Source organism: Empidonax traillii, unplaced genomic scaffold (assembly GCF_003031625.1).
Source record: "Empidonax traillii isolate 1590-97213 ecotype Southwest subspecies unplaced genomic scaffold, ASM303162v1 scaffold474:size1423191, whole genome shotgun sequence".
NCBI lineage: Eukaryota > Metazoa > Chordata > Aves > Passeriformes > Tyrannidae > Empidonax > Empidonax traillii.
This window is the reverse complement of record NW_020955667.1, coordinates 1,309,419-1,377,981: the sequence shown is the minus strand read 5'-3', so window position 1 is coordinate 1,377,981 and position 68,563 is coordinate 1,309,419. Positions and strand designations below refer to the sequence as shown.

Genomic DNA, 68,563 nt, shown 5'->3' with positions numbered 1-68,563 from the left:
CCCTGTTTTTTCATGGTTGCAAGCAAAATAGACCGTGACTATGAGGAGCCCTGGGCTCTGCAGCACCTGTGCTGCAAATGCAGCTGCCAGGACCTGTCAGGGATCGCTGCCAGATGTGACTGCCCCCTTGAGAAGAACACTGTCAGGGGGGAGAACTCTGTACATCAAAAGCAGTGAGAGGCCCGATGTGGAAAACAGCTGGGAGATGATGCTCCTCTTCTCATTCAGCTGAGTGAGCAGCAAGGATAGGGAGTCAGTAAGTGTCTCTCCTCTTTGCCTGGTGACAAGTTCCCACTTCAGAACACGCTCCCTGCATCCCACGTCAGGCCCACGGATACTTCACGCCTGCTCCAAGGCTGCTGGCTCCAGTTCCCAGCCGGCTTGGCAGCACTTCATGACCATAGGCATGTTAGAGCTGTGAGAGGGAGAGGGGAAGTGTTGGAGAAACTTACCACAGCAAGGCGGCAGGATCTGCTGTCCCCAGGGAGCAGCATTGGCCCGAGTGGGACACCTTGTTGGCCAGCACAGTCCCTGGAGGGAGGTACAGAGAGGTCACTGAAACCTTCAGGTGGTGACATTGTACGGGGGCATGTAGGGAAACAAGGAGAGGGCAGAATTTAGCCCTGCACCAGCAGAGCTGGCTGCAAACCTGTAGCCAGCTCAGCTGTAGGTACAGAGCCCGAGAGGAGATGTTCGAAGGAGATGTCATGGAAAATATTTACTCCATGAGGTCAGTGCACCCTTGGCTTCTCTTTGGAGGGGACTTTGAACACAGGAGGGCAGACGTTTCCTGCACGCTTCTGCAGGCAAGAGGCTGGGGAGAGCACTTCCCTCCACTGGGAAGATGAAAAGCACAAGTGGAAAGTTTTGTGCATAAGGCAAAGTAACTAAGCTGTTAGCTGCCAGCTGTTGGGTTCTTGCTATTAAGGGAAACAGCCTGTTTTGGGGAAAAAAAAAAAAAATAAAAGGTGGATCTCTGAGAAAAAGGCCGGGGAAGGGAAAAAACCAACAGAGGGGATGCCCCTGGAGCAGAGCCATGGGCTGGCAGTATGACACCAGGAAGTACAGGCTCTGGGTTGTGTATTAGAGGGGAAGAATCACCCCAAAACTCTTGTGTGTTGGAGGAGAGGTGTGGGCACAGGGGAGCCCTTGCTCTCAGCATGCACAGGCAGAAAGGATTTCGCATGCCCACAGGAATATCCTCTCCCCATCACATCAACCTGTGCACCACACCGGGAAAGGATGGTTCAGAAAATAGATCCCAGTTTCCAAGCCTGTCTGCATCCTCTTCTTCAGCTCCCTCCCACAGGGATTGTGTCACAACTTTTGAGGTTCAAAGCCTTGGTCTGAGTGTTGTTCCTGCTAAAGCTCATTAGTGTGTGCATCACTGGATGAAGGCAACAGGCTCCTCGCATGTGTGATCATCGCTGGGTGCTCAGGCCACTTGAATCAGGTGATGCCATGGTGAATCATCTCCTGGAAGATCATCAGAAAAGGCTGATGAAGATATTTCACACCCTGTGAGATGCAGCTCTCAAACGACAACTCTCAGCTCACCTTGCCCGTCTTAATTTCCAGGCGAATCACTTGCCTGATAGCTGAGATCTGATACCTGCTGCTCTTCCTGGGAGCACCTCTTGCTACACTTTCTGGTTGGATCAGCATCCCAGGGGACAGTTTCTCTCTTTAGTTCAGATTTAAATTATAAAGTGATGGTTTTCCCCTGAAGGCCCCTCCCCCCCACCCCAAGGGGACTGTGACTCCATCACCCCTCACAAGGGAAAACTGGTGGGAGGAGCTGCCAGTGCTGTCAGCAGTGAGAGAGAGATTCTGAGTGAGATTCCCACCCACCTGACTCGCTCCCTGTTGAGCCCAAGCCCTGGCAAGATGCTTCCCTTGCATCACTCACTGCTGTCGATGATGAAGAGACCCAAGCTGTGTTTTCTCCTCAAGGAGATGTGCTGTGCCATATTAAGCCCCACACATTCCCCTTTGCTAGGTTTTTCCCCACCTCCTCAGCTTTTGACTCACCATGTTGCCAACTCATCACTGAGCAAGCACAGTACTGGTGACCTTCTCCTAGACATATCGGAGATCCCCACCACTCTCCAGTTTGTCCCAGCCTCATCTCAGCACCCCACCCACCCCCAGCTCCCTCGGTGCAGGGTGCCTATCGTCTTACCAAACAAATCCCACACTGTGATCACTTGCACTGAGAACCCAGTGCCACCCAGGAAGGGGGTCTCCAGCTCAGCACGGCCAGATCTGCACTCCCACGGGGCTTTTCTAGGAGTGATAACAGCAGGAGGGCTGTCCTCTACCCACCACCTTGCTGGTCTCCAGCTCTGCCACTCAGAGCCCTGGCACCCACTCACCCAGCTGCCCCTTGCCCCTTGCCTCAGCCGAGCACTGCAGTGACCAGGACACTTGAGCCCCAGCTCAGCTGTTGACTCCAGTCCATCCCTAAGGAGAGGGATGGGGATGAGGAGTTGATCCAGGCTCCAGGGTGGAATTTCACACACTTCAGTGACCTAGTGCCTGTGGCGTGCTCTAAAAATACAAATAAACCAGTCGGTGGTACAAAACACACCCTGTTTCCTGCAGAGGGCTGCTTGGCCAGGCCCTCCCTCCCTGGATGAAAAAAAATTAAGCTGAGGGCTACAAAAAAAGAACCAGATTCTGTTCTTCCCTGGTCTCAGCTGAAGAATAGATAAAGAAATTAATTAGGGCCAATTTGCTGGAGACCTGGGCATGGGGTCAGGAGCAGGAAGGTTCTGTGGGCCATTCATGCTCCCTGCTTTGCTAAGTCGGACTAGCCAAGCTTATCCTATACCCCTGGGTTCTCCCATCCCTCTGACCACCCTGTTGCCTCTCACCCAAAGCTGCCTCCCGCAGGCAGGCCAGGCTGGGTGCAGGGGCACAGCAGTCCCCTGTGCCATGGGGACCATGCCCACACCCACTGAGAGTATCCCACCCTCACGGCGTCCTTGTCCCCAGCCATCCCCTCCTCTGCCACTCCAGACAAGTGCCAAAGCACCAGCAGGAGCTTTTCTTTCCCACCTTCACCTGCACGACTTTATGGTCCACATTAACCCATTTCAGCCCCACTTCTACCTCACCAGGTCTCCTCAGCTCTCCCACTTGCAATCGCCCATACTCAGTCACCATATGGATGTTGTTAACAGAAACCATCCAAAGCCAAACACTTGTCTAACTAATATGACATGCTGTTATTGCAAAACCCCCTTCCCACCCCTTTCCTCTCATATCCGGAGATCCAGGCGCCCTGCCTTGCCTTCGGGTATCCCCTTGCATGTCCCCAGCCAGCCCCCTGCCACTCCCGGGGACAGGGAGCCAAAGAGAAAGGCAGGCAGCAGAGGTCACGGTGTCCCTGCACCCGGCAATATACGAGTTCTCCTGAGAGGCAGCGCAGGGGGGCAAAAAAGCCCAAGTGAGATGCATTTTTGCGAGTAGGCAGATTAGGAGCTGCTCGAGGCGTGCTGACACCCAGAGCAGGAGAGAGGGGTGTCATCTCTGAATGGGTGCAGGATGTTATCCACAGCTCCTGCCGCCGCTGGGACGGAGAGGCGGGGAAGGGGATCGTGGGGGAGAGGGTTGTTCCTCAGCCAAGTGGCTATTTCTGACTTTGAGAGGGCTTGCAAGCAGCAGCTGGGCCCAGGCTGCACCCGAGGAATACACACTCACCCTGGGCTGAAGACGATTCCCTGTCTTCAGACCCTAAAATGCAAGCTACCCCCAGTCATTCCCATCACTCCTGACCCCTCGCTGGTGATGCCACATGCCCTGGGACACGCTGTCCCACGCACTTGCTACCCCGAGAAGCCACCAGGCTGGCGAGGTCCCCGGGTGGGGAGCAGCTAACGCAGGGAGCCGATTTTGTTACCGGCCAGCGGTTGTATCATGTTTACCAGCTCCCCGCCGCCTATCCCGTGCCGGGAGGATTCCTGGAAGTCGGAGCTGCTTTCGTACCCCCTCCCCGTGCCGCACAAACACGCGGGCTATGCCGAAAGCAGATCTCCGCACGTCACCGCCACCGGTATTGCCCAAGCGGCTGGCAGGGACCAGCCACCCCCTCCCATCCCTCCCCCTCCCGTCGCCGGCACAGGACTGACCCTTTCCTTTTTTTTTCTTTTTTTTTTTTTTTTTTTTAATTCTCCTTCCCCTCCCTGTTTAACTTTTTCCATCTGTTAATTTAAAGCAGAGGTGGTGGCCCTGCCAGAGATGCTCCAAAGGCCTCCAAACCTCCAATAGGATGGTTAAATCCTAGGTTTCCTCTGACCCCGGGCCATCAGGCTGCTCAGGTGACACCAGAGCCCCAGCCAGCTACTCTGAGGTGAATACAGCCTGGGAGTCCAGACTCTCTACATGGTAAATGAGCCCTTTACCTGTGCAGGCAAACAGGGTGTGAGCCTGAGAATCCCTTGCAAACCCAGGCATTAGGACAGCAGTCTCCAGTCTCCAATCTCATGGCATTGGAGTCTGAGGGCGCTGTAACACCTTCAGAACAGAAAGATTTTCCTGCCTCCCCCAGGCCATGCGTGGGCACACTGCACACCTCTGACACCTGAATTCTGCAACCCAGAAGCTCAGCATGGAAATCTTCCCTGCACGGCACCTGAAGGAATCCATTTTTGGAGTTCAGTCTGTTTCTGCAGCCCTACCAACCTCTATTCTCCCTGCCAGCAGATTTGGGGGTGGCAGTTGCTGGGTTAGTAGGCATCACCACTGCTTTTCTTTCATATCTGGACCAGCTGACTCAGAAAGATAGCCCCCAGGCTACCACCCTCCCCTTGAAGGCAACACTTCGCTGGGGACCTTCTTGCTGGAGTGCCACTGCAGTGGGATGGGACACTGGGCAGAGGGGCTGGAACTGGGCTGATACACCACTGTTGGGGAATCTGGGAAAAGCAATCCAAGCAGAAACTTGGATTTCTCCCAGCCAGCCTCTCCTGCATCTCTGTTAACATCCCAGCAACACCCCCGAGAAATGGGAAAGGTTGGCCCAGCTAGGAATTGGGCCCCTTTTTTGAGATCCAGCTCCTTCACCTCAGCTCACAGACACACAGAGGACTTGGGCTGCCAACCTGCTTGCTCACACTCACCTCCCCCGAGCCCTTCTGTGCCTCTGATCCTGGTGGGGCAGGCCAGAGGGAGGTAAGTGCTCGCAGGTGCTGGTCCAAAGCTCTCCTCAGCCCTTGGACCCTGTTCACAGATGTTCTTGATGCCATAACTGGCATATATCATTCTGGCATATATCATTCTGGTATAAATCATTCACTCTCCCTTTTGGGAACAGCAACACCCACATCTAGTCTTTACCTGGTGCCCCACCTGAATTACCCTCATGACTTTCAGTATGATGTCCAACATCTCCATGGGGTTCCTGATATACTTGCTTTCCGATTCATTTTAAATACATCCCTTATTAAAGACAGATTGTTTACATCTCTCAGAGGGTCTTGTGTGTCCACACCTTTCTATTTTTATTCAAGATTTCTTCTTGAGATAGACTGGAAACTGCACTGAGTTGCCACCAGGGCAAACGTTTCCCTTGGATATTTTTACACATTCAGAAAGACAAACTGCAAGATTTAATCTTGCAAAGACCCCTCAAGCATTTGACTTGAGACTCCTGCACTATTCCTTCATGGCAAGCAAAACAGCTTCAAGCTGAAAGTTAACCTAAACCTCCTGGTTGTTTCTTTTTTCTTTCCTGGTATGCATTTTTCCCTTGTAAACAAAGACCCAAGCAAAGTACCTTTGCTGTGGAGTGGAAAATTCAATTTAGGCTAAGAAAAAAAGCTTTTTAAATAAAAAGCTGGATTTAAATAAAAGTTGGATTTGCAAAGGGTCAGGTCAGCATCCACCCCCATTGGGTGGGCTCTTGGAACATGTGTGACTGCTAAAAAGAAGGGAAAAGGAGAAAGGGAAAGGAAAGATGTGAAAAGGAGGAGCAGAGAGCCTCTGTAAGACTGCAGGAAAATGCCATGAGCACCCCCAGAATTAAGGTGACTGCTCCCAATACTCATCATTTTTTCCACAGCTCTGATACTGTTCAGGGTCTGGATCCCCATCCCACAGACGGGAACACCCTGTCTCCAGCCTTCCCAGCGCAGCAACGACTTGGGAGGGAACCCACGCTGCCATGGATATGAGTAATCTCGATGCTGACTTTCAGCATCAGCATCCCTCCTGTGACCTCCTCGGAGATCCCCAGCCCCTCTGCAAGCTGTCTCTCCCATCACAACTGCATGACGTTGTCCTTGTCCTCTGCCAACCCCCTCTCACCTTCCTCTAATTACAGATACCGTGGAAGCCCTGGCAAAAGCCCAATTAGCAGCCAGGCCCCTGTCAGCACCTATTATCTCCCTGTGTCCTCAGCAAACTGCTTAAAAATAAAGACAGGAAGATGTTGCCCACAGGCAGGAATTTTCCACCGGGATGGTACGGCCAACCTGGGTCACGCCATGCGGTGTCCTACCTTGTGTCACCCACTGGCACCACGAGAGGCAGCTGTGCCCATGGGCAGCCCCTTCCTGTGCAGCCCAAAGCCCTCTGCCCAGGGCATTTCCCCTAAAAGTCACTTTTCATGGGCCATTTAGACCTGAAACACCCCCACCTCATTCCAGGCCGATTCCAGTCTCCAAATTCATCCCACAGGGACAGCAGCTCACTCAAGAGTCATGACCTTGGCACACAGCTTCGTGCCCTGTTGAGCCCTGCCCTTGAAACTCGAGGACTGAGCAGAGGGATGGGTCTCTCAGTGATAGGTCTCTGTCCCATCAAGTTGCCCACAAGAATTTTAACAGAGTCCAGCCCCCACTGGTGTGGCTCAGGAGGAAATGATGAGGATCAAGAGCTGTTTGAGGATGAAAAGATGTGGACTGAGGGCTCACTGAGGATTCAGACACATCTGGGAGGGAAGGCACCCTCACCTTTGCAGTAGGGGCATTTCCTCCCCTCATGGAGCACACCTGAGCTGTTGCAAACCAGCTGAATAGCTGGCAGGGCATCCCAAACCACTTCCCTTAGTCACAGGCAGTGAGATCCAGAGGGTTTCCAAGGGAAAACTCCACTATCCTCTCTTCAGCCCACTTCCTGGCTGGCAATGACTGTCTCCGGCTCCCTGCCACTCCACTTTTGGAAGGGAAGCATCAGGAGGGGACACACTGGACACTTCCCTCCTGCACATCTGGGAATTGAGAGCGCTGCTTCATTGTGCTGGGGCAGGGAGGGTTTTGCTGGGATTATTATTCCAAGCTGGCCTGGAGTCCAAGGGAAACAAAAGCTTCTTCCTTGCCAAAGGGAGGGCTGGCTGGAGGAAGCCACCAGAGATGAGGGCTGGGCTTCTAAACGCTACATTTTGGTGTTTAAATTTAGCCCCAGATTGAAGTCTTGCAGACATGGGCCCTTCTGCTGAGCCAGCAGCCTGGCCAGTATCAACATTAACTTGCCCTTCCTTCCCTGCAAACTCAGTCTCCGAGCCTCCAGCCCCAGCAATGATGTGCTTCACAGGGCAGATTCCTGGCAAAGAAACCATCCAGACATGCTCCGGAGAGCAGCCATGGCTGGGCAAGGCAGTCTGGTCAGAACAACACACTGTTTTGGCCATCCAGACTGCATCAAGAGAAAGGGAGATGCTTGCAAATTTTTCTCTCCTCGTCAGGCAGATGACCAGGTTGACCATAGAGAACTTTCCAGAAGGGATGGAGAGGTCAGGTGTTGAGAGCTCTGGCAGTGCCCTGTCTCACTTGGTTTTTTCCTGTGGCACAGCAAGTCCTTACAGCTTCTGGCCTCTTGTATTCCAGCCCTTGAGCTTTAGGATGCCAGTCCTTGCCCAGGAAAGGAGCCAAGCTCTCCACCTCTATTTCATCACCATCATCATGGCTAGGCTTCGTGAACGAAGATTTGAGAAGGGCTCTACCCACACTTGCTACAAGCGTGCTGATGATTCACAGCAGGTTTCCCCTCTACACTTAGACCCCAGATGCCATAGGCACGGGGTTTTTCCTCCCAAATCCATAATTTAAAGGCTTCAGCCAGAAGTTGTTTCCATAGTGCTTGATCATACTACCTGGGAAGCCAGGCACTTGCCAAAGGCTGTCACCACCCCCCCCACACAGCTCTCTGCTTGAGCTGACCATTAGAGTTAAAGCAAGCAAATAAGGAATCAGGAGGAATGCTATTTATTTGCTGGAGTTCTGCAAACAATTATTATGGCCTTGTCCTTTGGATGAACCTGGTTTGATAAGGATCCTATTCATATTCCAATGATTCCTTAAGAACTGAAAGTTGAATGCAAGTAAGCAATCCAGCTGGTCTGCTCTATGTCTGCAAGGGAAATGCTTCTGCCTGGGGGCTTGTACCCATGGGAAAAGAGTGATGCTCCAAGCTTTCAAGGCTTTTCTGCACAAATCCCCTGTTGTGAGAGAAATACCCTACATATAAAGTGGAAGGGAGAGGGGATGGTGGGGAATCACTGGCTGACAAGCACTGGCTGACAAGCACTGGAGTAGGATACGGCTGAAGAGACAACCTGACATTCAAAGAGCACCAAAGGATAGAAATATCACAACAGACCTTTAAGGTGAATGGACTGAAAATTGTGCTTTTTTAATACATAGCTGAATACCCAATTTCATGGCTTATTAAAATCCTGGGGAAGGTGATCCTCTCCACACACAGCTCCCTAGGGATGAACCATGTCTCGCTGTTCTTGGTAGGGTTCAAATGTTACAGGGATGCACAGAAAGCTTTGAGCACAGCAAGCCTCCAGAAAACACAAAGATAGCTTTGACTGGAGTATGTCGCCCTTCTTTTTTCCTAAATACCAATTCTGATTGGAAGATAAATATATAACACACATGGAAGTATGTGCTTCTATATAGGAAAGGAACTGTAAACACACACAGCCATGTGCAAGCTGGGAAGAGCAGAAACACAGTCAGCTCCATGCTGAAAAGCTTTTCCCCATGACAAAGACAACCTGGTGCCAGTGTAAGGAGAATTAAGTGGATTCAGTGAGTGCCTTAATCATACGTTTTGCTAAACTTGTGGTTCATCAAAGAAGGAGGACAGAGGGAAGATGCTCCCTGCAGCACAAGAGAACCATAACACAGACATAATCAAGCTTACCTGCCGTGCTGAAGCTTTGAGTGATTCTGAAAATCTTGCAGAATACAGGTCAGCTTAATTTACATCAACTCAGTTGCTCCTACAATCCCCATCTTTTTCTTAGCAAGGGCTTTTCCTTTCAACCACTTTTATTTCTTCCTTATCCTGATCCCTCACTGCCATGACAGGTTCAGTGCTGCCAGAAAAGCTCACATCTGCAGATTAAGAAGTGATTCCGCCCTAAGAGCAGCTCTGGAAGAGTTGAGGTTATTTGGTTTCAATGACCTGCAGAAACCAAGCCCAAAGCTGCATCAGGTCTGCAGTGCTACTGGGGGATAGTAGCGGATGGCGTCACGAAAAGAAGAGTCTGATGCTCAGAAAACTCATGGGAAGCTCATCCAAGCCCCATTGGGGATTTTTCCCTGTAGAGACTGCACCAAGCCTGCCAGAGGTCAAGAAGCATTTGGACAATGCACTCAGGCACATGGTGGGATTCTTGGGGCTGTCTTGTACAGGGCCAGGAGTTGGACTCAGGGATCTTTCTGGGTCCCTTTCAGCTCAGGATATGTTTCTGTGTTTCTCTGTGGTTCTATGTTTCTCCAGGATGGACTGTGCTTGGAGATGACGGTTGAACCCCACTAATAAAGCCAAAAGGAGAATTAGTAAGCTATAGGGCATAACAAGAACAGTTTGCAGTTTTATTGCCCAGAATCACATATTTGCTTTTGGTTTTCGGGAAGCCCTGATGTTTTTGCAAAGGCTTATTTGACCTTGCTAAAAGGAAAGCGTTTTTGGGCTCGAGCTCCTCTGGGCCAAATTCTATTCTGTAGCTGCAAAGTGCCAACCCCTCTCACTTCTGTGTGGTTATACAAATATACACAACACCTCGCTGGGTTTGTACCACCCTATGGATTTCTGGGCAGGTCTTCATGAGAACCCTCCTGGATGCCATCTGATTTCACAAGTGCCAAGAACTTTTTAAACAACACATAAAAACTGGGGAAAACATATTTAAAACGAGCAAAGACAATCAGCTGGGGAAAAAAAACAAGCAAACAAACCAAGACACCTCCACTCACATGCCTTGAGCTCTTCCCTTGGTGAAGTGGAGGCAGAAACCCAGCACTGGCCTGGATGCTGAGTGTGTCCCATCAGTGGGATGCTGCTTGGGAAGCTGGAAAGGGCAGCCTGGCATAGCCCGCAGCCTCACACCGCCGGCAGCTCCTGTTGCTATGGCCCTCAGGTCTGAAACTTTGGAAATTAGGTAAAAGGTCTAAACGAAGCTTTTTTTTTTTTTTTTTTTTCCCCTCCTCCTCCTCCTATGCAGTGGTGCCCCTTGCCTAGCACAATCCCTCTTCCTGCTGAGCTCTAGGAGGGAAAGCAGCTGAGATGAAGAATTAACTCTCGCAGTCCCAGGAGTTTTCCAAACTTGGAGCAGCAGTGTGAGGCTGGAATGATATCATGGGGAAAGGGGAATGTACCAGCAGATCTTGTTTCCCACCTGTCCTGTGGCAATGAACCAGAGAAAAAACATGGGCTTAAAGGAGGGATGCATCCTCTCCTGCCCTCAAAGAGGGGCAGGAGATTTTAAGTGGGTTTCATACTGGTGTAACAAGCTGCTGGGAGATCCCAAGGGATGGGATTTTTCCATCCCCTGGGTAGAATTTGGGATTTTTAAGGATGCCTCATAGACCTGGAGGGACCCAACTCCTCCCCTTCCAGAGCAAAGGATACAGTCCCGAAGCCCACACCTGTGGATCCCCGAGCTTTCCTTTCATCACGGTGAGGGGACGGCTCTGCACGGCGGAGGTTGGTTTGGCACCAGGTTGGGCCAAGGGTATCTCTGGCCAAGGTCAGAGTGCTGGTGATTAAAGGCAGCTCTGAGTTGGCACCTTGCCCACACAGTGATGCTCTCCCTGTTCCCAGAGGAATCTTGCCTGTGCCCACTCGCTCCGTGCTACACAGCCATGCCTGCCCCGTCCTGCCCACCCAGGGTCACCCCTGATGTACCTCAAAGGGTCACCCATCCTGCCATGAGCATCTCCACCTCATCGAGGTGGGCTGGGAGGGAAGGTGCCAGCCCTGACAGCAGTTTCAAGGGTTATCCCCTCCAAGCCCCACTATGCTGCTGCCAGGAGGGAGGCTGCTTTTCCAGGTGAGAGACCAACTACCACCAACTTCTGGCTCTGGGAAGCTCTTGGCTGCTCAGCCAGCCTCCCCTAAACCTTGGTAGTGAGCCAGGCACCTTAATGGCATGGGGCCAGGCAGCTCTGCAGGGCTGGCAAACTGTGACAAAAGTGTCTTTGTTCCTGTGCCTGCTCCCTGTTCCACCCCAGCCCTGCTGTGACACCTACGAGGCGGAGTCATTTTTCTACAGGAAGCCTCCAGCAGCATTTCCCAGATGCTGCATCACCACAGCCAGCTCAGGTTCATTACCCCCACCTTTCCCTAAGGAAGACAACAAGCCAGGAGCAGAGCAAGAGAGCTAGGAGCGATCCAGGCAGGATTCGGCTGCTATCTGTTTGATCAAGTATTTTAATCAGTCCTTCTTGGAGCAGACTCCTGTCCCCTTCTCCACCTGTCTTCCCTAGAGCCAGGCTCACCTCCCACCTGGTACACCCCTTACCAACACCATGGAGGGGGGAGCTGTGAGAAGCACCTTACACATCTCTCTTTCAGCCTTGCTTACATAGCAAAGTAAAGATGGTTAAATAATAATAATAAACTACAAGTGTCAAGTCCTTAAAGTCTGTAGGGAAAGGGGGAGTGACACAGCTGGGAAAACCCCAACGAGATGCTGGCACAAATCCATCTTGGTTCTGAGATGGAGCAAGAAGTCTCCAAACCACGGGCAGACCAGGAGCGGAGCTGACTCACACACTTCGAAGCTGGCCACGTCTCTGTTTACACATTTCTTGTTTTCCTTCCCATGTGCCAGCAGGTCACCTGTTTTTCTCCCAGCGATCCGATGTGTCTACCAAAAGCATTGCCTCTCCTGACAAACACTGCCTTGCCCAGCACCCAAAACCAGCCCAGCAGCCACAACAACCCATCTTCCTGCAGACGATCTCACTGAGAAATAAATCTCCATTTGGCATAACAGCTACATTTAGGGACAGCAAAATATGTCCAGTTTTAGAATATTATCATGTACTTTGTTTACACTCTCGATTCCCTGCTTTAGAAAAAGCCCACCTGAAAAAAAAAAAAAAAAATTGCCCCTGGATATTAAACATCTGCAGCTCATAAAAACTCCATAAAACTCATAAAACTTTATCTGGGAACACGGAAAAGGAACTGAGAGCCCATCCATGGAGGACTTTGCTGCCTGAGTCTTGCCTGGCTGCTCTCAGCACCATTGGGTGGTTTGGGAACTGGGAGCTGGGGTAGGAGGGAAGCTCATGTCTCTCCCACTCCAGCCCTGCTGTGACACCTTTTCCAGGGCAGCCCAGTTCCTGGCCATCCCTATCCCTGTCCCAGGAGAGCAGTAGGAGCCAGGACCTACTAGGATCGTGCACCATGTCATTGTTCAGATCCCAGGCTGCTCTGGCACTCTGGGAAGTAGCAACAACCATCATTTTCCTTGCAAACTGCCTTTGATCGCAATGCATTTGGGATGCTAAAAACGTGCATCCTATGCCTTGCTTTTGCTTCTAAATACAGAGCTGCTTTGCAGAGCAGTGTTCTGCTTCATCACCTGCAAAACAGCATCAAACTCCCTCCCAAAGTAAAAAAAAGAAACAACCAGTGGTGGTGAGAGATTTCTCCCAGGTGTTGCACTTCCCCAACCTTCCCACCAAGTTAATAATTTCATCCCTCCCGCTGAAGACAGACTGCAGAAGTGAGCTCACTCTTTGCCTGATCTGGTTACTCAGCAGTTCCTGGTCCTCCTGCTCCAGGAAATTCCCTGCGCCCAGACACCCCTCCAGGGATCTGCAGCCTGTGTGAGCATCTTATACCCAGGCAGCAAGGAGGAACGCACCTTGCCCAAATCCCACTCCAATCAGAGCCGCAGCCTTGACATGGGCTTGGCTGCAATGCAGGAAGCACCGTCCTGCCTCAAGTGCCATGTGGTGACAGCCAAATCCAACATCCTTTAGCCCCTACTCCAACACGGTGATAGACAATTAAATGGCACCTCATTTACCCCTAGGGCAAGCAAAATTATATTCCTCCCAATCTCTGCAAGGGGGAAAAATCTGGGAAGGATGGAGGGTGGAGTAAAAATTTATGAGGTATCTTCCCCTCCTTCCACTCTTGCCACATAGGGTTTAATGGTTGGAAAGCAGTCTGAGATTCAGCAGACGTCAACAGCACTGGAAAAGCAGACCCCTGCAAGTGAGCCACGAGCCCAGTATACCCACCCAGTCTAGAGACGGTGTAGAAACCTGCAAGACAATAAACCCTGGGCAGGTCTTGGAAGAAAGAGAAACCAAGTCATGCAGCAGAGGCCACCCATGGGCATGACTTTATTCTGTGCCTTCCTCTTGCTCCCACTGCTCCCATCACTGCTGCTTCCACTTGTGCTGAGCACATTCACGTGTTGAGGGCACATCCACGTTGCTCTGGAGGAGCCACCTCAATCCCTGCAGATTTGGCAAGCTGGAACCAGATAGCACAGGTACTGGGAACAGCACAGCCAGGACAGAGGCATTTGTTTATTCAGTGAGGGGTGGAGGGAGGTGCAAAGCAGGGGGAAACCTCTGATGGCAAAGGTTCCCTCAGGTCTAAGAACCAGATCTCGGGGGGTAAGGGGAGTTGTGGGGATGGGACAAGGAAACCACAAAAAACAACAAAATAAGGTTTTTTTTAAAAAAAAAAAAGAAAGAAAGAAAGAAAGAAAGAAAGAAAAGAAAATCAGGGTTGTCTTACGGAGAGAAATCACATGTTTCCGCGTGATCAGAATATAACAAATGACCCAAAGCAAAATTCCAAATAAACAAACCTTCCCCTCAAGTTCCCCTCAGACTTCTCCAGTCCCCCACATCCTTCTCATCCCACTCTCATGCTGAGCTACTCATTAGTGGGTAAACAGAGCAGAGGGACAGGAGGGTTGAGCTGGGGATCCAGAAGAGACACTATTTTAATTAATGCAGCCTTGCTGCCCAAAGGACAGGGGTCTGGCTGAGACCATGGGGCACTCTGGTGCATGGGAGTCCCACTCATCCACGAGTTCCAGCAGCACAAGGACAGGTGCCTGCAGGCAGCAGTGCCACAGGAATGACTCCTGCCCATGCCAGGGTGATTGGCCAGCAATGCCCATGGGCACATCTGCCCCTGCCTTCTTTACTTTCCATGCCATCGATGTTCCAAACAAGCTGTTCCCAAGCCCAGAGGAAGGGCTGGCGCCTGCCCCGTGGTACCTGGCAGAGGGAAGGCATAGCATGACAAGCACACGATGCTGTGGATGCCTCCCAGAAGTGCTGGATGCCTTGGCAGGGCTGGTGCTGTGCTCTTGCAGCACACACAGGCAGAGTGTGGCAATACACACACACAGCTCCAGGTTCCCCAGACACAGGAAAGGATCCTATTTTTTTTCGTGCTTCAGAACAGGGTTATCCAACAGGAAATGCTTGGAGACTTCTTCACACAACCAAAATCCTGTCCAGCAGCAGCCAAGCTCCTCACCACCCCGGGTCCAACAGGCACCAGTAGGAGCACATGACTATTTCACCTCTCCAAAGAGCACTTCTTCTCCGCCCAAAACTGCCCAAGGCCTCAGTCTGGGAGCTCAGTACAAAGTTGGTGTAAAGCAGCTCAGTACTGAGATCAGCCAGAATTACACCAATTTCCCCCAGCCATAGATCTGGCCCAGCTTTGCTGAGAACACTTGATCTCCTCCCCGAGCTCTGCCAGCTGGGTGAAATACAGCTGCTGCTTCAATAGCGCTTGCAGAAAAAAGGCCTGACATTATGCACAAGAAAAAGACAAGTATTGCAGTGCTTGCTTTTTAGATTTCATGGGAGCAGTTTCCACTGGCTCGATGGGAGGGGGAGACGAGCAGGGGGACATGAGCAGCGGGAACTGCTGGTTGTCAGAGAGCTCTTTGGGCAAAGCTGTCACTAGCTCCCACCCAAGATGTCCCACTGACCTGCAGAACCCATGTGGCATCACCACCCTCTCCATACCCCAACTTCTGCATGGAGATTTCTGGTTTGCCAAGACCAGATCTTCCAGCAGAAGTTCCCATGTTATGGGCTCCATGACCTTCTCCAGCCCAAGCTCAGCAGTAGCAAGATACAACATGCAGAAGGGCTGGTTTTTGTTTCAAGAGGAACCATGCCTACCCATTTGCAGGCTCAAATTGAGTGGCCAATTCCTTCCTGGGTGCTTTGCAGCCACCACTGTGGCTCACAGCTGACTCAGAGCTCTTCTGCTCCTGCCATTCCAAAGCCTGACCCCCTGTAAACACAGGGGTCTTGCAGTAGCACCATTCAAGCTGTATTTAACCCCTGCTACTCTCTGTTACCTGTATGAGCCAGGCAGACACCTTCTCTGGGGTCCTGGATGCTGTCCAGGATATTTCTAAGCCATACCCTACCCCGCACAGAGAGGTGTGAGCAGGGTTTGCCATGCATGCGCTCTACAACTCACACTTGGGTTACCGGCTCTTCTCCCTCCCCATGAAAACAGAGACCGAATGACCCAGAGGAAACACCTCGCTTTACCTGGGCGTTTCCACGGCACAGACTGCTAACACACCACAGATCTTTAGGATGTGGTCCCACACCACTATCCTTGGAGGGTCCCTGTCTCCTGGTACACGGGGCATAGCCCCAGCTCTGCGCACAGCCACAAAATATTGCAGGGGACAGCCCAGCCAAGACTCTGGAGACCACCTCGTTTCCCAGTTAGCCTTCATGAGCAGTTTTCTTCATCTTGGAGAGATGGCAGATAAAAAACTTTCACTCCAGAGCGATCTCTTTTCTTAATGAAATGCTTCCACAGCCCACAGTGGCAACATCACCCACTGATCACTGGCATGGTTGTTTGCCAGGAGGGAAGGCATTCATTTTACAGTGAAAGCATTTAAAAAAGCGGATGGAGAACTTGCCAGGAGAGCCAGCCACGAGGAGAGGTGGAAAAAAGAGAGCCAGTTAATCACTCAGCATGTGTTATATGTCTGGGTGGAAAATAGTCTGAAAATATCTTGTGTTTCAGAGCAAGGGCATAGTTTTTGGTGGTTCAGCCAGCTGAAGGCCCAGCCTCCAAGTTTCAGGGACAGACTAAGCCCATCTCTAAGCCCAGCTGTTCCCAGGCAACTTCCTAAATGGGCATGGCAGTTGGACAACATAGCCCTGAGCACAGCTATTCCCACCTCAGACTCGGGGATTTGCTCAGGGTCCCCTAAACACAGAGAGGCACTAGGAAGATTGGGCTTTGTGGCTGAAGCAAATGTTGGTCCCAGCATTTTACCAAATGGCCATCATGAGTTCAGCTCAGTAGGGGAGGATGCTGCTATTCCCTTGCTTTCCCGGTATTTTTGGCATTTTGGCCAAAGTCTGGCTCGGGACAGTAGCAGCTAGGCAATCCATTCAGCTGCTCAGCATCTTCAAGAGCCATACAGATGGCCTTGAGCCACACAGCTCTGTGATTAGAAATAACAGCCTAACCCTGGATCTGATTAATAATTCTCAAATAACAACATGTTTGGCACTGGGGGAAGCTGCCAGCAAAAACTGTGGAGTCTAATGCCTCGTCCACCCACAGGAAATGAAAACAAGGCACTGCTGCTGTCAGCTTCATCTAAAACCCATGTGGAAGATGAGGACTTTCCCTTCTCATCCCACATGGCCCATGCCCAGCCAAATGGGGTCCTGAAGATCATCAATCCTGAGCTCAGGGGATGGGATCAGGCTGCTGGGGAGCCAAGAAACATCCTGCCAAGTACCCTTTGCTGTTCTGCACCCTCCACCCAGCCAGGCTGGTGCCACAGGACTCCTGGGTGCAGGATCTCCAGAGCTCTCCCAGATCCTTGGTGGGACAAGAATCACATCCTACAGATGGGACACCCTGGGAGGGCAGTCAGTGGTGGGACAGGTGGAGAAGATTTTGGCACCAGTGTGGTCTTCCCCAGGCTCTGCAGCCTGTGGTTTCCATGCCAGCTTGGCAAAACACCTTTGCCATTGTTTTCTGGGGCTAGAGCTGAAAAAGTTTCCACCTCCATTTTCCTCTCTCACCAGCCTTTCTGAGAAAGTGCAAACTAAGCCATGGAGCACAGAGAGTTCAACAAACAAGGTGTGGTGTGCATGCCAGGGCCAACACTCCTCACAGCCACGGCGAGAGGAGTCATGGGCACAACCTGTTGGCAAAGGAGAGCAGGGCTCCCACAAAAACAAGCTGGCTCCACCTGGGGCAAGGGATTAGAAACCTCGGCACAGCCCTCAGATTCCTCTTAGCAAACCAACTGTGGCTGGAGGCAGGGATTAAACCCAGTGCCGAGGAATGTGGCTCCTTCCCGCTGTGGAGTCCAAGTTGGCACCGCATCCTCACTCAAGACGCGGCTTACATAATGCAGCTTATGAAAGCAAAATAGCCTGGCCATGCTAGCCTGCGGGCAGGCCAGGATGGAGAGGAAATAAAGGAAAGGAAAGACATTTTTTGGCTGAGGTGAAGCCTAGCGGCCCCTTGCACCGCTACCCCAACCTCGCACCATCTCACCAGGGAAGGGAGGAAGGGAGCAGTGAGGGAGAGGGCTTAGGAGAGGCAAAGGGTACAGATCTCCTACAAGACTGTGAAGAACAGCAGCCCTAGTGTTTATTCTGGAGTCAGAGAACAAGGATTCTTCCCCCAGTTTGCCCCTCTGACCCTGGGTTTCTCCCCAGCCAAGCAGGTTCCCATTGAGATCAACCCAGGCATGCTCTGTGTGCAAGGCCACCGCAGGTTTGGGGGGACTAAGCCCCAAGAAGCACCCAGCCCCAAATCTCATTCCTTCCAAAGGCCAGACACCTCCAGAGGTGCTCCAATCCACATCATCTCCCATTGGAGATGCTTCAGTGCAGAGAGCAGCAGTGTTAGGCCTGCCCAGAGCCCTTCTCTGAATGTTCCCATCAGAGGTCATTGCACAAGAGAGGGGAACAGTCCCTGAGCACCCAGCACTGGCTCAGAGCAGAGTCACAAGGAGCTAAGTAAGGTCACCATTCATGAACCAGGCACTTCACAAGTGACAACATTAGGCATCCAGATGAGTCATCACTCAGTGGCTGATATCCCACACAATTGACCTGGCCTCAGGGGAAGCAGATCCTACAGATGGGGCTGGCCCCTTTATCAGCAAGCAAAGAGTCAGAGTTCAATTTAAAAGACACAGGAGACAGCATGGTGAAATGGGGCATTGCAAATAGGTTGTCATTCACACATAAAGAGCCTGGGGAACCACTTGTGGTTGGAGGACTCACTCATAAGCCAGCCTAGGTCCAACGATGCATTCAGCTGGCAGGGAAAGCCAGGCAGAGCTAAGGAAATCTTCCCTTTCAAGAGCTCCCACTTGTTTCCTAAGCAGCTGTCCTCAGTTTAATCAGTAACTGAATAAGCGTGATGCAAACCCGGCTTAGCTGAAGCTGAATTACTGATGTCTGTGATGGCAAGACTGCCCTTCCAGCTCCACCACCTTTCTCATCTGGGTCACATAAGAAACTACCAAGTGGCCACACCTGAGCTGTTCCCAGTGAGCTGGGCTCCAGCACCCTTCCAGAGCATGCCCTGGCCTCCTTCAGGGGGAGGGACCTTCAGCCACTTCTCCTACGGCTTTTATTGACAAGCACAGGTCTCAGCTGGGACTTGCAACTGCTGGACCTCCAGGAGGCATTTCAAGAGAGCAAAGTAGGGCTACCCTGATAACGTGAGCTTCTGGCCCAAACAGAGGTTCTTGCAGTTCTGCAAATCATTCTCTCAGCAGTTTGTGACTGGCTTCCTTCCTGGAACCATCCCGTCCCATACTCCACAGGTAGAAGGAGATGCAGGACAGTCACACGGGCCAATATCAACATTGGAGAAACACAGACTTGGAGAAATAAAAACAGTTTCACCTAGCAACAAGAAGTGCCTCTCTTCTGCCCCAGGTTAAGGGCATCCAAAAAAACAGCTCAGCAAATCCTTACCCGCTTCAGGCTGGCTGATTTCTCCTCCAAAAGCCACGTTCAGGGAGAGGTGGGAGAGATGTGTTCAGGCAGAGGCTGTGTAAGCATATAAAGGCTGATCTACCATAAAAGGGTAATCTAGGAAGATCAAATAGCACTAAAAAACCAGCCACACCTGATGCAGCAGGCTTTGCAGGAAAAAAAAAACCCCTGATGTCCTTGCAGTAACTGGGCTGGCACAGCCCAGCACTAAAAGATGCTTCAAGTGTGATCTTGATTAGCTCATCTGCTCCAGGCTCTATTTGAAGGGAGCTGTGGCTAATCTTATTTTGGTTGCCTTAAAACTCAGTTATGAGGGAAAGCCTGCCATGTGAGCAGATATATTAATCGTTTTGGAGCAGCCTTGTCTCCCAGGCTGGTGTTTGATTAAAAGGGAACGCAACCAACAGGCACTTCAAAAAGCTGGTGCTATTTTTGTCTGCTTCATTTGGAGAAGTTCCTGATGCTTCAATGTGCCCAGCAAACCCTTTGGGACTGATCCTTACTATATCATTATTCACATTTTAAGGATGTGTGAGTACAGAGAAAAGGGATTCGCTTCCTCCTGAGAGGCTAAGATCAAAAGTCAAAATGTTTTCTATGAATACATTTGGCTTCTGAGGGTTTCAGCCTCGATTTGTACGAGTCTCATGGCCTTAAGAGGAGGCCTCCCTACCCTGTAGAGTTGGGAAATGGTGTTTAGGTAACTACAAAGCAGATTCAGAAAGAAGGCTACAGGCAAAAAGTCAGAAAACAATGTCTAGAGGGAATGAGGGATTTCTTTTCCTTCTAATTCATTATAATGGGGTTTTTTCATGTATTTTTTAATAATCATCTGAAAAGCCACTTTGCAGCACAACACTGTTTCGACCTTGTTTTCAGTCGGGTAATTGTGCAGTGAGTGGATAAATGCTTTCTCAGCTGAGAACAAGAGGAACCATTAAGCATCAAGCTCCTGACCTAAATTTATGTTCAGGGCAGCTGGAGAAGCAAAGGACTGATGCCTGCTCCCCCTATCACCCTGATGGACAATCTGGAGATGGCATCTTCTGCAGGGACACACAAATGGTGCTCTGCATCTATGAGGCTCTGTAAGGCTGTGCTGCTTATCCCAAGGACTTTAACCCAAGCAACCTGATCTAGTGGAAGGTGTCCCTGCCCATGGCAGGGGTGGTTGGAGTGAGATGATCTTTAAGGTTTCTCCCAACCCAAACCATTCCATGATTCTATAACAAAGCCTGGCTGCCCATCAGGTACTGCCTTAGTGATGCTTAGTGGCCAAAACTGAGTCATGCCCCCTTTTCCCAATTTTTTCATTCCCCAGGAGAATAGGGTCTCTAGAGCAAAAAGGATCCAGCCTCAAGGATTCACAGTATCTGGAAGTATAGGAATTTAAAAAAAAAATTTAAAAAAAAGAAAGCATTTCCCTCCTTCTGCACAAATGCCGTTACAAGTTTCCTTAATTCAGAGCTTTTTCCTCTGTAACATTTTCCTGGAAGACAGAAAGAACAGTAGCTGCCTGACCCCTTTACCCAAACCAGCACAATACCTCAGTATTTCTGTGCTCGTGATTTATCCCATGGGTTTCTTTTGGCTGCAGCACCCCAGATCCAAAATCTTCGCAGCCATGTCACGATGGAAGGACATGGTCTTCACTTCGCTTCTGTTCTGGTCACACAAGGACAGGGATAGGGTCATTTTGGGACTGTGGTGAGGAAGGTGCTGCTTTGAATGCTCCCCCTGTAAAAGAACAGTTGCTCCACAAAAACACAATAGCAGGAACGGCCTCATCAGCCCAGCAGGATGCTCTACTGTGGTTAATCCACATTTAAAGATGGGAATGGTTAAAGAAAGCATCCACCCTTGCAGGAAGTACCTCCCAGGGAGCTGGGGAATAGCATCACAGCCTAAACAAAAAAACACAGAAGCAAAGTGACGCATTTATACTACCTTGGTTACTTTTCTAAATGACTCGGTTTATGCCAAAGGTGGAAGAACAGCATTTTCTCAATAGGGAGAGTGGGAAAGGGTCTTCTTCCACAAAGCCCTCTTTGAAAATGAAGTTAGCTGGAAATTTTTCTGTAGGATTTCTATATCCTGTAGAACTTGTCTGGGAGGAGACTGGGGAGATGCACAAACACCTGTAGTGACCCCAGAACTGTCCCCACGGAAACTCAGAAGCCCAGGCCTTTTCCCCTCCCAAGTCACATCTGGACCATTACTCACTGGAGAACCAGTCACCACTGACAAAACCCCAATTTCTTGAGAGCCCACATGAAGACCCCTGCCTCCCCAAAAAACACCCCAAAAATGGAAAGCCCCATCTATACCCTATCAAACTCCCTTCAAATGGCAAAGGCAAACACACGTACAAAAAGAAGCTGCAAAAGTCAGAGTTGAGGTTTTGTTCTTTTTTTCTTTTTTTATTATAAAAAAACCCAGAGCTATTCGGAAGAAGTCCAAATGCAACGGAATATAACTGGCACCATCTAATATATCCAAGTGTAAAATCCCGGAACGTTTAAACCCACCCACCTCCCCCCCCACCCCGAATGACCTGGGGGTGCCAGGGCTGACTGGGAGGGACAAGTGGCCTCTCCCTTTCTCCCAGCCCCCATCATGGCTGGATGGCAGGCAGCCAGAGAGCCAGGACACAACAGTGGCATCAACGGTCTCTGTAAAACCAGTCAGTCTGAGAAACTAAGAAAATTATGAAAAAAAAAAAAATATCTAAAACTTCTTTTTTTTTTTTTTCCTTTATCAAAAGCCCTGCTTTAAGTGACATGCTAGGCCTGCTGGAAAGGTAACACACCCACAGCTCTGTCCAGAAGGCGGGGAAGTTGACCTAGGTCAACTCCTAGTTCAGGACACCTTCCTCCTGTTGAGCTACACACTTGTTAGTGCATCATAGCCACTCGAGTTAACAGTGATGCTTCTGCAGGGCAACTGGCTCCAGGAGCCGCCTCCTGCAAACTCCACTCCACGCTGAAACAAATCTCATCCAAGTCTCTTCCACTAAGCCCTCCAAAATCACCCTCAGTCCCACCTGGAAGCTCTCCGACAGCATCCGCGAGAGCTCTGCCTGCTCCAACTGGATGAGGCATTGGAACATCATCTCTTTTAAGAAAAAAACACTTTCATATATAATTTTTTTTTGCTGTTTTTATATTTAAATAGAAAAATACTACTTCACTCTGTGTTATGAGCCAGAGATCGGTTGACTTCCAGTGACAGAACCAGGAGTTCTCCTCAACGCTCCTATGCTGAGCTCAATGCCAGAAGATTCCCAGAAACCTGAAAGTGGCCAGAGAGTGATGATCTCTTCATCATCTCCTCATACAAGCAGGAGCACGTGGGGCCCCATCACAGCTCCCATCTTCCCTTCTCTGCAGAAGGGCACCAGCCTTAGAGAACCATTAGTCTGCAGAGAGCCAGCAGCAAGGCTGACACCCTACATCTGGACTCTCGGGGAAAGTCAGTTGTAGTTTTAAGCTCTCCACTCTCCTACTGGCTTTCTGTGTGTGCAGTCTGTCCCTGGAAGCCACTGGATCCCACCAGATGTACACATGAATTAGACAAAAAAAATAAAACAGTGGTTAAAAGTTCTCTAACATCCTCTCCTCCTCCCGTCTTCCGAGGAGTCAACGACAAACAGACATCGATAAAACTAAATCTGCCTTCCTCCCCCAGCTCAGTACAACAAGAGTTACTGAAACACAAAACATGTTATCTTGTACCCTTGGGATTACATCTAGAAGGGAAGTTTAGGGGTGTGGGAAGAGCAGGGGGAAGGTGGTGTCTGTGGGTGCAGTCTGCTTAGTTCTTGTACTCAAAAGGCTCATCCCCAGTTTCATTGAGGAGACACGTGCGGACGAGGGCCTCTGTCACAGCGTAAGGATCACAGTTGGCCGAGGGCCGGCGGTCCTCAAAGTAGCCCTTTTTCTCGTGGCCCACGTTCCTGGGGATGCGGATGCTGGCACCGCGGTTGGCCACGCCGGCGGAGAACTCGTTGATGTTGGATGTCTCGTGGAAACCTGTCAGGCGCCTGGCATTGTCCAGCCCCCCCTTGGGGTCATAGGCACGGATGTGGTACTGGTGGCGCTTGCTCAGCTTCTCGATGGCCTCTTCAATGTGCCTGTGGAGGGAGGGATGGAGAAGGGAAGGCACAGTGAGTGTCTGAGGGACAGGATGAGCCAAGCCACTCTGGGCTGTTGTGGCAAAGCCACACGAGATTCACTGCTGTCCCCAAGCCACTTTATGATGATGCCTCATGCCCCACAACCCCCTTTTTGCTGATCAGTCCAACACGGGGCTTCTCTCCACTCCTATTGCTGATGCAGGATGCTTCTTGGGAAAGGATCCTCATGGCCAAATCCCACAGAATCCCTTGGGAGTGCTGCCTGTGAGACACCACCGGTTCAACCCACAGCCAAACCTCCCAGGCACACTGCCACTGGGAAACCTGCTCTCAGAGGGGAGACTTCTCAATACTGAAGTTTCTGTTTGTGAAGCTCACACAGGCACGAGTTGGCTCATTATCTCTGGGCATCACCAAAACTAAGGCAAGAAAACAGGGCTGCCAGGAGGAATCCCTCCACCAAACTCCACTGCAACCCAGTGCCACTGGGCCCCTGACTGCACTCAGCACACCAGTCCCGTACAAGAACTCAGGGTTTACATTTCCAAGATCTTTAGGAAGACATGGCATCTGTTTCCACAGCCTTGCCTAGGCAGAAGCAAATGGTCTTTCTCTTTCATCATAGTTATTAAAAAAAAAAATTAGAAGCTAATAATTAGAAAAAGGCTTATGCTGAGTTTCTTTGTTTCCAGCATTGGCAGATGAAGCACCAGACAGGCTTTTAGGAACAGTTCCATCCTGGCCACTTGTGCTTGTCAGCATCGATGGGGCTGTACTGCTGGCTGAGCTGCCCACCCAGCATCAAGATGAGAGCGTATATATTTATATATATTTATAAATATATATATTAAAAAACACCCAAAACACAAAAACCAACCAAGCAAAAAAAAAAAAAACACATCTGGAAGAAAGGCTCAAGCGTAACACCAAACACCAGAGCAACATCTCCTGTGTCAGCAAAAGTTGAAAATCTTGCTGCCCAGCACACAGATGCCGCTAGCCCATCTCAGAACACTTACTTGAGACCTCCGTCTTCCCTCATGCTCTTGGTGCTGAAGTTGGTGTGACAGCCAGCACCGTTCCAGTTCCCAGGGATGGGTTTGGGATCGAAGGACACGACAACACCGAAGTCTTCACACACCCGGTGCAGGATGAAGCGTGCGATCCAGAGGTGATCCCCCATCTCAATCCCTTCGCATGGTCCCACCTGGAACTCCCACTGCGAGGAGGAGGAGGAGTCACAGGCTCAGTGGTGTGGAGATTACATCACGACAACGCACCTCCCACTCCCTGATCCGTGACACAACTACACAGCTCAGTGCAGGCGGCCAGAGTTCCCGCTGCCTGGAATTTTTCCGTACTACTGTCTCGCTCCGTGAGTCATCCGAAACAATTTACCTGGGCCGGCATCACTTCTGCGTTGGTCCCTCCAATTTTCACGCCGGCATAAAGGCACGCTCGGTAGTGGGCCTCCACAATGTCTCTGCCATAGGCTTTGTCCGCCCCTACACCGCAGTAGTATGGACCTGCAACAGCACGGGTGAACATCAGCTTCCACAAGGAAGTCGCTTAAACTCGGTGAAGACCGAGAACGCAGAGCGAAGAACTCTCCAAAGGCTTGGGGTGTGTGGAAAAGCCCCATAATCTGTTTTTCATGGAAGAACTAGCAGAGTAGAACACTGACGGAGAGCAAGTCCCCCACGGGTTTAAGTGCCCTGCAGACTAACGAACCAAGCAGCAAATTTGGATGTGGCCAATCCCCACCTCAGCCTTTCTGTAAAGATTCTGTAACGAATGGTTAATTTTTGCCAATATGCCACTCGCTATTGTCCACCACCGGTTCTAGAAACACCTCCAATCTTTCAGCTGAAGCTGTGTCACACAGATTACAGTTCAAACGCTCCTGATCTGGTCCAGCGCAGACTCCCAAAAGGTTACCTTGGGGTCCAGGGAAGCCGTTGGAAGGCCAGCCAAATGGATGTCCATCTGTCCCAAGGAGGGTGTACTCTTGCTCCATGCCAAACCAGGGGTGCTGGTTGGACACCATGTCCATAATCTTCCTGCAGGTGTGTCGGAGATTTGAATCTAGAATGGAAAAGTGACACAAGGCTTAGTAGCACCTCCACCTCCATTCCCCATTTTCACTTCATTTACAGTTTGAGTCCCAACAGAAGTAGTGAAGAATCCCAGGCCAAGCCCTTTCTCCACTGCCAGCACTTTGTTTGCCCTTTACTATCAGGGTACGGATTATTTTTGTCCCATGGGTGATGATAAGGGCACGGACAGCATTTGGACAGGTCTTCCTTTCCCCTCCCCAGAAATACCACCTCCACCAGGAGAAGGGAGAACATCCATTCACCTGCAGATTGGCGATTGTATTTGAAGACCTCACAGAGAACTAGTTTGTTGGGATCCTTGCGGAACGGGTCCCGAAACATGGCAGCAGGTCGCAGGTACATGTCGCTGTTGGAGCCTTCAGACTGGTAGGTACTGGAGCCATCGAAATTCCACTCAGGCAGATCTGGAGTGGAGAGAGGAACAAGCCACACTGACCCAGGGTCCCTGGACACCAGAGGATGAGCTCCCTGCCGCCTTCCAGAAAGACAAAGGTGAAGATGGTTATAGAGAACAGGCCTACAATGGGTTTAATCCCAGCTCAGCTGATTCTGTTCCAAATGGAGGAAGCAAAAAAACCCCAAAATAAGCAAAAACAGAGGAGTACAACTCCTCAGCCACTCTGGGAAATAACAAGTTGCTGGGCTGCTGGCCAAGCCTGAGTGAACTGAGCAGCACTGAGGACATTTCCCATGTCACAACAACCACAGGGATGAGCAGAGCACCCAGTCTCCCCAGCTGGACAAGCTGGGGGAGGGCAGAGGACAAGACATCTTCAAGCCATGGGAATGAGGAAGCCATGGAATACTCTTCCCCATGGTACATGACCTGAAGATGGGAAAGCAAATCACATATAGCTGGAATCTCATAGGGGGCCAGCGTGGCCCCTCGCCCACCCCTCTGGGCTGTGCACTGCCCTCCAGGTCAAAGCACGGGAGGAGCAGCAGTGAACTCCACCTAGGCAATGTTATCTCCTCCATATCCCAGGGAAAAGCAGGAGGATGGGAAGCACAATGATTTCAAAGGAGCTGTGCCAACCACTCCCTTAGAGGGAAAAGGGGAAAGGAGAGGGGAAAAAAAAAAATAGAAAAAGAAAAAAGATAATTCTTCTCAGTCACACACAGTATTTTCATTTCATAACTGTCTCCAGCCAGCACCATGGCAACCTGGGGAAAATCCTAATGCTATTATTGTGTAAGCTGGGACTGTTTGTTCTGAGGGACACAAGCTCTTAATTACACCGGATAGCTCCATTCTTTCCCCTCCACTTTCTTCTGCCAAACTACTTCCGGCCAAAACGAGTACTCGGGAGTCAATGGGCCACCGAGCCCCTGCCAACAGCCCCCAGTCCTTGCCAACAGCCCCATCCACAGCACCAAGGACGGGCTCCCAGCCCCCAGGCATCCAACTGGAACTCCACATCTGGAGAGATGGGAACATTCCCCTAGGGTATCTGGGCAAAGAGGTAATCAGAAGGGGGTGGAGGAGGAATGTCTTCCCTAAAAACTATCCTTCTGCCACAGAAAGAGAGAAATGGCATCCTTTCTCCAGCTGGTGAGGGGCTGCGAGTCCTGCACCTGCCCTCTCACCTTCAAGGCTCTTGGGCTCGTGGTCCAGTGTGCGGGTTTTGCAGCGGAGGTGCTCCCCTGTCCCATCGATCCAGATGTACATGGCTTGGACCTTCTCCCCCTGCGGCAGCTTCATGTACATGTGTTTGATGGCTTTGCTCAGGTGGGAGCTCGCCGAGGTGGCCATGGCTGCAGTCCTGACGAGGGGGTTCCTGCAGGGAGGAATCAAAAACAACCCCAAATGTGAGCCCTTCCTGCGCTCCCGCATTTTTCACACACTCCCCTCTGCCAACCCTGCCAGGGAGGAGCACGAGACAGCTCGGCCGCAGGGCCGGCTGCCATCTCCAGCGGTTGCATATCATTCCTCAGGGAGAACACACAGCAGCTCAGGCAGATGCCGGCAGCCATGGAAGCCCTGCTCCAGGAGCAGCAATCCCTTCAAAGGGTCCCATTAATACCCAAGCTCCTGCCAATAAACTAGATCTCATCCACTGTGCAACAGACTTCCAAAGCGCTCCTCAGCCCTCAGTGAACTTTTCACCACCACACTCATCACTGCTCCTGAGCAAGGCTAATACGAGGAAAGCTTAGCTGGGCCTTTCTTACTAAACCTACTTCATTGAGGAGCATCCCCACAGCTCAGCACATCCTGGAGCTTGCCTGCCAGCCAGCCCACTCGTGTCAGACCCACAGCAATCGGGCTCCACGCGTGTTTTCAGGAACTTAGAAATGCCGAGTTTGGAAATGTGGAGTGACTTAGGAAGTCGCTCCAACATCCTGCTCCCCTGCAGGGGGGCTCGGGCTGAGCCCTCCCCAGCCGCCCCATTCCCCTGCCAGAAGCATCACCCACGCGCGCATCCCCTGGCAAGGAGCGATGTCCCTACGTTTCTTCAGCGAGCAGCTGAAGAGCCCCGTGGAGGGGGGGGGGGTTGAAAAAAAACCAAAACAACCCAAAAAACTGCAAAGCGAATTGTTTCAACAGAAAACTCGAGCTGCCACTTCCTCCATCACCACCACCACCACCCCCCCCCCCTCCTTCCCCCAGAGGAGGCATTTTCCCCTGGAGCGTCTGGCTGCTGGAGAGTCCCGAGGCTGCCCCCACCCGTGCCCTCGATTCCCCGGGGGCCTGCGGCGGGGGGCGGCCAGGGGTACCCCCTCCCTCCGTTCCTCCCGCGGGCCGGTACCTGGGCTCGGCGGCGGCTGCGGGCGGGCGGGCGGGCGCAAAGCTCCCACGCTCGACTCCCGGGGCCGCGCCCGCCGCCCCTTTATGGCGGAGCAGCGCCGGCCCCGCCGCACGGATTGGGCAGCAGGGCGGGACGGGGGGGACACGGGAGGGGGGACCGGGACACCACCCCGCCTCCCTCCTCCTCCTCCGGCCGCACCGCGGCCCGGCCTCCCCGGGGGAAGACGGGGGGAGCACCCCCGCTTCGCCCCGCACCCCGTGGAGGCGGTGGGTGGGTGCGCAAAGCACAGGGAAGAGGGGGCAGTAAGCAGAGGGGGACGGGGGGGGGCGGGGGGGTGGTTTTAAATCTTTTTAGCAGCCCAGGAAAACAACCCCAGGTCCCTGGGCAGGCGGGAGCGGAGCCAGGGCTTTCCGCAGGGTTTACATTAGCGGCTGCCTTGGCATAACTCGCAGGGGTGGAAACCGGCTGCCCTGGGTAAACGGGGGAAGAGAGGGAGGGACCGGAGCCCCACCAAGCCCGGGGCACAGGCTCTGGCTCGGTGACCACGTCTGGGAGAGGGAGAACGGCCTCAATGCCCCGCTTTTCCGCCTTGGAGCAGATAACAGCCCCCAGCACCTCGATTTGCAGACCCTCACTCCAAAGCACAGGGATCGGTTACTGTCACTCGAGGGAGGAGAAATCCCTCAGCCCTATCACGGGAGCACCCACTTAGAACCCAGCAAACTGAGGGCACTGCCCAGTATTTTTCCACCCCGACAGCTCCCCTGTTGTCCCATCTCCTGTCCAGCCCTCTCCACCTCCCTGCCCGGATCCAAGGGGCAGGAGAGCAACGCCAACACGAGCAGACGGGAGCTGCCACCCGTGTGCACACCCTGCACGCACACGCAGGTCCCACGCCAAGCACACGCCATCCACACGCCTGCCTCGGGGCGACAGGCTCCTGGGCTGCCCCTCAGGGCAGCCTCAGGGACACGGCACCAAAATTGCTATTCCTCGAGAAGCTGGAGCTTCCTGACCATCAAAAGCCGCCCTACCGCAGCCGCAACCACAGTACATCCAGAATCCAGAGGGAAAATGGCCAGGGAGAGCCGGATCCCCAGGGGGGGAGGAGAAGGTAGAAGTGCTGGCTAAACTGAAGCCTTGATTTGTTACCCATCTCGAGAGCCAGATCCCCTCCCTGCCTCCAGGGACAACCCGGCTCATTCCTCACCACCACCTCGCAGCAGCCATCCGCGTGTGGTAATCCCCCGAGGCTGTCCAGAGCCGAGGTGAGATTAGGGTGCTTTTCTCCTCCTGGAATTGCTTGGGCAAGACAGAGCTATCAACCATTGCAATAGCACCCCTCAGCACCCAGAAACTGCCTCCTCCCAGCACCTCAGTTCCTGCACCCTGTGCACAGAGAAACTGTTGTAATACATAAACAAATGCAGTGTTTTACCCACAGAAATGAGCTCAGGATCTGACGTTCTGCCCGAGTTTAGCTGTAGTCACCCAAATGTAACAGCTCAGCTGAAGCAAAAGGAAGTAGATAGGAGCTGCTGCCGAGGCCCAAAATAGCTCCCATAATGGGGAGCTGTCAGGCCACGGGAAACCTAAAGCAGCGTCCAGCCCTCTTCCCTAGGCTTGCAGCGTGTTTCTTTAATCGGGACACTGAGAGCTCTGACAGTTCTCACAGTCCGCAAATTCTTGGAAATAATGTTTGCTCGCTAATTTCCCTGTGACTTTGTTCGCCAGGTGTTGGCCTTGCAACCAGAGCCAGGTGTTTACAGGTGGAAATTCCCTCAGAGTGGGGTGACCCCCTGCCGTCCAAACCTCGGGGGTGGGCAGCTCCAAACAACTCCGAAGACAAGCGGGGAGCAAAGGCAGCTCGCAAAGTAAACATCTCCTCTCCATCCCATAAATCCATGCCGAGCGGCAAACCCCGGCGCGGGAGAGACCCCCAGGGTGGGCACGGGTGCGGTGGCTGGGGTGGGAGAATCCAGCTCCCGTCCCCGGCGGGTTTGGGTGGCTGGCTCATGCCCAAGCCCCTGCCCAAGCCCTGCACAACATGTTTACAAGCCGACGGAGAAGGGGCAGCCGCGGGCTCAGCGCCCTCTCCTGGGAAGCCGACGGGGCGGGGAGGGAGGGGGGAGCGTTCCCGGGCCGCCTCGCAGGGCTCACCCAGCTTGTTTACCGCCAGCCTTCCTTCCCCTCCTCCCCTTCCAGCCTGTGGGTTTGTTTTTTTTTTTGGGAAAGGCGGCTTAGGCTGTGCTTTCGCCCAGCTGCGTGCTCCAGTGACCCTCATTGCCGCTGAAAAAACCTCCTCGGGGAGCTGGGGAAGGCACGATGCCAACAGGTGACACGTCCCACGAGTGGATTTAAATCCGCCTTCAAAGGGCCCCGCTCCACAGGCATAGCCAGAGACAATGCCCTGCTCCAGGGGCGAGTTCCGACTGGCACATGTTTTTCTTTCTTCCTCCTATTAATTCACGGGAACACCTTTATTCTCCTGCCCCGGCACTTCCCGCTGGCGTGGTTTTATATCCTGAGAGAAGTGCCAAGGTTGGAAAGCGGCTGCTGAGCTGCTGGGAGGGCCAGGCAGGCTGGACTTTGCAGCTTCCTGCCTCCAAGGCAGCTGTGCAAACCCTCAGGGACAGGACATAGCCAGGACCTTGTGCTCTATGGGAGAGGTTTGGGGACCAGGATGAGTTTCTTACAGGTAGCATGAGAGACACCTGCTGTTTTCCTACTCCAGCTAGCAGGGAAGGATCATTTCTTCCCTCTCCACTGTGCATTGCTGGGGCTGCTGTGATCCATCCCTTATCCATGTATCCCACTCTATCCCTAGCCTCATGTCCTCTCCAGCTGCCCTGAACAATTTGCTCTCAGCAAGGAGGCCTGGTTGCAGGGACCTCCTGAAAATGCAGCCTCATAAATTTGGGAATGCCTTAAAACGCAGAAATGTCATACCATAGGAAGGAAAAAACAGGGGGGGGGATGATAATTCGAGGGTTAAAAAGGTAGGACATGAAATGTCCTGTGGCTCAGGCCCTGGGGCAGGTGGCTGATGGGTTTGTTCCTGGAGAGCTGGCACTCTTTCCCAGCAGCTTGGGGCCATCTCCATGGGTGGCCCCTCACCACAGGTCCTGGGATCTCAACCCCAACAGGTTGTAGACCCAGATTTCTAAGCCCAGGTACCCCCTTGTCTTTCTCCAGCACTAAAAATTTTTTTATATATAGAAAGAAATTATTTTTTTTTCTTTAAACAGAGATGTCATATAGGGACAGGAATTGTGATGTGACAGCCCCTTTTGTTGTGATGGTTAGATCCCAGCAGGAGGCCTGATGCACCCAAAGTGCCACAGCCTCCAGCAATGGCACACCTACAGGGATAAACAGAATAGTTTGGATTGGAAGGGACCTAAAGGTAATCTAGTCCATCCCCCTGCAATGAGCAGGGACATTTTTAGTACCTCTCCTCTCCTGGTGCCCAACTGCTGAGACATTCCCAAATTCAGCTACACCACTTCCAGACCCATCCAGGGAGGTATTTTGGGCTGTGAGGCCCTGCATAAAGAACTGAAATGCACCCAAGTGAGACCAGAAGTTGGCTGGGTGTCCTGATGCTGCACCTCCGTCTCTGATGCCCACCACTGGGCACAGCTGCCTCTGCTTAAACCCACGACAATCTGCCCACCACCATCCCTGGGTCCTGCGTTCTGGAGGGGCTCACAGCTGGGGGAGTCGGAGATGTCAGCCCCTTTAACCCACAACTAGCAACGCAAGGGCTGGAAAAACAAACCTAACACCTGAGCAAGGCGTCTGATGCAGAAGTTATCAGCTCAGAGTGGCACAGCAGTCACTGACTGAGGACAGGGAGCTCGCCGGGGGAATGAGTGCACTGGGGGGACTGACCTTGTGCAAGCAGCAGTGGCCGACCGGTCTCCTCCGGAGCGCTGGAGGAGGCTGACGAAACCCCCCAAGGCAGGGGGGCCATAGCTGCTGGCCCTGTACATGAGCAAACATTGCACACTCCGCAGCAGGCCCATGCTCCCTTTGAAGATGCTACCAGGGTCAAGGGTAGCCACGGGCTGGTGACCAGAGGGATTTCAGTGGCAGAGCAGATCACCTGGGCTGCACAGAGGGGCAGTTTAGGAAAGAAGATTAATAAAACGTGCAGAGGCACATGCCAAGTCAAAAAAAAAATAAAAAAAACAAACTCCCTCCCCCATGCAGCTTGCCTGCGCCATGTGCCTGTGACACGTGTAGGGTCCTGGGGACAGAGCACCTGGGAAAGCCTTGTTCAACCCCCCCAGGTGCTCATACCTCCCTTTGCACACCTTTCTCCGCCACCTGGGTACCAGTCCCCGTGCCCACTACCCACCTTGCCACCCCTCACAGGGAACCAGGGGCATTGCTTCATTCCCCAGCAGCCCCCTTCCTCGAGGAGGGGGCATTGCTGCTGCCTGCTCCAGGACAATCCCGGCGGGCGGCAATCCCGGTGGGCAGCACCTACCTGCCACCAGCTCTGCTCCTCAGACCTTGTGCAGGGGCTGAGCGTCTTCTGCGAGCACGTGCTCACCCTCAACAGCGACCAGGGGAAGCTGGAAGATGAGAACGTCAGGGGCAGGCGGGATTTGAGACCTAGAAATTGCTTGGCTCAGTTTGTTCTGTACAAGGGTGGAGAATATCCCAGGGAGCGCTCAGCACATGCCTTTCCCCGCAGTTGGAAATTGGTCACAGTGTGCATAGGCAGAGTTGTTTTTGTTGTGGTTTTTTTTTCCCCCCCTTTTTTTTTTTTTCATTAGCACTGTTCACACTGTTAAATGCACTCCCAGCTAGGTTGGGGCAGTGTTAGCTGTGGCTGGCAGATTAATTTCAGCCTAATACACCTTGCAGCTCCATAAGTGAGAGTACAGAAATCCTCAAAGCGCTACCTAAGTGGATTAAATGGTGAATCCAGGCCTGACATTGTAAATTATAAAAGGTAACAACAACGTGCCGTTGTCCGTGTCCCTCCCTTGTGGCCGAATTAGGTCCCCGTCCTGCCACAACACATGCTTAACCTGGGCTGGTGAAGTCAGCAGCCCCAGATGCTTGTGTAAGGTTACACCAGTGATTTTGCTTCAGCTGGAGAAGAGGCAAGTGAAGGCAGAGCCTGCTGCATGGGCTGCCAGCTATAAGGGACAGAGCCCAGCCTCTACAGTCAGTCCCAAGCAAGGAAACCAGAAACAAACGGCAACAGGCTCAAAAACACTTGTAATTAATGTAAGGAAATACCAGTGATGTCCTTGCTGAGCAAACAGGCTTTATGCACCCAGGAGACCAAGCATGAAAATCACATATATATATAAAAAAAATCATAATATGATCAAGAAAGCAATTAATATTTAAAGCTGAACTGGCAGACCTCAGGCAACTCCAGTTTTAAGGTGCTATGGGCTTAAAAAGATCACGTCCATTGCTGGCAGTCTTTGAGGTGTCCTAAACTATTTATATGAGAACAGGATGGGGCTGTACAGTGGGGAAAAAAAAAATCCCAAATCTCCCCCCGAAATCTCACTCTGGGGATATAACACTTATGCTAGAGGAAGAGCAGGTTGTGTACTCAGGCTGGAGTTTCCCAGATTACCAGGGCTCTAGACCATCAACTAAGACCTGAAGCAATGCTGAGGTGTTCAGGGTTGGGTACTGACCACAGCTGGCAGGGAAACAGCCACCACCCTCCCTGTGGCACCAAAAGGGACAGGCTGGGCTGCTGGGGGAGGCTGTGACCGGCCAGTGACCGCTGGTGGTGGTACTGACCCTGCGGTTGGGCAGCCTTGGACTTTGCCACTACAGGAAGCTGTGCCAGCTGATGTTGGGTAAGGATAAAAAACCCATCCCCATCCCCTCTGCTGCCCCAGGAACGTGAGCCTCTGCCACTAGCAGCCTCAGGTCTGCCAAGGGTGGGCTTACCACACCAGGGCAGAGGACATGGATAATTCGGATTTGGACAGAGCTCCTGACATCTTTGGTGTTGCAACCCTGCCCTTATCTTTGGATGGAGTCCGGCCACTCTGTGTTCCTCTCCAAGCCCCCTTTCTAAATATGGGCTTTGTTCATGTGTCCACCTATTTTTTTAAGCCTCTTTTTTTTTTTTTCCTAAATAGCCACACAGCTCATGTGAGCTCCTTTTGCGAGGAGATGAACAGGGCAGATGTGCCCCTGCACGCACTGAGCAGTGAATCCCAGGAAGCTGCAGCCAGGCTGGACAGAGCCCCATCCTGCCAGACCTCTTGGAAATGCCTTGCACCCTCCCAACAGTAACCATATTGGCCTTGGTCCTTTCCTGGCAGAAGCCATCACACAGTCCCACTGAGGTTAGTCCAGAGCCAGATGAGCTCAAGGAGCTACACCAGCCTCTGAGGATCTTCAGTGGGCAACTGGTCAGTTGCCAAGTGGAAAATATATATATATATATATGTACACCCAGTACCAGCCCCACAATTAATTTGGAGTTGTCCCTGTACTAACTGCCACTGTGGAGTCACAAGCCCGATGCTGAGATGCAGAGCCCCGTTGCTGCTGGGAACAGCTTCACATTCCTGATTTGACAGCGCCACCTCGTGAGGTGGCCCTGCTCCTGGGGACACTGTCGGACACTGTCCTGTCCCAGCGCTGCCTGTGCCCACCGCAGGCACCCTCCTCTGCACAGAGGCGACTCCAGGGATGCTGCACGCCCTTACGTGCACGGAGGTGATAGTAACAGGGTCTGCAGCCACAGCGACAGAAGGGGACATGATGCTCAACGTGACACAACTGCATTTTGTCAGTGGCCAAAGGGAGAAAGCTCAGGGCGTCCTAGAGATGTAAGGTTGGCAGAATCTATCCCACAGTGCAGATGAGGCCACAAAAACTCTGCTCCACACACTCCACAGGAACAGAACCCTTCCCACTCCCACTGATAGTGCAGAGCTACAGACCAGCAGACTCACTCTTCTGCCACAGGGCACATCAGAGATGCCAGGCACGACAGTGCCCAAAACCTGGAGGGCAGTAGCAGCCCTGCCAGGGTCTGATACCATGACATTACAGACAGCAGGATCAAATACACACCTGGGGAGCAGATTCCTCCTCCTCCTGCCAGGGAAACTGGTCACTGCTGCTCTAAGAGGGGTTCCTTTTTTCTTTCTTTCTCCTCTTCCCACTGGAGGGTCTCCAACGTTGGGCCTCAGTCCCAGACCTGATGAAGTAAGACAATTAATAAGAAATCTGGGGTTGGTCTGTCCAGGACGGGCACAGTGGAGTCCCCTATGAAATTTCATCATGACCTAAGCAGATGTGCTGACAGCAACCACACACAGCACCAAGGTGCTGCCGAGGACCATCAGATGTCTTCTCATCCAACCTCTCTGCTCAAACAAGATCCCCTAGAGCACAGTACTGAGGATTGAGTCCAGATGGTTCTTGAATATCTCCAGTGAGGGAAATTCCATAACCTCTCTGGACAATCTGCTCAGTCACCATCATAGTGAAGAAGTTTTTCCCAACATTCAGGCGGGACTTCCTCTGTTCCAGTTTTTACTCATCCTACTGCTCATCACCACTGACAAGAGCCTGATTTCATCTTCTTGAGATCCTTCCTTCAGGAACACATAGGCATTGATAGTCTTTTCCTCACCAGGAAAGCGGGCCTGGAGTATAACCAAGAGGGAAATGCTGAAAGCCCTGGGGTTCCCCAAGAGCCCTGCAGCTCCCCCGAGAAGGTGCCAGGACAAGGGTGTCACAATCAGCATGGCAGTTTGGAACATACCCCTGGAACGTAGCAGGATGATGACCGCTGGTGAGTTACCCTTTGCTGGAGGCTTCAGCCCCTCTAAACACTCCCCAAAGGGGACAGTGGGGGGAAAAAAGCAGTATTGGGCTTCTGAAATAAGAGCCCTCCCTGTAACACAGCTGTGCCTTCAGAAAAGTGGACATTTTGGGCCAGCCCACCCCCTCATATCCAGATCTTTCAGGCATGAATAAAACTTATTCACAGGATAGTGGGAGGTGTTTGGCACTAACTGACTTTTGATGTCTTGGGTGGCTGGAGTGGAGGGCTCCAGTGACTGCCCAGAGCCACAGCCTGTCCCCAGCCTGGTGTTGCCTGCTAATTTGGGGGAATTTGCTCTGAGAACCAGAGCAAGAGGACTCAGAGGGCGCCAAGGCAGTGGGGCTGGAGCAGCAAGCACCAGAGCACAGCACACAGTTGCTCTCCATGATAGCAGGGTTATACCTGGGGAAGGCAGAGGAGCACAGCTTGTCCCCTGCAGTCACAGCATCTCCCTTCTCCTGCCCCTATGGACCGTGTACCTTTGCTGTTTAGGAAGCTGCCATTCAAACTTCCCAGCTCCTGCATGTCGCTGAACCTGATGCTTTCCAAACAGCTTGTGCCACCCTGCCACCCATCCCAGGGCACATGGGTGCACTGGGACCCGGATTTCAGGGACTGTCCAAATCCTCCCACGTGTGCACAGTACAAGTTGTACCACGTACTCCTAAAGCTGTCCCTCTCAAAACTCATCCTTTGGCTCACCTTGATATCACACCCGGCAACACCAACCCCAGGTAACTTTTTCTTCTCCCCCTCTAGCGGCCATAGCTTCCACGGACATGGGGCTTCTGCTGAGAGATGATGTTTTTGTTGACTTTTTCAACACCTTTCTGAATCTTCCCGTAAGTCCACTCCGCACCATAAAGCCCGGGACCTTTCTGAGCTCTCCTCAGGTGAACTCTCAGCCTCTGTGGTGTTAAGAGACCCCAGGAGAATTGGAAATGCACAACACTCAGGCTGGAAAATGAGGGAAACCTGAGGATCTCAGCTTGGAGATAGAGGTCTAAAAGGGAATTGGGTGCCCTTCTCTGTAGTGGGAACCAACTAGAACAGCTGGGCTCTGGTCTCCTCTGCCACCCTCCATCTCTTTCATCTCTCCACTTTTGTTTTGATACAGGTTTTTGGCCAGACACCCATTTACATCAGTGGCACGGGCCAGTGGAACCTCTGGCCAGAGCTGTCGAGCCACCTGGTGAGAACATGCCTCTTGTGAGGAGGGTGAGAAGGAGGGAGAAAGGGCACAGGGCAGGGGAGGGAAGGACTCGGTTTCTCATTTCCAAGGCCCCTCTCTGGCTCTCCTGTTCGTGCAGCTGGGGTATTATTTCAAACCCGGGCGTCATTTTGCTTTTAAGCTCTGGGAGGAGCACAAGCCATTTAAAGTCCTGCAGCTTCTGGGGTCTGTCCAGCTCTCGGTAAACAGTGAAAGCTGGAGTTAAAGAGAGAGCATGTGTGGTGGCAAAGAAGGAGGACATAAATACCAGCCCCCTGTCCTCCTGAATTCAACAGGAGGGAAACCCTGATGATCACCAAACCCACGGGCATCCCCCTTCCCCGCAACCGCCGTTTGCAGAGCTCAGATCCCGCAAGCAAAAGGGAACCTGCTCCTCTCACGGCTGCCAGGAAGCTGCCATGCCTCCCTGTCTGAGCTCTGGGAAGGCAGGCAGGCTGCGAGGAAAGGCAGCCTTGAAGGCAGCACCGGGGCTCCCAGGTCTGCTGGCAAAGCTCGCAGGGGACACAAGCAGGGGCTGTAACTCGAGTATCCCCCTTCTTCTTCAGCACCGGCATGGCTTTCATCGCCGTATAGCAACAGGGTGCCTTCCCCACCTCCTCCCCCTGTAGCAGGGACCCGTTACTCACCCTAATCCCCGGGCTGAGGAGACGGCTTCTCGCTCACAGCTAATCCTCTCCCCGGGCACGGGGCTTCCAACGCAGGATCCCAGCCCTAGGGCTTTACTGGCTTGGTTGGAAAAGCACCGGCTGCCTCACTTCTGCAAATCGAGCCTGTGCCTCCACCTCGTCCTCTGCCAGAAGCTCCTGGGTTTCATTCGGTCGGGGGAAGCAGGTGAGTCATCGCGGCACGGAGGAAATCGGATCGGCTTCGCCGCCGCCGCTGGGCTTCCTCCCTCCAGGGCTGTCACTGCCTGGTGCCTGCCCAGTGGGTCGTGCCTCTGCTCCGGGTTAAAAAGGCGTTGCAGATCCCATTTTTAGGGGTGCAGCAGATCCCGATGGGATGCGCAGGGCTTTACTCCACCACCCGGTTGGTACAGGCTCGCTGTGGAGTTGAGCTGAAGTAGCTACTTAGCAGTGTTTACCACGGAGTCCAGGGGTGGAGCAGGGATGGAGAGCATCCTGGGGCGTGGGAAACTGAGGTGCTGATGTGTCGGGTTTGCTGCTGTGCATCTGGGAAAACAGGCCGTGGTCTCTCTTAGCAGCAAGAAGTCTGAATTGTGCCCACTTCACCCCTAAAATGAGCCATCTCAGTCTAGCCAAGTCTTTTGTGAGCCTGCACGTCAACTGCCACTGGAAAGAAAGCTATGGCAGCAGGAAAGCAGGTTCTCTTGTCAAAAAAAAAAAAAAAAAAAAGTAATTTATCAAGGCTCTTCCTGAATATCACTGCTGTTGCTCCAGTCAGGTTGAAATTCAAAGCTGGAGGAAGCTGAGGGCAAGCCTGAAACTCAAGCAGAAAAGATGGATGTTTGCAAGGGGAAGAGGCACCGTAGCTGGGCAAACTGTCCTGGGTAGGAGCGGGTTGTCCTTCCACACACCACCTGTGCATCCCACAGCCTGTTTGAAACTCCCAGTTCAGGGTGATTTGCTGGCCTTCTGGCTCCTCCTGCAGCCTCTGCCAGGGAGGCTAGGGGTGCTGGTTGGGGGCTGGAGGGCTTTCTTGGGATCACCCCTGCATGCAGACCTTGGTGCCACGCTCTGCAATCTCTCCAACAGCAGAACTCCTGAACTGGCGAAGTGCTGACCAGTGGCTGCTGGAGAAGTGCATCAGCGGGAGCCAGGGCATGCGGCACTTCCGAGCCTTTGTCCAAGGCACAGCAGGTGGGCATGGGTTGCTCCACAGGCCCTTCTCAGCCAGCTGTGGGTCACTTGCCTGGTGGGACACTGGTACAGAGCTGGGGGCATGGGTAAGCACCAGTGGGACAGAAGGACACTGTGATCCCAGAGAGAGCTTTGGAGGGTGAGCCAGCAGCAGAGCTGGGAGGGAGATGCATAACCCTGGCTCCTCTCTACCCTGTTCTTTCTGTTCATCCAGGAGTTCTTCCCTTCTCTTTCTTTAAAAATCATAAACTGCTTCACTCATCCTTGGGGCTTTCAGGGGCTCCCTCTAATTCCCAACCCTTGACTGATCCATAGGGGAAGAGTTGACTGACTTCTGGCTTACCACTGAAAGGCTCCTGGGTCTGGATGAGTCAGATATGAGTCAGAGGGACCTCTACCTGTCCTTGATTGACAGGCTGAAAGCCTCTCATCTGCGTGAAGGCTCCAGTGTCATCACCCTCTGCACGACCATCGCTGGTAAGAAATATCGGAGCTAGGGATAAGCAGTACCTTTCCAGAGAGGTGGTTTTTCCTGGATGCTCCCAGGGAGATGGGATACCATCACCAGCTTTGTGTGGCTGGGGATCAGTCTCCATGGAGCCATCTCCCCATCGTAATTCCCCGTATCCATTTCAGGATCACTGCCGAAAGCCAAGCACATCCAGTCCATCAGCAATAGGAGAGACATCCTAAGGAAGATGCAGGAACAGGCCCTTTTTATGATTCAGAGTTACTGGCTCCCTAAATTCTTCACTCACTGCAAGATGGGAATAGAGGCAGAGGAATCATGCCAGCCTTTGCTGCAGGAATATCAGGCACGTTTATTACAGCCTGACTGGCAGGAGCCCTCGGGCTTTTTGGAGACCCCCCACACGATGCATATCAAAAGGAGCCAGGGCTTGTCAGGGCCCTACTGCAGCCAGAAGGCCAAAGCAAAGATGTGGGCTCTGATCAAGGAGGGGAGAGACACCCAAGAAATGAAGATGCCCAGGTTTCAGGTGAAACCAGAAAGGCAGCCAGGGTCAGCTGGGAGCACAAGGCAATTGCATCTGGATAAGGATGCTTTGGGATCAAGTCCCCAGCTGTCAGAGCATCCTGCAAATACTGCCTTTGATGGCAAAAGTGGAGTAATTCCTCCCAGAAAACCTGGTGCAGAGCAGGTCAGTCGTCTGGAAGACCTCTGTAAGGAAAAAATCCTCTCTAACCTGACTTCCTCTGCACCTCTTGTCCAGCTGCCATCCCTGAAAGGGTCAGCCAAGACCTTGAGTTTCCTTCCCTGGGCCTTTAGTGCCGACATCTGTGCAGGACGACCCTTCAGAGACTTCTTGCAGCACCAGGGCCGGCCCATGGAGACTCATCTCCTGGACCTGTGGCATGACCTGGAGGAATTTCTGCCTGTGGTGCTGAACTCCAACAGAGAAAACAGCTTCTTCCTCCGTCATTTGACTGGGGATAAGATATGCAAGACCTACCTGGAGGAGGACAACATTGGGAAGCTTCCCTTGGACACCACGACTCTCACGGGTTTGTGGAACCATCTGATATTTGGAGAATTCTCCCCCTGGATATTCAGAGCCCAGAAGGAGATTTGCAAGGTACAGAGGGGTGCTGGCAGCGGTCAGGCTGGGCGGGTACAGCTGGCATTGTCACCCCTGCAGTGAGAAGAGGTATTTAAAAAATCAGGAGGAAAAGAGATTAGGAAGGGGAAAATGTACAGTCACAAGTCACCTTGCACTGGAACCAGTGACCAAGATGCACCAGGCCAGTGGAGAGGAGCATCCCCGCGGTCTGTAGGGTAGCAGAGCAGAGGTAAACATAAGAATATCTCTGGTGACCCTGGCTGTTAGATGCACATGCCAAGGGTCAGGGAATGACAGGGCAGTGGCCATCCTTTCGCATCCAAGTCACTGATTCCAGCACAACACAGGTGAAACGCAGAACCCAAGCCCTTCTGGGCAGCCCTTGAGCAGCCCAGTGGACCAGCCCGGATGTGCAGTTGCTGGTGGAGCTGTCCTGGAAATCTCAGCAAGGTGTAATCCACCCACAGCATCACCACTGTGACCTTAGGGTACCGTGGGGCTGGCGGATGGTGGGTGCTGCTGGAACACTGACTGAGGACAACTGACCTTTGCTCCCTCTTAGGTGCTCTGCCGCTTCTATGAGGAATTTCTGGCTGCTGATGATAGGACATTCCTCCAGTTTATGGTAAGGGGGATGCACAGGGCACACAGGCATCCTTGTGGGTTGTGCAGGCACCAGTGGGGATGGAAAAAGTGGGAGAGAGAGAGAGAGAGATTGGAAGGAGATGCCCAGCATTAGCTGCTGTAGTCCAGCATCCCACAATGACCTCAGCCAACACCACCTCGAGATGATGCAGCAGATCCTGCTCTGCTCCAGCTGCCTGGAGCAATGGTTCTCAACTCTTCCACCACAGCATCCCATGAGTCAGCAGCACTGCAGGCACACCCTGCAAGAGCTCCCCTGAGACAGGCTGTGACCCAACCTAAAAGCAGGGAGAGACATAATCACAGTCTTTCAGGGTAGGCAGGGGTGAAACTAGCACTTCTGGGAATTAATTCCCCCTCCTTTTTCCCTTGCCCGCAGCAATTACTGCTGTTAATGTGACCCACGTGCAGACACACAGACAATGATCCTGTCCCAGCACCAGCGCCTGGGCCAGCACAGGGGGGAAGAGGGCATGCAGCCTTTTAGCCTATGATTCAACCACCCTCAAGTTTTCCACATTTTTTTTTTTCCACTGTGGAAAAAGATGATTTAAGAAATCAGAGTCACACAAGCACTCCTCCCAGATTATTATTCCTCCTAGCAGTAGAAATCCCACTAATACATACCCCAAGTGCTAACCTTACACCCAGAAACCTCCTTGCAGGCAGAACCTCCCCAAGAATCCCACCTGCTTGGGTACCTGCATGACCTGTGCAGGCAGTTTTTCTCGCTGCAGATGGTGTTCTTCAAACCACCTGTTTTCCCCAAAATGAACTCTAAAATCAGCAGCTGATCCTGGAAGTGTTAAGGAGAGCTCTCAGGGCTGGTGTCCTCAAAGACCTGGTTTCACCAAGTTTCAGTCAGCAAGAGCTGAGCATTTTGGAAAAGTCATTAAGTACTCTTGGTTGGAAGTTAATTAGCTGCCCAGGTTTTTAAGCATCTCTTGTCAAGGAAATTACCCCTCAGAGGACAGACGTGGTCTGGGAGCGCAATTAGCACATCAGCAGGCATGGAGGCCCTGCTGTCCACAAGCATCGTCCCCCAAGCCAAACTCTTCCTGGGTCTTGCTGCCCTGGTGCCAGGGGAACTGCTGGGGGCTTAGCAGGGTTATTTTTGGTGCTCGCTCTCAGCAGTGTGTATCTCAGCCAGAAACCAGCTCCTCTGAGCCTGCTGCTTGGCGAGTCATGCAAACTGTTTGGCTGTGGGGAAAGACAAAACCTGCAGGAGGGTCTCCATGGGAATGAGGGAGGCACCTCCAGGGCACTAGCCAGAGCCAGCCCCAGGGACAGCCGCCAACAAAATGGCACACAAGGTTACTAGCCTGCTGGGGACACCTTCAGGGCTGTTTTCAGCCCTCCTCCTGTGTGGATGTTGGACTCTTCGGGAAAGTTGCAAGCCCTTGTCTGGACTGCCTTGGGGACCTGCTGCATGCCCCCAGTACCTCCCAGCTGCAGGCAGATGTGAGCCAGATTTAAGCAGCTGCTTAAGGTAGTTTAAGGTCACGTAGGTTTCTTCTAGACCGTTTAAAGCTGAAGCAGACATCCAAATCGGGTAGCTCTGCACTCTGAGGCACAGTAAACCACATGGGCACAGTGTGGGAGACATGGAACGTGCTCTGTGCAATCACCCTGCCCTCTTCTCATCATAGTCTCCAGGGGCTGATGTCCCAGTGCCCGGGATGCAAGGCCACACTGCTGACAGAGGTGAATGTTTCCTCCTGTCCCAGAGGATAAACCAGACCTTGAAGCTGAGCCAGGCCTTGCATGGCACAAGGAACTTGGAAGGTGTCTCCTCCGAATACTGGCAATTACTTGTTTCCTGGGACCTCCAGAAAGGGGGCTCCACCCAGGCAGAGATGAAAATGCTCCTGTGCAGCCCTGGTAAGAGAAGGCTCTGAATCTCTGCTGTGGCTCACGTTAGGTCAGTTTGCTGAAGCATATTTTATGCACCTACAGTGACCAAGGCCCTTAGACAGGCCATGGATATCATGGAGTGGGTTGGGACAGAGTATCTGGGAGCCTTCAGCTGTAATCCAAGCTTTGGCAGCAACCTATGGGCCAAATTCCCTGACAGCAGTCACCTGTAGCAACCCTCAGGTAGCTTGTGGGGCCTCAGTTGTGCCCAAGAAACGCAGTTCATGGGCAGATCATGGAACACAAAGGCATAGGGAAGGTAACCATCAACATATAGCCCTCAGAGCCAGCGCTGAAGGGCTGTCGTAGCCAGAAGTGATTGACATGGGATCTGTCCCCTCTTCTCTCTCTGATGCAGACTTCCAGAAGATGATGTCAGATGAGCTGGCTGTGGATAGCCCAAGCAAGGATGATGAGCTTGTGCATCTCCTAAATGCATTACTTGGTGAGTCCGGTCTGAGCAGACAAGAAGCAGGTGGGCTCCCAACCATCACATCCTGGCAGGTGCTCCAAGATGCTATGAGGTGATTGGACAAGCAGGAGTCTTCCCTGCTTGCGCATCATCACCTGCTGGAACATCTCCAGAAGGAGAGAAGGGCCTTTCGACCCTTGAGAGGCGTGTGTTTTGGGGTGTTAATCCAGCCAGAGAGGGTGGGAGTGGGGAGACTTCTCTGAAGCAGATGCAAGGAGGCCAAACCATGAGAGGTGAAGAGTCCCCACAGTACCCAGTGTCTCCTGAGCCAGACTCAGCACTCAGACACCAGCATGGGAGCTCTGGGTCCTTCACCCTGAGGACAGCTGGGAGCAGACTCTGGCTTTCACCTGAGGAAGAGGCCAACCCTGTTCTGTCCCCACAGCTGCTGGACCCAAGGGGAGTGCTGGAGCGATGAAATTCCCCACTGCTGCAGTAAAGAAGCGAGCTAAAAGACACAGGTCAGGCACTTCGCAGTGCGGGGCTTTGCTGGTTTTTGCTACTTCCACTCTTGCAGGAAGCAGATTTTCCCCAGTGCTTTCCTGCAGTGCCATTGCTCCCTGTTTTGTCATTCAGCCCTCTCAGATGGGTAGCCTGTGTGTCTGAACTGCAGAGTTATCAGGGAAAGGAGAAATATTAACACCGCCACAGTTCAGATTCGCTCCTCACATCTTGTGCGTGTCTCATGCACTTCATCCTCAATCAGTCCCTGGAATGCCACCTAAGCAGCGCTCAGATTCCTAGAAAAATCACTTAAAATCACCCTGTAGACACACTTAAATTTCTGTACTCGTGTCACCTCCTGGGAATACTCCAGTTGTGAGTCCTCACAGCTTCTCTCTGGGATTTAAAGCAAATGGAAAAACAGTGGTGAGCACCTGAGTCGAGCTGGCTCCTCAAGCCCAGTGGTTCTGCAAATGCACCCTTTCGAAATCCATCCCACCCCAAGAGGCCAAACAGCAACTGCTAAAAACGCATTTCCCTATGAACTATCAGCTGGTACATTGAAATTCCATTCAGACTCTCACTTCAGCACAACTACCAAGTCACCTCTCGGCTTGCAGGGTGCTGGACTGGAGGAGGAAACACTGCAGATAAGCAGGACAGATACTCTCAAGGCTGCTACATGCAAGAACAGAGCTCGGGGAGGGGATCTAATGCCCTGCACCATTGTCCAACCTCCTCCAGGGACAGAAATCCAGTGGGATCCCAACCCCAGGGCTATCCCTATCGGCTGCTCCCTGCCTTAGACACCATGCCACCAAACCATTCCACCAGTCTTATGCATCTGCCTGCCCTTGATGCTCTCTCTCTCTACTCTCCCATCTGGCAGGGTTAAGCAGAAGCAGCAGGACCAGCAGGAGGAGGAGCAGCTGCAGGAGCTGCTGGCCTGGAACAAAAAGCCTAAGTCCAGGCGTCGTGTGCAGAGGACCACCGCTGTCCGGCGTGAGGCACAGAACCTCAAGACAGAGAACCTTAAAAAAGAGAAGCTCAAGGCACAGAACCTCGAGGCAGAGAACCTTGAGACAGAAGACCTTGAGACAGAGGACCTCGAGACAGAGGATCTTGAGACAGAGGACCTTGAGACAGAGGGGATGGTAAGGAAGGGCCCTGTCTGCTGGCCAGCTGGGGATGTTTTTTCCAGGCAAGAAAGAGAGGAGATGCTGTGGCCCAAGTGGTGTCACACAAAAGGGGTGAGGGGGTCAGACTTGAAGAGTTGCAAAAAGGTGACAGGTAAAGACTCCCTCCTACGGGCTCTGGAAGCCTGCTCCATGCAGACTTCACCAGATTTGGTTATGAGTAGCCAAGCAATTCACACCGTCACCTGTGGCCACCAGTGAAACCAAGAAATGCTGGAGAGCAAAGATGATGGATGGATCACAAATCCCACTGCCAAGGCCGCGCTCTGCTGCTCCAGCTCAGGTCCAAACAGGATGGCTCTGTCCAGGAGCAGTCTTAAAGCTGCAGCTCCCTGGCTCATGCCAGCTGTGCTGTGTCTCCACAGCAGTGGGCCTGGGATGCCGTTCGTGAACTCGTCAGGAGCTTCTGCAAGTTCCGGAGGGAGATGGAAAATGATGAACGCCGTGCGGAGTTTGAGAACTTTCTCTGTTGGGAACGAAGAAACCGGAGGGAAAGTATGTCCAGACTCCTGCCACCCCTTCTCCTCCCTCCCCAAGACAGTCCTGGATTTAGGTAGAGAAGTAAATGGAGGAAACCTGTGGCTTATCCCCTACCCCCATGACTTAGTTTTCTCTGCTGAAGTTATACAAAGAGCCAGAAAATCGGGTATCTCAGGATGCCAGACGTTGCTGTGAACACTTAGATGTGCAGAGTTTTGCACAGAAAACATACACACACACACACTTTGGTGCGATATCTGGCTTTCTGTAGGCGCCCCATTATGCTGTTGCATCTGTCTCAAACAATATTGTATACGCAGGTTTGCATCCCTTCCACGAAAAAAAAAAAAAAACAGGAAACACTAAATGGAGCTAAGGTGAGACAGGAAGAAATTGTTTTCTGGGCAACAGGGAACTGACCTGCAGTGTTTTGCCAAAGATCCTGAAAGTTTACACGCGGGTTTGAGAAGAGGCTGGAAAAGCAGTTAGAAAAGAAAACAACAGAAATTGCTCAACACACAGAAACCCAATCTAGATCAAGAGAATTTTGTCCTTGGGGGAAGTAACACAGATTTTTACCTTTCCTTCTCCCTTGTTATCTGCTTGTGGCCTCTGTCAGAACCAGGGTAACAGCTGTACAGACCAGCCAGCTTTAGACCTAATGTCCTGTGGCCATTCCCGAGGGAAACAATGAACATAAACACTCTGTGGGTGCAAAGAGGAGGGTGGATGGTTATCAAACCAGAGGGAAGGCTGCACACTGGATGGTCTGGATTCCCTGGAAAGCCTGGCTGCAGAAATGCTGCAGTCCACACAGGGAGAAAGACCCTCAGCAAATTAACTGCACAAAGGCAAAGGAGGCACAGGCAAGGAGCAGGGTATAGCTCAGCACCAGATGGCCACTTTCCTTGCACCCAGAAGCAAGACACAGCAGTTTTTCTCCTCCTTCAGACTTACCTGTGAGCTCAAAGCAGAGCAAGAGCCCCGCAAGGACCTCCCGCAAGGGCAAAGCCCCCCTGGAAAACGTGGTGCTGGTGAAACGCTGCATACTTGACAAAGAGGTCATTGTCGTCAACTTCCTCGTGAATGACCTCCACTTTTACCTGGAGATGGACAAGTAAGTTCCCTTTCCACCAGGTGGTCAGGTGCCACCACAGAATCGTAGAATGGTTTGGGTTGGAAGGGACCTTAAAGATCATCTCATTCCAACTCCCCTGCCACATGCAGGGACACCTTCCACTAGACCAGAGCTACATCCAACGTGGCCCTGGCATCAGTCTCCCTTGGCTCTGATCCAAACCCATCCTGCAGGTAGTACCCATCTCTGATGGAGACCTCCAGAGCCCCTGTTTCAACCTGAAATCATCCCTTGGCTCAGGGTTCCTGTTTGGGTAACCTGAAAGTATTTGTGGTTTGACAGTCCGAAGCAACCTAACATTTTGCCTATACCTTTCTTGATACGCCAGTTGTGGTGACATTTCTCTCTTGACTTTGTCCAGTTTCCCAGCAAACCTGTAGGAGCAATCCATGGCCAATATACCCTAGCCCTGCAGCCAATAAAACCCCACTGGCTTTTGATTTCCTCTTTTCCCAAAAAAACCCAAAACATCACCTCCCCCAGATGAATGCTGTGATGCTGAGGGTGGTAGAAGAGGGAAGTAGCTTTTCACACCTCCTGTTTCTCTGTTCCACACCTTGTGGATTGCTTTCTGTGGCCTGGCAAGCACTAAATTAAGCAGGAACACGACTTGTCTAGCCCAGCAGTTAACAGCACTTGTCTCAGAGCAAGACCCCACGTGCCTTTGCAGGTTTTCTGGGATGGCTGATGCAGTGGAAGCTCTGGCAGCCTGCAACATAGAGTCAGAGAGGAAAGTTGCTTTTCTTAAAAAGAAACTTGCCGTCATCAACAATCTCTTCCTAGACTCCAGCATACCCCCAAAGCTGCGGGTAAGAGCCTGGGACCTGCCCTGGAAGGCCAAAGTCTGCTGCCTGCTCATTGCTCAAGACCGTTGCAGCTGGGAAGGGTTGTGGGGAAAGAGGAACCAGGCAGAGGTCTGAATCTGCTCCAGCAAGGCATGCTGTGGGGCTTCAGGGTATACTCTGGAGCTTGGGAATTCCACTCAAACTACAAGGGGTAGGAAGTGATCCAGCACCAGACCCACGCTAGCACTTGACCCAGATAGACTGAGAACAAGAATGTGGACAGGGAGATGGAGAGATCCCATACCTGCTGGAGAAAATGCCAGGGCTAAAGCACCAGGATGGGTGCTGCACACCACCAATCCAGTCCTTTCCCTCTCCAGAGGTCGTCACCATCATGCCCTCCCCACTGCACCCACCCTTGCAGTAGCCACAGCTCTGCCTGAGTCCCTCTTGGACAGCACAGCACAGTGCTTTCCACAGAAACGCAGGCAGGATCCCGCCCGTGTGGCTGGGGCAGTCAGGATGTAACTAGGGTCTCTCTTCTTAGAGACTGCCGAAATGCAAGGGGGGGTCAGGGAGAGAAACCTGCCTCCAGGGCTGGTCAGGTGTGCTGCAAACTGCTTTGGTCTCTTCTGTGCCCAGGTGAACATCTCTGAAAAAGAGAGAGAATTAATCTGGCGTTTATCTTCCAAGGGGCCACTGACCCGTGCCATCTATCACAAGGCCAAGGCCACCATCGTCCCCATCCTGATGTACTTCTGGAAAAGGTACCTCTCTGTTCCCTCTCTCCCAAGGTGGAGGGGACTCTGTGGATTCCAACCTTTTTCCTCCAGCCACTTTCTGACTTGCTGAAAATGCAGATGAAACACTCCCAGGAGGTCAGATGTCTGCTTGGATGGTTTGCTGTCTCTGGTATTTCTCACGCAGGTTCTGCACCTGGAAGGTGATGAGGAGCTTTCGGGTCCATGAGGAGGACAGGAGCTTTCAGGCCTCCAAGGAGGACGGGGGAGCAGTCTCTAAGAAGCACAGGGTGCAAATCTCTAAGAAGGACAGGGGATTGATCTCTAAGAAGGACATGGTGCCAGTCTCTAAGAAGGACCGGAGATTGGTCTCTAAGAAGGACAAGAAGGACAGGGGGCCGATCTCTTCGCTTCCTACAAAAACCTCCTCCAAATCATCCAAGACCCGCACTCCCCGTCAGCCAAGGCCCATTCCGATTGCTTCAGGTTTTTCTGCAGGTTTGTTCTTCCAATGCACAGTCACCTACACCTGGGGTCCCACAGAGTTCCTCTTAACAGACCCTCTCCTCCTTCACACAGCTTGGAGGATGTATGTGGCGCAGGCTTGCTGGAAAATGGAGTGGAATATTTTTATCCTGTCAAAATCAATCAGAATTGCCCAGTGGAATTTTAGAAATTTTCTTTGGTGAATAGAGAAGTGAGTGCAGAGGCTTCTAAGAAAAGAGCTGTTGCATAATTCTTATTTACTTTAATAGCCAAGTTAAAAATACTCAGGCAAGCACCCAAAAACAGAAGTAAAACAACCAATCTTTTGGGTTGCAAGCCAGATGGGAGCAGGAAAAGGAGAACCACCATGCAGCCAAACACCAGGCTCAGCTGTATTCCATGGAGGGTGCTTTGAATATCTGGAATGGAGAATAAGTTTCATCAGGATTTGAGGTGACATCTGCAGGGAAAAGAGAAAGATGTTTTTTCCTTTCTCATCCACTTGTTTAGTTTCAATGCACCGAATAACTCTAAAGTGAAAAACACAAAGAAAGTGGTGCTGTGCGCTGTCAGTCTGCCTGACAATCCGCTCCTTGGCTGAATATTCATTTGGAAATTGTCTAATTGATTTTTGATTAAAGGGGAAACCAAAATAGGCACATACTAATCTTGCTTTGATGGTTGAGTGGGTGTCAGCAAGCTGGTGTTCTGCTCCCTGTCATTTATCACTGTCAAGTTCTGGTTAAAAAGCAGCAGAGTTGGAGGATTTTGGTACCTACAGGCAGGTGCTTGAGCTACTGCTCTTCAGCCAGGCTGGGGTAACAGACCCCTGTGTTCCAGGACTGCCAGGCACAATGTCTGTTAGCTCAAACCACCTCACACCACGGGTATTCCCATGGTTACCGTAGCATCCATCTCGGGTCTCCACCTTGTTACAGAGCCTCACTGCACTTCAAGGACCTCCTCAGACGTGGCTGTCTTAATGCAAAAGTCTACTGCCACCAAAAAAAACCAAAACAAACAACCAAACCAACCAAACAAACACACAAAACCAGAAACAAACCCACAAACAAACAAACAAGAAAAAAAAAACTAACCAAAGTTTTTTCAAGGACACACGTTTCCCTGGGGCTTCAGGGAACTGGAGGGGAGAGAGACACATTTAAACTAAAAGAGTGTTAATTTAGATTAGATATAAGGAAGGATTTTTTTACACTAGAGGGTGGTAAAACACTGGCACAGATTGCCCAGAGAAGCTGTGGCTGCCCTTGTCGCTGGAGACATTCAGAGTCAGGTTGGATGGGGCTTTGAGCAACCTGATCTAGTGGAAGGTGTCCATGCTTTTGGCAGGGGATTGGACTAGATGGCCTTTAAAGGTCCCTTCCAAGACAAATTATTGTTTGATTAAATCAGGACAAGCTGTTGAAAGGGTTAAGAGTGTCCCACTGCTGCCCAACCAGCACAGCCCATGTTTAACTACCCAGAACCACACAGAGTGAGTGTTTTGGGTTGCTCTGGACACGTAGATCTCTTTCACGTGGACATTAATCCTGCAGGGACTGTTCCTGGGACAACTGTCCCCAAGCCACAGCTCCTTGTAGCATCTCACAGGGATGAATAACAGAAGCCAGGCAGAAAAAAAAATCCCTCACCTTGGGTGGCGTGTCTTGGGAATAGATGTGTGACCTAAATTAGCTGCTGTTTCTGGCTGTGCTAATGTCCAGGCCACCTTTTGCTTGAGTCACTTTTCTGTGCGTTCTCATGCTCTCGCCAATGACCTTTATCTAAGGGTCTTGCTTTTCTGGCCTTTAGATTAAAAGCTTGCTTTTCAGCTGGGGGGAAAAAAAATTGCTTTGTTGCCTTTAAAAAGCACCAAAAGTGCTGGGGAAAATACCTGTAATTCCAGAGATAACCTGCTGTTGCCCACGCCTTGCTTTCCCCTCCTTCTGAAGGGCTGCGCCAGGCGCGGCGTGTGCAGGGCTGGGAGGTGGCCGGCAGGGATCCATCTCCCATCACCAGGCGTCACTGTGGCACTGTCTGTGCCTGTGCTCGGCGCAGGGACGGTCCTGTGGGACTGAGCACGCTGCCTGAGCCGTTCACGGCCGTCAGCACCGAGATGCTGCCCAGGCAGGCAGAAAACCGGGACGCACCTCCCCCGTTGTCTCCATATCCCATTTCCTCCCGCATCTGCCACAAAGGACCCCCCAGCCTCGCCACAGATCCTCCCTCCTTTGCCATTGGAGCACTTGCTGCACGGTAACCACACTCCATCTCTTATCTCCCACCAGGGAAAAGCCCTGTCCTTGTCTTCTCGCTCTCTGAAGGCCTCCAGATACTGATGCCCCAGCCCCAGAAGAAAACTGAGCCTTTGGAGGAGCAAGAAGGTGAGCCAGTGCTGAAAGGAGCGCTCCTGCTCCCGAGGGGAGCTCCAGCTGCTGGGATGGGAGATGGGTTTTAGGGCTTCGTGCATTAGTCCATGATAGGGGAGTTTGTGTGTGTTGTTTTTCTCAGATGCAGATAAAAACCTTGAGAAGAGGCCCTCCCTCAGCAAGTGAGCAGGTAGGTGGTCACAGAGGTGTTCTACCTCCCCCAAACCACAGTAGCACAAGCTACAACTTCTCTTAAAACCCAAAGGTTCGTGCAGGATGCTGGTCAGCCCCACCATCTCCAGTAATATTCACAGAAAACTCTCAGCTGCTGCACCTCTCCATGCCCTAAACTCCTCCCCAGGAGCACACAACCGTGTGCTTATCCCTGATCACCCTCACCCTGCCTCCAGCAGCAGCAGCCACTGATGCAACATCTCTCTCTTCCGTGCAGACACCAAGGAAAGGACAGCCCTGTCTAGAACAGCACCCCTCCCGAAACACCACCCACAGGGAGTGGGACCAGGGTGTGATCCAAGGAATCTGAGCAGCCTGGTCACACTGAATAGCTTGCACTTAATCAGCAGTCAGACCTAAAAATAAAGCAACTCACAAGATCCTCCATCTTACCTGGTAACAGCACAGCAACCTGCAGCTCTGCAACCATGACAGAACATGCCACAATCTGTGCTTCTAGCCCAGGAGACGCCCTCATCCCCACAAATCTCCTTCCTCACATGTATCTGTAAAATGTTATCTCAGCTCCTCACCTCTCCCCACCTTCCACACAGATCAAGTACTTCCTGTGGTGGCGAGGCTGAGAGAGTCCACCTGTGTGATGAGATGGTGCCCCTCTTGCCGGAGCCTTTCTGATTTTCCAATCAAAATCAGCTGATGCCTGACAGGGTCTTCAGTCTTTAGCATGCACCTTTTTTTTTTTTTTTTTAAGTTGTTTTTTAAAGCTGTTTTGTTTACCAAACATTAACCAAATCATATCAAAGATATGATTCATTTTCCCCAGGTGAAACTGAGTCAGAGTGGCTTTGCCAAGTCAGCAGGAAGCTGCAGACATTTCTTTTGGACCTCATGAAGAAAAGATCACTACCTTTATCAGAGTTTGACTCTGTCAGAAGCAAGCTCTCAGCTTTGTGATTTTGAGCTATTCTTAACCACTTTTTAATCTCTCTGATCCTAGAAGACTGCATCCTAGGAATAACACAGGTACATTTAAGGCAGATGACAACACGTTTAATATTTGTGAATTATGATTATCCACACTTCTGGAGGATCAAAAATACCCAAACAAATAGAAAGTCCAGGAACATTTCTCTAAATGAAGGGCTTGGGAAGCTGATGGCACTCCTACAACATGAAACGTGACCAGCTCCTCAAAATCTTCCTTGTGCTGTAAAAGTTGACTCTGACCCAGAAGGTTTCAGTCCCAAAAGCTTCCTGCATTTTTGTGAGCTTTGCACTAATACTCCTGAGCCCAGCTGAGCCCAGTCCCTCAAAGGCTTCACAGATGTGCCTGAAGCTCAACACAGCAAAACCACAGCTAAGAGCAATCCGCACTCCACCGCTTCTGTGGACTGTTCGTGGTTTTGTTTTTCGGCGCAGCAGATGGGCCACAGTGACCTGAGAGCATCCCTATGCACACAAGCATGTCCTCAGCACGCAAGTGCTGGGATGGGGAACACCTGATCCCACCACATTGGGCTGAGCCCGCTATCCCAGGGGTCACCCAGCAGGAGCAGAGGAAGAAGACAGAGGCACAGCAGATACACAATGCACAGGCACGACAAGAGGGCAGTGACGTGTGCGGGGCCAAATCAGAATGTCCTTGGGCACCATCCATGGCCTTCAAGCCTTCCTCTATGAGACAAAAGCAGACAGCACCTCCCAGATGGGCACTGATGGTGGGAACCACTGGCACAGCCGACAGTTTTGGCAGCTGGCTCTGCTCCCAAGTCCCCAGGATACCTCCTCCCCCAAGCTGTGCCCTCAGACACTGACACACCACCCAGCTGCAATACTGCCCAGCTGCCCTTGCCACAGGTTTTCCATCCTGCCTGACCTGCTTTCACCAGGCACTTGACCATCCTCCTGGGAGAGGCAGCATGGTGTTTTCCCCAGCCCTGCTCCCAGTCTCCTGTATCCCCTCCTCCTCCCATGGTCTCTGTGAGCAGTCTACTTTGCAGATGCTGTGCATGGATCACGTTTTTTCTTTGACACCAGCCTGCTGGTACCTCTAGTTTCTTGGAAAGCAGGACACGAGCCTTCTCTGGAAATCCTTCCCAACAGCCAGATTGCCCCAGCGAGATAAGTCCCAGCCTCCTCAGATTCAATGATTGCTCTTATTCAGGCATGCCTTTGAAGGCTGCTGAGTCACAGCCCTTTAGTGAAACAGCAGAATGATGGAAGAAGATGCAAAGGTCAAAGGAAGCTGGAAATGTGGCATTTTACAAGAGACTGAAGGAGCCCAGCCCGTGGCCTCACCTCTCCTCATGCAAGAGCAGAAATGCTGCTGTGGCAGAAGGCCACCATGCTCCCCACAGCACTCCTGCTCCCCACACTGCTGAGACCTGGGCACACATCTTGGTGTTCTCCTGCTTTCTGGGCATGAGAGAGACACGATGAGCAAGAAAAAAAGGGCAGGAAGGAAAGGAAAAAGTGTAAAATATCGACACAAAAGGAGTCAGCATTCTCTTGGATGCATTTTCTCTACTACCATCTCATCTACAGTTGCATAGTCAAACTTCTGTTATGTATTTAAAAGGTTCTCAGGACCATCAGAAGGACCTTTGCTCTGATCCAGGACTCCTGACGCAGATGGGAGTTTCTCATATTGCGATGTGCTGATGTGAAACGTCACACAGCCCTGCCTGGTGTCACACGCCACCAGTCACGGCGAAGAAGGGGTCCCTCTGCCCATCCAGAAAGCCGGACTCTGCTTAAAATGCCTTTAAAGCCTTGAAGCCAGCTTTTCTCAGCAGCTGCTCTTCACTGCTACTTCCCAGCAAGTGTCCCCAGGTGGCGTTTGTTTCCCAGTAACTGTCCCATCCCAGGAAGGAGAAGCACTGGGAGCCTTAAAACCCCACGGGGAAGGATGTTGGGGTTTCGGGGAGGGTATTTGGCAACGTTTTTTTCAGCACATAGCAGAGAGGTTGTGAGCCAAGTGCTCTCCCCATACGGTCCCATCAGAGATCTGGTTTACAAATATCTGCTCAGCAGAGGCTCAGGAGCTGAAGGCACGGAGACGTTCAGTGCATCAGTGCTGGGGTTTGGGGGAGTTTGGGATGGTTTGGGTTATTATTTTAAGCTTTTCCTGACCTTTTGATGAATCCGTCCACATGAGGAAACTAGCCATGATGCTAAATTACACCCAGGGAGCCACTGAGCTCCAGATTCATGGTTTCTTCATGGCACTGACAGGCAGCTCCTACTGCCCAAGCACCCTCCTCCTTGGAGCCAGTTCTGTGCAAACAGTGCTGCCCAAGAAGGCTGGTCTTCCAGCCCTTCCCATCTGCCTGCAAAGCATGTGAAGAAAATACCTGAAGGAACCCAGGCTGTGACATCCCACTCAGTTTCCCCCACCGCCCCTTGAGGTAAGGTGAGCTCAGCAGGGCCCACACAACCTCCCCAGCCGCCCTCACTGAACTGTGCCAGCTGCAAGATTCAGTTCAGACACGAAACAGGGCTGAAACTGTGCCAATAAAATCGTGCCTGGCTTTCCACTGTGCCTTGGTACATGCACAAAGTGCAGGTCTGCAGATGTACACAGAGACACGGCCAGATGCAAATGCAGGGCAAAAATGCAGCAAACCCACCTGGAAGGGCTGCATGGATACAGCATGCACATGTTTTACGTGCATATCCCAATCCTTATGGATGCCTGCACTGCTGGCTCACGCCTGCACACCAGCTTTCACAAAACTCTGCCTGTGCAGAGTCACGTCTTTCTACCTTACTGTCGTGTTGGGCATCCTGCTTCCCACAGCATGCGGTGCATCCACAAGGTTTGGGAACATCCCATGGTCTCTGGATGGAATTTCACAGCATTTGTGTTGCCACAGGAGACCTTGACGCAGCTCCCCAGGGACAAAGACACTGAAAACTCAGGGAACAATCTCAAATCACTCTCGAGGCTGTCAAGATCTCATTTTAATTCACAAAAGGAATCACTCCCAGTTTAACCAGAGCTGTAGCTGTAGCTGTAGCTGCCAGTGTTTACCCATTTGCAGGCTGGCAAACAAGCAAAGCAGAGGCACATCCCAGGCTCAGATCCAAAAGACATCCAAAAGAAGTCAACATCACACTACATAACAATATCACGCCACCCACCCAAGTACCAAAGCCTTCTTCAGCTTGCTGATTTAATTAAAGTATTTCATTATCTTATGGTGGGAAGATGAAAAACCCTAGAATGGTGGGAACCCAAACCCTAGGATAATGAGAACAAGGTGTTTGCAACCAGCAGGGCTGTGGCAGAAGGATCCTGTGGCTGTACCTCAGCAAAGAAGGATTTGCTGGTAACACTTTCCTTATCTCTCATCCCTGATCCAAATTGCTTTCCGTAGTCATAAGCTTAAACCCAGTCCCTGTGACAGGCAGTTTATGGTGAATATAAGGGTCTCAAAGGTTTTCTAAAGCATGGGAGTTAGAGAGCTCCTCTGCACAACTATTCTTGTAGCCCTGGACTATGCAGTTCCTGTGCTATTTGCACACCAGCAGAGTCATTATTTGGCCCCACAAACACAGGGCCTCAGGAGATGAGCTACAGAGACACAGTCAGCAGGGAAATCAAGGGCACAGTTAAGCAAACCTTCCTTTTCTTCCATCCTGATGGACTTGCACCCATTTTTGCAACCCTTCCCCTGAGATAACATCTCCGGGAATCCGTGTCCTGGCCACCAGCCACAAATAAACATGAAGCAAAATGGGGCAACAAAAACTGCCTGCCAAAGGCAAAATAATTTTTAAAGGAGCTATGAATAGTAAGATGAGGTTTTTTTCTTCCTGTTCCCTTCCCGTGCTTTCTTATTATATTTCCAAAAGGGAATATCCCAGGGTTTATATGCTTGGCCATGCTGATGTGACTCTCCATGCTGGAACACAGCTCTGGAAAACAGTCCACAGCTCTGGAAAATAGTCCACAGCTCTGGAAAATAGTCCACAGAATGATGCAGTTTAAACATAGGCAATGCTATCCATATAGGAGCATCAACCACATTTCATAGAGCCATATAGGTTTGAAAAGACCTCCAAGATCATCGAGGTAAGCACTGCCAAGTCCCCCAAATCTACCATGGAGTATTTTTACACTTATTACTGCATTTACTAATTTTTAGGCTGCTGCTCAATCCTCATCACCGCAAAAAATGGGAAAAGAGCAGCATATGCAACAGGGATGGAGAGGTGAGGGCAACAGCGAGGGGGACGGGGACCTCACCAAGCAGAGAGGTGCATCCCAGCTCCTGGGCAAGGAGAGTAGAGCAGGTCCCTTGGAAACATCCCAGATCAGCCAGGGTGGGTCAGAAAAGGAGCCAGATTGGGCACCTGAGCTTAAAAGCAGTGGAGGCGGTTCCCCAGCACTGTTCCTCCCAGCTGTTTCTCATCCCCATCTTCCCCCCACCCCGGGCCAAGCCCAGGTTGTAGCTGCACCATGTCCAAGCTGCCCTCCGGGTCAGGCAACCCAACCCCAGGGGGGCAGGGTGGCTGCAGACCCCAACACTACCCTCAGTGCCCCAGCAGCATCAGAAAGCATGAAAATCAGCTTTAAGTTTTTTCTCAGATCCCGACGTACCCCAGGGATAAGGATCCTTGTACACAGCTGGAGCGGATTGGCAACCTTGGCATTTAGCTGCTTGGGAGGGAGAGTGAGCCGTATGGAAACACATCAGCTGTGATTTCTGGCACTTTATTCAGGCAAAGGCCTTGAAGTGGAAGCTGCCGAGTGGGAAGCAGTGCCATACAGCTGCTCCCTCCCTGTCAGCTGGCCCGGGGGCTGTCAGAGCGCTGCGGAACGCGGGGTAAGGCATTTGCCGTGTTTGAAATGGTTCAGTGCACCCCTTTTGCTGCTGAGCTTCCTTCAAACACATCCTTAAATAGCGTAGCATTTCTTTGCGGCCTTTGTTCTAAAAAAAATAAAAAAAATAAAAAAATAAATAAATAAATCATGGCTGTACGCGAGTGCAAACGGGAGTTTGCCTGCATCTGTATGTTGTCACACGTGTATCCATGGAAAACGAAGGCTCAGCATCCATACACTTGTATCTGCACATCCACCTGCCTACATAGATGTCTTTATGGGGTCACCTGTGCACCTGTGTCCGTGTCCTAAGGCCACCCCGAAGCTGCTTGGTCCCACCACAGCGGGGACCCCCTGAGTGACGATGCCACCCTACCGAGCAGCTGCTGGGAACACACTGGGTCCCAGGGCAGAGGGAAACGGGTGGGTTTTTTCCACCAAATAAATCCACCCCGCCATCCTGGCTCATGGAAACCTGGCCCTGGAGCAAGTATGCGTTCACACCGCGGGGCGGGGAGGCCAGCACCATCCCCCACATCCCCTCCCCGGAGCTCAGATCTTCTCTGCTGCTTCCGAACGCGGCCTCCTCCCTGGGAAACTTTGGCCGTGGTTTATTGGAAGGGATCGCTGCCAGCCGTGCCTGAAGGCAGTCATGGGAAGCTTTGGCTCCTCTTTCTGAACGTGGTTTTGTGGGTTGGAGTCTTTTATTCCCCCCCAAGGCATTAAGGCTTTGCTTCCAGAAGCAATTGTGGAAGATGCGCTGGATGCAGGCTTGCTTTTAGTGACGGAATTGTGTCTCTGGGCAGCATCTCAGGCTTGTAAAGACAAAACTGTGCTTCAAGTGGGATTCTCTAGAATCAGCAGTGGGGTCTGAGTGCTACCACCAAGGCTGAGGCTCAGCTTGAGCCATGCATGATGCATCAAAAATGGGCATAAATTTTCTTCTAAAGAAAGCTCAAAAAGATTTTATGTTTTTCTTCCTTTTTTTTTTTTTTTTGGTTGCTGTTGTTGGCTTACTTAAATATTTTTAATGGAGAATCAGTGTTAAATTAGCTTCAAGGTCTGCAAGACAAAGTTTTCAAATTTTTCATTTAGAAGCTGCAGTTACAAAAACAAATCAGCAGCACTATTTTTTTGTTTCTAGCTGCTTCTAGACTGCTTCACTGCTCTCTTTCTAGACAAATAATTTAAGCACTTCCTGGGCACCTTTCAGCTAATTTCTTCCCTCTGATATGCACAAAGATCAGCTGAACATGCAGACTGCTGTGATTCCAAATCACCTGGCTTGTAAGACAAGGCCATGCTTAATTAAAAAGGGAATGAAAGACAAGGAGAAGTTCAACCTGCCTTCTTCTGGATAAGCAGGGAAGAGGGATGGAGCACCATCGATGTATTTTACAATCAGTGGTGATCCTTGGATCCTGCCTGGCTGTATTAGAAGGGACATAATGTTCTGTTATAGCTGCAGGTGCTTGTAAAAGGCATTTTAATGGCAGAGGGTGCCTTGTGTTCACAGTAACACCTTGGAACATACAGGCTCCTGTGATTCCAGCTCCTCCTCAGCAGTCCCCACATGCTCTCCTCTGCTGACGCAGGCCAGTTAATTTTGGCTTCAAAAAAACACGCAATAAATAGAAAGAAGTTAGCTTAAAAACCATGCTTTGATTGGGTTTTTATTCAGAGCATTAACATCTTCAAGCTACACTCAGATGCTCCCCTCCCTGCAATGTCTATATTCGAAACTTAACTCCTACTTTCATTCTTGCTGTGAACTGTTTGGTTTTCTTCAAGAAGCCAAATACCAAAAAAGCTTTACTCTTCACAAATCTTCCCCCTTCCTTTTCTGCTCCTGACATTGCCACTTTTAATGTGGCTGGAAATGCCCCTTGAGTGACCCAACACAAGCAGGTTTGTGGGCTTTGCAAAGCGTCCAAAATAAGAATGTAAAATTTAATTGAAAGCCCACACGCAAAAGAAAAAAAAAAATCCAACCCATGCTCTCATGGTCTTTACATTTTGTTTTATAGTGACAAAATCATTTTAGCAATGAAAACAGACCATTGTGCATCGTTCGCTTCAATAACACAGTGAAGGTGGTTCCAGTTGTAAAAATAAATAAGAAATAAGAAAGCAGCCAATATCTCCCTGTAAATGGAGTTGGGACCTACTGAGGCTCAGAGATAGGACCAGAATGGGGACAGTGGAAGAGGACTCATAGAATAACGTCCCCAGATTGGTCCTCAGTCCCTTGTTCTGCTCAAACAGCTGCGAGAAGCCAGAGTGACCCTGTGCTCCAGCTGTGGCTGGGGCAGGGGTCAAAAGACACTTCCCTTGGCAAGAGGTGAGTACCAGTGGGTGAGGACATCCAGGTTTGGGTTTTAGGGATAAATGGAGCCATGTGAAGCAGCCCCAGGCTCTCTAAGCAGGAAATTGTGCTGGTGGCACGTTCCCCATCAGCCAGCACAGGACACTGGTGGAATCCCCATCATCCACCAGCACAGCTTCTGATACCATCGCTGCCAGATGGGATCCACACCTTTCCAGGTGGCTGCAGGACCCAGAGATTCCTGCTGAGAGGAACTTTCAGAAGAGCTTCCCCCCAAGTCTGAGCTGATAGTGTATCCTGATGCCCCTCCAAGACACTGAATTCACGGCATGTGTTGCTGTCTCGCTCACACCACAGGTTTCTGGTAAAGTGCTATGGCTGCAGACTGGTTTCACCAGCCCAGGGAATACCAAGCCCAATTATAAATCAGGGCAAAGCCCAAGTTTTCTCTCCCATGTGTGAAAATTACATTTTCCATAGGGTCACTCACCAAAGTGCCTTTCTTACATCACTGTTCTCCTCTAGGACAAGCTGCCATCCACATCTTAAAGGGAGAAAGGAAAAACACGGACTGCAAAGCACCCTTGTACTGCCATCCATGGTCCTCTGAGCTGATGGAAAACCTGCCTCCTGAGACTCCTGTATCAGCTCTTCTTGCTGCTATGGGCATACCTTGCTCCATGATCGCGTTACAGATCTGTCTGGTCACATCAAATTATTATACAGAAAAGGTGGGACAAATGCTAAGTGCTACAGTAGCTAAAATAATTTAATTCACAAGCTCCTCGGAGCAAGGGCTGCGTGTATGCTTTCAGCAGTGCTCTTCTAATAAATATATATATATATAATAATAACAATAATGATAAAATAAATAACAATAATAGTAATAAAAAGTTATACATGTGACCTAAGATTCTGTGCAATCTAAAGGTCATTGAGCTCAAGCAAGGGATAAAAACATCACTGCACTGGAAGGAGGTGTAAAGCTTTGATGCAGAGCATGCATAGGAAACAGCAGAAGGATCTCGGGATCAGGAGAAGGCAGATGCAGGATCCCTTCAGCTGCAAATGCCATGTAGTCTTTGGGCTTTCATTCTGGCCATTCCCTCATAAGAAAAGCTCTGCATGAGGGAATGGCAGCCTCCTCCTGTGCTGGCCCCACAGCCAGTGGCTGCTGCTGCAGGTCAGAGGCAGGGTCCTGGGAGCAGGTGGGAGCTCTCCGGTTGTGGATGTTCAGGGGAATCCGATCTCGTTTTCCAGGACTCGCAACTCAAATCCGATTTCTTTCAGTCTCTGCAGAGGTGCAGGTCTCTGGTTGAGCTGCAAGGGGAGGTACCAGGTTCCCACATGCTCCATTTCTCCAGGGAGGGAGGACTGCTCTTCCCGGTGGCTCAGTGGGCAGCGGGAAGCACTTGAGGTCCCGGGGATCCTGCTGAAATTCCAGAGCTTCAGCTGAAACCCCGCCGTGCAGACGTCAGACCCTGCAAACTGTGTCCCAGCCTCCGCCTGGTCCCCCGGCTCGTCCCCCCGCAGTGGTTTCGGGCTCGGGTCAGGTGTGCGACCTCTTACTGGTGCCACGGCTGGTGGCCTGCTTGGTCATGTCCTGGTAGGAGGCAGATTTCAGGAAGCGGGGGTAGGAGTCCTTCTCCATCAAAGTGCGGGTCTTGGCCTGGGCTTCGTTGAAGCAAGCAGAGGTGGCACCCGACAGGTTCTTGCGGGTGATCTCCCTGGTTTCGTGGTCGATATTCACCTGCAAGGAAGCAGCATCCACAAACATTAGCTCAGCATTAACTCCCCTCCTGTGGGGGGGTAAAAACCCTGTCTTCTGCATTTTTGTGCAAGAGTTAAGATTCTTACAAGACTTCCTATCCCTTCATGGCTGCACGCAGTGACCTTAGAGGTCTGTTCCAGCATTAATGATTCAATGGTGATAGACCACATGATGTTAGAGATGAAAGCTCTCATGAGTAAGATCTCATCTTCCCACCGAGATGAGAGTGCTTTAATAAAATCCACCAGGATGTTTTATTCCTTTCCTCCCCTATTTGTTTCCACAATACAGAGGCAGAAAATGCTCTCACCTCCCTGGGTGCCTCACTTTGGACAAACTCCTCGAAGATCCTGTTGGCTTTGGAGGCCAGCTTGGTTTTTGAGCGGGTCTTTTTGAAGTCCTCACATGCCAACCAGAAGTCGAGGTTCTCCTCGCTGAACTCTGTCTTCAGAAAGGTGTGGAAAGCATTCACCCCACCTGGGGAGGGGGAGAGAAGAGCAGTTAATGGGGCAGAAGGCAGGGAGGAAGAGGAGGACCACCACCAGACACAGCGTTTCCCTGCGCGCATCGTCCTGGGAGCACAGATCATGACATCCGCAGATTTCCTTTCCCTCTGGGCAAATTCCACCCTCTGAGACACTGCTAATTGGCCTCTAGACTCCAATAAAATCCTTTCCCACAGACAAGTAATCCTCTGGTTGCATTTATCTGACCTTTCTGTAATGAAGCTTCAGAGTATTTTCTTTACAGCTTCGGAAAAGAGCTAATTCTACCTAAGGAGAAATCCGCTGACGCATCGGTGCATCTGCAGGAACCAGCCCTTTGTTTTTATTTCTCAGCTGAGATCTCGGGGGGACAAGATGCTGAGGATGGGAGAGTAATTGCAGCAAGGATTTCAGAGCCGTGCTGGGAGGATGTATTAAGTTACAAAGCCGGAGATGCTCGTTAGCCATCACAGCATGTGATGAAGACTGGGAAAAAAAAAAATATATGCCTAGCCCCAAACTGTTGCTGTGGAAGGACTTTGTCTTGCTGTGGAATAGCTTTTAAGGTAGACAACTACTTTTGTATTACAGTTTGGCACTTCTGCCACTGTGTGCCTGCTGTAAGGGTGGAATTACATGGGGGACCTCAAAAAGAGGTCCCCTCTCTGGGTCAGGGGGTGATGTCTGCATGGAGGAGAGGGAGACAGCACCTCACAGGAGTCCTGTGCATCACATACATACAACTAATACTGGAGGGCAAAATGGCTCTGGCAACTCAGTAAAGCAGCTGAATTCCTTCTCCCCGTGGGAGAGCCATCACCGGAGGCACAGGACAGACAGACAGAGGGCAGCAATGCAGTTTTCTGAGAAAGCCTGTGGGGAGGCGGCTGCATCGCTGTGCAAAGGAGGACACTGCGAGTAGATACTCTGCCTTCTCCCGAGTGTGGAGAAAGGGATGGTCCGGGAATGCCGTGACATTCCCTGACAGACTGCTCCACATGGGATGCTCCTGTCCCGAGGCAGCAGCAAGGCATTGTGAGACAGCACTTGTGCCACCCAGAAGCACCCAGACAGAGGAAAAGGGTACAGCTTCCCTAGCCAGTCTCTGAGCCCCATGCATCAGCTCTGTCTGGGCAGGAAAGGGACCTCTTTCTAAATCCTAAACCATCTCATCTGAGGAGGAGATGAGATTTCCTGGGATGCTCACTTCAAGCATACGGCTCACTGGGAGCTGTATTTTGTGCTGCATGCTCACACCAAGAAAAGAAAACAAAATGCTACTCACTTTTGCTCTTCAGGAGCTGGTCGAAGGACTCCCTCCATTCCAGTACCTCTTGTGAGGAGTCTCTGGAAAAAAAAACCAAAAGAATATAAGGCTTGCTATCCAGCTGTGAAGGATGGGAGTGCTTCAGTTGTGTGGCTCCATTAACGGGAGACAGTGCAAGAAGGCAGGCAGCAGCACCCAGCAAGAAACCAAAGCGAGAGGCCAGTATCCATTACCTGTGGGCTCTCTTTCCTTTCTCCCTCTCTTTTACTGTCCCTGACGGCTCACCAGACCTCAGCTCCATAGTGCTGACCAGGAGGTTCTCTAAAGAATGCTCAGAAGAGCCTTTTTCTGCTGGTACAAGCCCAGCAGAGCCTCCTCTGCAAGAAGATACCCAGCCCTCAGCAGCAATATTTAGTATCTTGTTTTTAATGCTGCCTGCATTCCCCAGGGATCCCAGGCACTGGTCTGAGACACCAGGAACTGTGGGAGCCCCCCGGTTTCTTGCCTATTGCTAAGGCCCTGCTCTCTGTGCCTAATGCCAGAGCATCAGTTCCCCCGGCTGATTTTATAACCAGGGGAGCTGGGAAGTGATCCGCCTTCCCGGCCTGCCTGGGTGGGACTATGGGGAGGGGGAGCTGCGCTCTCTGCTCTCTGCTGCGCAGATGGGCAGGAGCATCCCTCGGGACAGCCTGGTCCGTGGGGACCTGTCCCGGGCTGAACCTGGGACATGGCGCTGCTTGGCTTACCTCTGCCTGGAGCCCAGCTGCAGCTTGCCGGAGGTCCCATGTCCCAGCCCCGGTTTATGAAGCAGGATCCCTAAGCGGGTCTTCAGATCCTTGGCTCTGGAAAGGAAAAGGGGAGAGGTGGGCTTGCTGGACCTTTGGACTGCTGCCGCCACCCCCTCACCTCAGAGGGGCTGCAGCCCACGGGCTTGGTGGGGGCAACCCTCGCTCCCCAGCTTCAGCCTCCTCCTTGCTTTCTGATGGATGAAATAAATGCTTCCCCAGTTGCTTTGTCTGCTTCCTGGCAACCACATTCAGCAGCGCATTAAGCCTGCGGGACTGTTTTCTCCCGCTCGCTTCCCAGATAGAAGAGCCTCATGAAATACAAAGCTCGACCAGCTTTTTCCTTTGGGGCAGGTAGCAGAGCAGCTGCTGAGTGCTCAGCTGGAGCCCCAGCAGCCCCCGCAACTAACCTGGCTCCTTTTCCCATCTCGCTCTCCCGGCAGGACTACACGGTCTCCCAAACCATAGCGATTGCTTTCTGCTCGGCGGAGCGGGAGCGTGTCCCTGCTGCCAGGCTGCTGCTACCCGGCTTTCTTTTTGTAGTGCCCCTGAGTCACCAGGAGCCTGTCACCACGCCATGGAGAGGGCTGTGCTCCCCAGTGGCATCATCCACCTACCCCATGCCTTCAGAGCCCGCGAGCCCGGCAGCAGCACCGATGCTCCTGTGCCAGAGGCTGGGATGCTACTGCCTGTCACCGCAGCTCTGCGGCGAGGGCATGGAGGCACCTCCCTGCTGGGAAATCTTTGCGGCAACACGGCAGGAGAATCGGGTCTCTCCCCAGGGTCTCCCCGAGGCATCGTGTGGCCCCGCTGCTATTTGCGCGCTGCAGCTCATTCCGGCATCCCCAGGCGCCCATACAAAAATAAGTGCTTAAATGTCAAGCCGGCAGCGTGGGGCTCTGTAGCCGTGTTTGGCAGGAGAAGCAACATGTCACTTAACAGTTCAACCGTGTTGACAAAAATACTCCTGCTGCTGTCAACTTGAAGCAAGTTCTGCGGAGATGGAGCCAGAGAAAGCCTGGTGTGTTTGTACACCCGGACACCGGGCAGCCCTGTGCAGCCTCCTCTCCCTCCGCATGTTTTACCTCTGCGTTCCCCTCCTGGGGAGCAGAACGGGTGCAGCCAAAAACAAATCACTTCGCTGAGTGTTTCCTTGCAGCCTGCACCCCAGTTTCTACCGAAACATCACAGCCACAGCAGCAGAGGCTGGTCCAGGTGCACCTTTTCCAGCTAACCCTCTGCATCCCAGAACTGCAGCGTGGCGAAGCTCCTTACCTTTCCAGGCAAGTGATGGGGAGCGAGGCTAACCCCCGGCACATGCTGAGAGCTGGGCAACCAGGCATCCAGCAACTCATCCGGTCCTTGCAGCGATGGCAGGGGTGTGCAACAGGTGGCTGCAGCACCACCTGCGCCCACGGTCGTGTGCTGTCGGCTGGAAAAGCGGCGAGGAGCTGTGCTTTATATCGGGTGGGAGGCGGGAGAGCTGGGAGGGGGACCCCGCATCGCTCCAGCCTCCAGCCAACCAAAAGCTGCTCTAGCAGCGCCCGTGAAGATAACAGCTTAGGTAAGTTAGTGTGTGCTGTTAGGGGAGGGGGGGGGGTGTGGGAGGCCCAAGCTTGTCCTTGACCATCACAGTCATAGCTGCTTCCTCGATAACAGGAAAAAACAGGCTTGTTTCCACCGACGTGTGGAGCCTGCTGAGTAACCGGTGGCGGGTGGGAACGCGGGTGAGGAGAGCAAGAGGGACAGGACAGGACAGACGCTGCAGTGCGCAGCAAGTCGTCAGCTCCCTCCTGCTGCCCGAGGACTTCCAATCCTCACAGCACTTCCATCGCAGCAGCAGGCTTTTCCCGAGTGGTTTAAGCAGGGGATGTCAGTCCTCAGCATAGTCAGGCTGATTTGCAGCATCCCGAGGGTAGGAGGGTTTGCCCTTCCTGAGGCAATGCAGTACACACAGAGCAGAAGGGTGTGCTGTTTCCAATTCCCTGCAAATTGCACGGCCAGTCCACAGCTGGAATACGTAAGGATCGATGCCTGTCCCTACAAGTTGGCTGAAGTTGCACTTCTTCATTACAAATTCTCTGCTGGGTGGATGGTGGGAGAAGGGAAGAGGAGGGGATGCACATCAAAGAAGTCTGAACAAAGCCAGGGAAAGTATATGATAAAGGTGGATACTGAAGAGATCTGAAGATGGAAAGGAGACTAAAAGCAGGGGAGAGGTTGGAAGCTGGAGGGGAAGGACTGAACCAGCAAAACAGAAATATGGAGAGAAAGGGTTAAACCAGTGTCACACACTGCACACCAGCAACCCCCAAGGTCTGGTGCCACAAACAGAGAGGTCCACAACAGCCAGCCACAACAGGTCCCCCGTGCCAAAGTCAGGCTCACACAGGATTCCAGAGACCTGAAATTCCCCCAACACAGTGGCTCTTGGAAGGGAGCTCACCACAGTGTAGGGAGCAACTTTAACCCCCCCCTCCCCAGCTGTCACAGGACAAGGGCAAGAGCTGCCACTTCCACTCCTCCTTTCCCTTCCTCCCCGCTTGGTCCCCGCTGTTTCAAGCTCCACAGCCATCACAGACGTTTTTTCAGAGCTCAGGTTGTCTCCTACCCTTGCTGCCTGCATTCGTCACGCAGAGCACCACTGCCAGAGCATCTTTCCCAAGGGAGATGAGCTGTGCCAGGAGAATGGCAGCATGAAACCATCTTGGCCCTGTGCTGGGAAGAAAGGCTCCTCTCAAGCTGCCTTCAGGGAGCCCGAGTAGGAGGACTTCAGTATGGAAAACTTTCAAAGGAGCACTAGGCACCTCACCTCTCCCTTGAGCTGTAAAGGGGAGTCTTGTCTTTCTCCCACCACTTAGAAAAAAACACAGAATTATTTTGCCCAAAGCGAGCCATGAAAGATGCATCAGGACTAATGAGTGAGCACACATTTTTAGCTCCTGTCTTGGCTTTGAAGCAAGAACAGCCTCTTTTCCAATAGCTCTACTTAGGTCTTTTTTCCCCTCAAATAATCAAATTTAAGCCTTCTTGCTTAGCAGATATTCAGCTACAGATAAACGATTGGAGCTACACAAAGCTCTTATTCATGCCTTCTCTCTGCCTTAAAACCATGATTAGGGCTGTGATCCTTGCTGTGGATTTAAGGAAAGAAGGAGAAGAGGAGAGGCCAGAGGGCTGTAAGGTTGCCTCTATAGACACCAAGAAGGTCTGTGCATGCCCACAGAGTGGACTTCACTTGACCTACTGCAAGTTTGGGAAGCGCTTGGCTACCTCAGCCTGGTGCTCCATCCCAGTTCACCACCACACTGGGAGCGCTGTTGTCGCAGTGGCAGCGCCATGCTCACACAGGCAGGGGCTCCTCGTACCCACAGGAGGGGGGTCACACCCAGGTATTTCTCAGAATCACACAATGCTCAAGTTGGAAGAGGCCTCTAGAGATCATCCAGTCCAACCCCCTGCTAAAGCACGTTGGCACTCACCTCCCAGCTGCAGCAGGTGGCCAGTAGCTGTGGGTTTGGGATGGCAGTGTCCCTTCTCCTTCATCACCTGCATCTCTGTCTCCTCCCTGGTTTTCCACACAGATGCAGTGCTCAGCGATGCCCTGGTGTTGTTCTATCTCATCATTTTAGGTGAGATAGAACAACACCAGGGTCTTAACTAGGTTAATTAACCTGGTGTTAAGCAGGACTTCATCTCTGTCCTTTTCCTCTTTAGAACTGCAGCCCATTTGTCCCACCTGCAGATCTGCACGGTCACAGGATGCTCTGGTAACTCTCCCTGGTGTTTGAGGCATCCTCAAAGCGGGTTATGCCAGAAGAAAACCTCCAGGAGGCTGCACACATGTTACAGACACACAGGACAGATGATTTCTGGCAGCAACTCCATGATGCCCAGCAGAGCCACTGCACTGGGAGCCACCTGTTGCTTGAAGCAGCCAGGGAAACGTAACTCCGTGGCAAAACCACAGCCAGGATGGCACCGACAGCGATGGGAAAGGAGCATGGGGGATGTGAGCCAGAGAGGAGAAACTGTGCACATCTCTGCCTTGAGATTACAGCCTGCCAAAACTCTGCTTTGCTTCAGTCCATGTGTCCCCACTGCTTTTTCCCCATAAAGTGTGTCGAACAAGTGTGTGTGTGTGGTTTTACCTTGCCCCTTGTAGCAGCTTTTGAAGCTCTCAGCTCAGGTGGGCAAAGCTGATGGCAAGGCAGAGGTGAGGAACCACCTGTGGTGGGAGCTCGGTGCCTGCAAGTTCCCGCGGGGGAGAGAGAGAGCCCTGTAAAACCTCAGTGGGAGGGGAAAAGTCAAAGGCTGTGTCTTTTGGGGCACCACCGTGGCTCAGCCAGAAGGTGCACAAAGCCGTAGGAAACGCCACGCTCGCAGTGGAGGTCCCACGCTGGGGTGCTTGAAGCAGGGCATGGCTCTGGGACGTGGCAGTGCCAGAACTACATGTGCAGGTCTCAGCCCAGGCACAGAAGAGAGATTGGGCTGTTCCAGGAATGTCCTCCC

General features: G+C 51.8%; 3 protein-coding genes across 7 annotated transcripts; 1 reads left to right on the top strand and 2 right to left on the bottom strand.

The window, feature by feature from the left end:
- Window positions 1–21,652: 21,652 nt before the first annotated feature.
- GLUL (glutamate-ammonia ligase) lies at window positions 21,653–35,456 on the bottom strand. 3 transcript variants are annotated; one of them, XM_027895849.1, is made up of 9 exons: window positions 35,336–35,456; window positions 32,754–32,841; window positions 32,153–32,371; window positions 27,096–27,286; window positions 25,751–25,912; window positions 25,330–25,476; window positions 24,790–24,917; window positions 24,411–24,610; window positions 21,653–23,388 (listed from the first exon to the last, which is right to left on the bottom strand). In XM_027895849.1, the coding sequence occupies exons 3-9, from the start codon at window positions 32,284–32,286 to the stop codon at window positions 23,070–23,072; spliced, it is 1,281 nt and encodes a 426-aa protein (XP_027751650.1). In that variant the 5' UTR covers window positions 32,287–32,371; window positions 32,754–32,841; window positions 35,336–35,456; the 3' UTR covers window positions 21,653–23,069. The 3 variants fall into 3 exon arrangements, with proteins under 3 accessions (XP_027751650.1, XP_027751653.1, XP_027751651.1); XM_027895852.1 differs by lacking the exons at window positions 32,153–32,371; window positions 32,754–32,841; window positions 35,336–35,456 and adding an exon at window positions 29,701–29,782; XM_027895850.1 differs by lacking the exons at window positions 32,153–32,371; window positions 32,754–32,841; window positions 35,336–35,456 and adding an exon at window positions 28,259–28,310.
- A 444-nt stretch (window positions 35,457–35,900) lies between these two features.
- RGSL1 (regulator of G protein signaling like 1) lies at window positions 35,901–51,993 on the top strand. Its single transcript, XM_027895848.1, has 20 exons — window positions 35,901–36,062; window positions 36,855–36,937; window positions 37,213–37,287; window positions 38,028–38,157; window positions 39,039–39,143; window positions 39,459–39,620; window positions 39,780–40,738; window positions 41,286–41,348; window positions 43,018–43,249; window positions 43,641–43,727; window positions 44,140–44,215; window positions 45,088–45,352; window positions 45,760–45,889; window positions 46,826–46,991; window positions 47,683–47,821; window positions 48,440–48,564; window positions 48,725–49,035; window positions 51,312–51,407; window positions 51,535–51,582; window positions 51,844–51,993. Exons 1-19 carry the CDS (start codon window positions 35,936–35,938, stop codon window positions 51,576–51,578), a joined length of 3,375 nt encoding a protein of 1,124 aa, XP_027751649.1. The 5' UTR covers window positions 35,901–35,935; the 3' UTR covers window positions 51,579–51,582; window positions 51,844–51,993.
- A 7,071-nt stretch (window positions 51,994–59,064) lies between these two features.
- RGS16 (regulator of G protein signaling 16) lies at window positions 59,065–65,515 on the bottom strand. 3 transcript variants are annotated; one of them, XM_027895909.1, is made up of 5 exons: window positions 65,327–65,515; window positions 64,013–64,108; window positions 63,285–63,346; window positions 61,825–61,991; window positions 59,065–61,493 (listed from the first exon to the last, which is right to left on the bottom strand). In XM_027895909.1, the coding sequence occupies exons 1-5, from the start codon at window positions 65,404–65,406 to the stop codon at window positions 61,293–61,295; spliced, it is 606 nt and encodes a 201-aa protein (XP_027751710.1). In that variant the 5' UTR covers window positions 65,407–65,515; the 3' UTR covers window positions 59,065–61,292. The 3 variants fall into 3 exon arrangements, with proteins under 3 accessions (XP_027751710.1, XP_027751711.1, XP_027751712.1); XM_027895910.1 differs by lacking the exon at window positions 65,327–65,515 and adding an exon at window positions 64,669–64,757; XM_027895911.1 differs by lacking the exons at window positions 64,013–64,108; window positions 65,327–65,515 and adding an exon at window positions 63,500–63,836.
- Between the last annotated feature and the right edge of the window lie 3,048 nt (window positions 65,516–68,563).

What these genes read in the sequence shown, in the direction of transcription:
- GLUL (XM_027895849.1), bottom strand. Translation starts at nt 32,286, where the DNA reads ATGGGCCTGCTGCGGAGTGTGCAATGTTTGCTCATGTACAGGGCCAGC. An exon ending in GCCACTGCTGCTTGCACAAG is followed by an intron (nt 27,287 to 32,152) that starts GTCAGTCCCCCC and finishes TCCTCCCTGCAG; the next exon opens with GAACCCCCTCGTCAGGACTG. An exon ending in CAGAAGTGATGCCGGCCCAG is followed by an intron (nt 24,611 to 24,789) that starts GTAAATTGTTTC and finishes TCCTCCTCGCAG; the next exon opens with TGGGAGTTCCAGGTGGGACC.
- RGSL1 (XM_027895848.1), top strand. Translation starts at nt 35,936, where the DNA reads ATGCTGAAAGCCCTGGGGTTCCCCAAGAGCCCTGCAGCTCCCCCGAGA. An exon ending in CTTTGTCCAAGGCACAGCAG is followed by an intron (nt 39,144 to 39,458) that starts GTGGGCATGGGT and finishes ACTGATCCATAG; the next exon opens with GGGAAGAGTTGACTGACTTC. An exon ending in TCTCCTAAATGCATTACTTG is followed by an intron (nt 43,728 to 44,139) that starts GTGAGTCCGGTC and finishes CTGTCCCCACAG; the next exon opens with CTGCTGGACCCAAGGGGAGT.
- RGS16 (XM_027895909.1), bottom strand. Translation starts at nt 65,406, where the DNA reads ATGAGTTGCTGGATGCCTGGTTGCCCAGCTCTCAGCATGTGCCGGGGG. An exon ending in CAGCTGGGCTCCAGGCAGAG is followed by an intron (nt 63,347 to 64,012) that starts GTAAGCCAAGCA and finishes TTTTTTTTCCAG; the next exon opens with AGACTCCTCACAAGAGGTAC. An exon ending in CCAGCTCCTGAAGAGCAAAA is followed by an intron (nt 61,992 to 63,284) that starts GTGAGTAGCATT and finishes CCCCCTCCCCAG; the next exon opens with GTGGGGTGAATGCTTTCCAC.